At 41.9% G+C, this 68,985-nt stretch overlaps 6 protein-coding genes across 8 annotated transcripts in view; 2 read left to right on the top strand and 4 right to left on the bottom strand.

The window, feature by feature from the left end:
* Positions 1-24,117: 24,117 nt before the first annotated feature.
* On the bottom strand, positions 24,118-27,132 carry drd5a (dopamine receptor D5a). The gene has a single exon (XM_076740900.1). It carries the CDS (start codon positions 26,857-26,859, stop codon positions 25,477-25,479), a length of 1,383 nt encoding a protein of 460 aa, XP_076597015.1. The 5' UTR covers positions 26,860-27,132; the 3' UTR covers positions 24,118-25,476.
* Positions 27,133-30,149: 3,017 nt separating this feature from the next.
* otop1 (otopetrin 1) lies at positions 30,150-35,549 on the bottom strand. The gene is made up of 6 exons (XM_076750569.1): positions 34,866-35,549; positions 34,461-34,597; positions 34,070-34,128; positions 33,698-33,828; positions 31,011-31,918; positions 30,150-30,320 (listed from the first exon to the last, which is right to left on the bottom strand). The coding sequence occupies exons 1-6, from the start codon at positions 35,236-35,238 to the stop codon at positions 30,150-30,152; spliced, it is 1,779 nt and encodes a 592-aa protein (XP_076606684.1). The 5' UTR covers positions 35,239-35,549.
* Positions 35,550-38,010: 2,461 nt separating this feature from the next.
* tmem128 (transmembrane protein 128) lies at positions 38,011-42,172 on the bottom strand. Of its 3 annotated transcripts, none has more exons than XM_076757734.1 (5): positions 41,990-42,172; positions 40,715-40,847; positions 40,460-40,621; positions 39,506-39,614; positions 38,011-39,408 (listed from the first exon to the last, which is right to left on the bottom strand). In XM_076757734.1, the coding sequence occupies exons 1-4, from the start codon at positions 42,087-42,089 to the stop codon at positions 39,515-39,517; spliced, it is 495 nt and encodes a 164-aa protein (XP_076613849.1). In that variant the 5' UTR covers positions 42,090-42,172; the 3' UTR covers positions 38,011-39,408; positions 39,506-39,514. The 3 variants fall into 3 exon arrangements, with proteins under 3 accessions (XP_076613849.1, XP_076613859.1, XP_076613840.1); XM_076757744.1 differs by having other exon boundaries at positions 38,011-38,592; XM_076757725.1 differs by having other exon boundaries at positions 38,011-39,614.
* Positions 42,173-43,949: 1,777 nt separating this feature from the next.
* lyar (Ly1 antibody reactive homolog (mouse)) lies at positions 43,950-48,681 on the bottom strand. The gene is made up of 8 exons (XM_076743361.1): positions 48,214-48,681; positions 47,966-48,080; positions 47,770-47,877; positions 47,540-47,620; positions 46,689-47,019; positions 46,193-46,246; positions 45,406-45,491; positions 43,950-45,242 (listed from the first exon to the last, which is right to left on the bottom strand). Exons 1-8 carry the CDS (start codon positions 48,333-48,335, stop codon positions 45,105-45,107), a joined length of 1,035 nt encoding a protein of 344 aa, XP_076599476.1. The 5' UTR covers positions 48,336-48,681; the 3' UTR covers positions 43,950-45,104.
* Positions 48,682-48,906: 225 nt separating this feature from the next.
* zbtb49 (zinc finger and BTB domain containing 49) lies at positions 48,907-53,410 on the top strand. Its single transcript, XM_076753348.1, has 8 exons — positions 48,907-48,985; positions 49,393-49,576; positions 49,732-50,858; positions 50,979-51,025; positions 51,114-51,187; positions 51,557-51,639; positions 51,829-51,990; positions 52,259-53,410. Exons 2-8 carry the CDS (start codon positions 49,425-49,427, stop codon positions 53,002-53,004), a joined length of 2,391 nt encoding a protein of 796 aa, XP_076609463.1. The 5' UTR covers positions 48,907-48,985; positions 49,393-49,424; the 3' UTR covers positions 53,005-53,410.
* A 6,653-nt stretch (positions 53,411-60,063) lies between these two features.
* Positions 60,064-68,985, top strand: part of synpra (synaptoporin a) — a 23,067-nt gene continuing 14,145 nt past the window's right edge. Inside the window, exons 1-2 of the mRNA XM_076753367.1 lie at positions 60,064-60,213; positions 60,326-60,391. Coding sequence (XP_076609482.1) covers positions 60,196-60,213; positions 60,326-60,391 — 84 coding nt within the window. The 5' untranslated portion in view covers positions 60,064-60,195. The remainder of the gene's footprint in view (positions 60,214-60,325; positions 60,392-68,985) is intronic.

The following is a 68,985-nucleotide window of genomic DNA, read 5'->3' as shown; positions in this document are numbered from 1 at the left end:
TGAACGCAACACACAGAGCATTGATATCACATAACACAAAACATACGTAAATGTAGCGTTTACCGAGAGAAATGGACACATGATTAATTTTTTGTTGAAATAAAGAACAAGCCAATGTGTCTAAATTATCTGCTTTCCCAAGACCACATTGTGACAGAGACAGTGTTATTTAGACACATTTCATAGTGAGTGAGCTAATAGCTAAGAAGCTGAAACCTCATTCAGAAGGAGAATTTGTGAAGGAGTGCCTTGTTGCTGCTGTGGAGCTGCAAGCACCAGACAAAGTAACATTGTTCCAAAGTGTCAGTTAGTCTGGAATAATTCATAGAGATGAAGGAAAACCTGATGTGGAAACTCAGTGTCAGCATGTCTGTGTGATATGGCCTTCATGGTCGACATTACTTAGTACTTCTCAGAGCGGAAGCTGAAGCTCCAGCAGCTTCTCACCTCTCTGCTTTCAAATGTGAAATCATTTGAAGTGAAAAGTTGTGAATTAAAGTGCAACTGGAAAGAGGAATCACTGTTCACTTTCCCGCTCTGCAACAACAAAAGCTGCTATTGTTAGGTCCCGCAGTCCCCGCTCCTTTTTCCCTCTGCGTCCTGTCTTTCTCTTCTCCCTATGTTTTATGTCCGTCTCTCCCGTGTCTGTCTGGTGTTCGTGTGACTCCCTGCAGGGGTGTGGCTGACAGGTTGGGCTTGATTCCCTCCTTCTGGAGCGCAGCTGCATTAAATCGTTCAATCAAGGCTCACCTGCCGTTACAGTATGTAAGCCCTGGCTCTCCACTCAGTATTCATGGAATCGTCGGTTCACCCCTGTGGTAACGACTGAGACCCAGTCAATCTGCTCAGTACATTTTTGATCCTTATACCTTGCTTGCTGATTCTGTGTTTTTTGTATGTGCTGAGGTGCCTTGTCCTCACCTTTCCTCGTCCCTGCCCTGTCAGTCCTGGAAGGAAGCTGGAGAAACGCTCATCTAGTCTCAACCTCTTCAAGATTCACCTTAAGTCTAAGTTATTGATTATTGCTGAAACTACAGCCCTATGTACACCATTTCAACATGTAGAAATATCAGATGCTTGACTAGTTTGCCAAGAGCTAGCTAGTTGCTGAGAGACAATCATTACTATGGGGAGGGCTTTAGTGAATGGTAAAATTAACACCTATGAGACATCTTGCAGAGATGTGAGACTGTGCTCTCAACCACTGTCATCACAACACCAAAAAAGGGAATAGCTCTTGGAGTCACAGCGGTCTTCCCTTCAGCAAGTTCAGAGACTTGAAGGATTAACGCTAAGGAGCACTGAAGCTGTTCTTGAGGCTTAAGAGGTTGTTGTTTTGCTTTAAGTTGTCTCCCATCTCTATAAAAATACAGCTGTCCATTGGGTTCATTGTCTGATGTTTTTCGCCTACAGCCACAGTCATTTTCAGCTTCCCAAATGTCTTGTTATCAAATACATACATGGGGAGGCAGGTGATTAAAAAGGGAGTCAATCCATAAAATGTTCACAAGCATGGCTGAGGGTTTATCTTTTAATGAATTGATGCCATAATGAATTCTGATTGGAAATTAACTCCAATCCAAGAGGCCAATCTGTATGTTGCATCCACAACAGGTGCATATAGGCCTCGAACAGAGGAGGCTCCCCGTGGATGATCCGACGGCTGCTTCTGCTGTGTGAAATATGGATTTTGTTAGTTTTACTGACAGAGTATAAAGTGAGTTGTTCGGGACAAACACAAAACGGACAATTACGAAATGACGTTCCATCATGCCGGGCTGAGGGCTTACAGTGGATAGAAAGAGGACACAAAGTACCCTGCAGCATCCTAAGGAGCTGTCACATTGATGCAGTACGCTCAGACAAAATGTTCAGAGCACATAATTCCCCGGCCTCTCCAGATTCCTGGTGCTGAAGTCAGAAAAAAAGTAAAGGGTTTCTTTTAAAAAAACAGCAATCAACACAGAGGATTTTTCATTTTTTTTTTATCTGGAAAGTTGCACCAGAAGCATCAGATACAGCCCTTTTGATCTTGGGAGCTGTGTTTGTATGCTGCTGTATTTGCTGTGTGTGTGTGTGTGAGAGAGAGAGAGAGTGTGTGTGTTTGTGTGCATGGGTCCGTGCATCTCTGGAAGATGATAAGCCAGGGATTTAGGCCATGCTTTTCTAGGTTATACCTAAAAGCCACCTGTCCGTCTAAAACACAGTCAGATGATTTAAAATATTAGTGCAGAAATAAGTGCTCATGTGACTTGAGAGGAAATCTCTCTCTCTCTCTCTCTCTCTCTCTCTCTCTCTCTCCATGTATCAGCCCAAACAGATAAATAACCCAGCCTGGCCAAAATAATAAGATGGAGTTTTCTGCTGACTGGTGCCAACTGTCCATCAGATTTTCAAAAGTAAAAGTTATTCATGTGGGATTAGCACCCAGCAGGCCCCTTTTGAAGCACACATACTGACAAACTGCAACTCTTAGAGATGCTAAGAATCCAGCCATTAAAATCCTCGGGGCCTGTAAAGAGACAGAGCTAAATGAGCCTATCAGGAGCTTGTGTGGCAGACTGTGGGGGATTTGCTTCATTACAAGACTGCTGCTCGTCTCTCTTTTGGCACAAAATGCAAATTTAGACAATAGAGTAGAGGTGCAGATCACAATGAGCTGTGTCTTTTCATTTTATATGAAGGAACACTTTAATGTTCAGGGTTGATTTTTCAATCATTTTAGATTTGCTTACCATTGCAAGTCTTGAGTGGATCGTATATTGAAGACAAGTGTGCTGCTTTTTATCACTCATTGTCCCATGAGTTATGAAATCACATCAGTGGTGAACACATTACAAGATAACAGAGGGGAATTAAAAGGGAGGCACTTATGTATTTATTTATTTATTTTTTATGGGATTTATTCATGATTTTTAAGGGGTGGCCATCTCATGAACACTAAGTCCTACCGTGAAGTTTATGTAGCAGAGAGTCAGTTTTATTATCTAAAAACGAAACAAAAACCAAAATATTTCTGATGTTGTTGCTGTTGTAAACAGGTTAATGGAGGACTGATGAGTCAGGGTGAGGGTTTTAGTTCTAACCCATAAATTCTCTTGATTTGTTGCTTCTCCGATATATTACAGTCTCTTTGTGTGAGATTCTAATTTTATGTGTTTCTGCTGGCACAATACAGTATGTGCTGGCACAATACACCAGAACAAAGGCCAGCAACAGACACAATGCCTTCTGTCAAGATTTATGTATCGCCTGCACACACACACACACACACACACACACACACACACACACACACACAATGATCTAACATAATCCACAATCAAACAATGAATCAATAGGAACAATTATGTGCTTGCAACTGAGTTACTGGTGGAAGAACAGCACAAACAAGCCTTTTGTATTTGTAGCAACAACAGACTGACACACATGAGATTGAGACCTATAGTGAGGGGTGAACACTGGACACCCAGATTTGCGATGCGGATTTCCGCCACAGGATCTGGTAGCATGACTGTGAAGGACACCCACATCAGCATAAATGGATTGAAATGATATTCACACTCCTTGCATTTTGGTTGGCTTTCAGTTTTCCAGTCGTCTCCTCAGAGCAATGCAATCGCCACGTCACCTAAAGTCAACTGCAGTGATAAAAAAATCCAATTGGGCTGCATAATTAATAGATACTCCAGCATGTCGAGCTTGACCATTGAAATCCATTGATAAAATCCTATCTGCACAGAGAATTAAATCAGTTCTCCACACTGTTCAATTGTTTGCAAATTGTCAAGGGTAGGAGGAATTTTAATATCCTACAGGTCAAGAGCCTTCACATGAATGTCAAGGCCTGCATAAAGACCCTTCACATTCACATTTAGATTCTGGGCATTTTAAACTCAGTTTAAGAGAAGCGGCTGTGCAACCTCGCATGTAGTGAAGCAGGAACGATCACTCAGACCTCACAGAGCAAAAAATGTCTCTTAGCTGCCAAAAAGGCCGTAGTCGAGGCAGAGGCATCCTGAACACGCTGCAACAGTCAGTCAAATGTTTCTGCAGTTCTCCTCTCCAAAGGTTTTTTTTTTTCTGCTCTCCTCAGTTGAGGTGTGTATCCTTTTTGCAGTTGTACCTGAGTGGAAATGTCATCCTCATTAATGTTTGGCAAACAGAAATTTAGCAGCACATAATGACTGATTTGCTTTGGGAAAACATTTCTACATGTCTTGTTCCTCTGCAAGTGTGTTTCTACATACTGAGGTAGAATTATTAGGAACTATGTTTCATGACGACAATTACCACCACTGTGTGTGAACACCTGATTATTGAGTCTGGTGTGTCAGGCTTTTATTTTTTGTTAAGAGGTGTCAACAATGTTCATTCTTCTGTTTTTTGTTTAAGCATAGTCCAAATCTTTGTTTAGACATGCAAAGAAAGAATGCACTAAAGTCCTGCGGAATATAAAACAATAAGTGGAGTAACACGTACATACATGACAAAATTTGGCTTTTTACAGAGCAGCAATAGAGGCATGAGATCAGAAGCTGAGATCACAAAACTCTTCCTCATGTCATTCTGGAGCGCCTGAACAAACAACATATTTTATCATTTAATATGGAGGACAGAGAGTCTGAAACTGATATTTCTTTAAACAATGTGACAAAATATGAACTGCTCCTATCAAATGTTATGCAGCTTTGCTTCAACTGAACATGTGGTCTTTGCCCCCGATTCAGACTGTAGCTACACACACACACACACACACACACACACACACACACACACACATTAAGACAACGTTCAGATTCTTATTGCAAAAGGTCGCTCTTCACTCCAGTTACGAGGTCTTCTTGTGGAGAGGATGGCTCAGGATATGCTTCCATTGACAGGAAATGAATAGACAAACGTGGCAAAAATGAAAATGAGGTTCAACCACAGAAAATAATGATGATAATGTAGCAAGAAAACATTAGTTTGAACGACAGAGTATTATGTTTTCATATCATTAAAAAACAACAATGTATTTTCATGCAACAAAAACTGTAATAAATACGTGTTCATAAAAGTAGTAACAAACCATCATACTGGACATGTGACATAAATAAAAGTGTTTTAAGATTCACATTTCACTTTGGAAATGTGCAGACTAACATTGAACTAAAACCAAAAGCTGTGAAAATGCAATCAATGTGAAACAATGTCTGTTCACAAGTGCAAACAAAAAAACAGAATAATACTGCTTAAACAAACAGGACAGACATGACGGGGCTGGACTTGTTTGGCAGACTCTCACTTCGCTGTGTGAATGATGCCGTATTTCCAGCCCAAATGTGACACACTGCTTGTTCGGTGACACTGACAGAGTAAGCTGTGTCTTCCTTTGTCTTGTTTCTGACTTTTCTATCTTCCTGTCTGAAATCATTAAAGTCACATTCTGCCCACAGCTGCAGAACAGTGATCATTGGTGATGATGTAAGTCCAGGTTTGCTTTTGAGTCGTGAAATCAATGCTGCCTCTTCCTGCTCATTCTGGACCGTCTTTAAAATCCTGAGAATTGATCCACCCATTGTGCAGAGGGGTGTGCTCCTTATCTCTTTTTTTACTGTCTTGTCCAGCAGACCCCACCACATAACCTCATTGTTCAGTGATCACCCGCAGGCCGCTATGTGGGTCAGGGGTACTTACTCAAGCTGTCCACTTGCCTTGGACGCCACCTGATCTTTACAGTGGACATTTGGGAAATAATATGCTTGTGTGAGTGTAATTTGAGTGCTGCGTCCCTTGCAGCCTGTTACAAGTAACCCTGTAAGACTGTGGAGATGAAATGACGTCCGCAGAGTACTCAGGAGCCTGCAGCCTGCTCTCCTTTAACCTGTGGCCTACTTTCAGCAAGACAGAAACTGACGCTGCTTCACAGCCAGCCAAGCGGATGTTGCATGTAGTTACATCACAAGCGTCAATATAAAACAAAGAACATATGTCCGCTCAATTTTGGAACTCATTGTCGTTATCATTCAATGATATGATTGTGAGCTGGTTCAAGGTTGGACAGAAGCTGAATGCACCACAGTTACACTCTCTGGTGCACAAAAAAGTCTTTATTGCTTTATGCTCAAAGCTGCACGATTTGTCCATTTTTTTATTTGCTTTTCATCAAGTATTTCTGGATTTTCAGCAAACTTTTTGTAAAAAATTCTTCAAAGTTGGAGGGCAGAATGTCTGGATCTTAAACAGCATTTGCAAGGTGCTGGTTAGTGTTTATGCTGCTGAATCATCATATTATACAAAACTCCGCTGTTCGAATGAGGTATTCATCAAAACACCTGCCTCACAAGAGCAGCAGCAAACAATAGACGTGACAGAGTACACCGGAGAGAAAAGCTGCATCAGCACTAAAGAAAGAAGCAAGGCTACAACGTTTTTAAACCGAGCTGCACTTTAAGAGCTGTGGAAGAGACGCGAGCCGCCCTCTACAATGACTGTCCAAACCCCGTGTTGGAGACTGTAAACAAAAACCATGTGGAGCTGAACAATGGAGTGGAGGTGACATGACATACCCCCAACAGGTCAGTTAGACCAGTGGCTACGAACAGCTGAGGTTTCCATTGGTGTTTTGTTTTTTCTCAATGACTGACAGGTTAGGTCAAGCACTTTGAGCAGCTGAGGGTTAGTAGCTTAGTAGTGGTGAGGCTTTAAAGGTCAGACAACACAAAGCAATCGTGACGACAATCACCACTGTGTGTGACCACCTGAGTCTGCTGTGTCAGGTTTTTGTTTTTTTGTTAAGAGGGATCAACTGGGATTGACATTTACAAAAAAAATGTTCATTCTTCTGTTTTTTGTTTATGCATATTCCAAATCTTTGTTTAGACATGAAAATAAAGAACACACTATAGATCTGTGGACTCCAAAACCAGTCCTGCATTCAAGCATTTACTTTATTAAAAGTATTAGCAAGAAATTTTGCTGAACACATCAAAAGTAAAAGTACTCATTATGCAGAATGGCCCTTTTCAGAGTCAGTATATGTATAATAATGTTAAATAATGTATAATATTAACTGTAAGAGCTTTTTAATGTTGTTCTTCATATTGCTTTGGGTAGTTTTATCTAAAACAATGCATCATATTTTATAAACTCATATGTTGGAGTGGAGTAACACTGAAATGCACAGGTGTAGAAGTATACAGTCGAAAAGAAAGTGAAATACTCAAGTTAAGTACAAGTGCGTCAAAATTGTTGTTAAGTACTTGATTAAATGCACTTTACTAACTTTCCACCGCTATGAAAAACAGAGCAATCCTATTTTACTGTGTTACAGTCTAAGCATGAAAATGAAGCGACTGAAAAAGATTCCAAATAGTTTGTGTGAACCCTGTTTCATCTTCTAATCAACAATGGAAAAGCTTTTATATGTGTTGGATTTCATAAGAAATTTTTAAGGGAAAAAAAAATGCTAATTTGCTTTTTTTTTTTTTTTCAAAATATAGAACTGAAGATGCCAATTTGTGGTTTTATAGTGCGTTACATTATGTAATTACTTCTTAGTGACATCTGGGAGTTACTCTATACAACTATTACTATTTTTACTTTCCTGTATGTGTAAAGATGAATTGATGGCGTTAACAGCTTTAGAGGTGCTGTTGACATACTTTTGACCTGTGCACAGAGCCTGGCTAGCCATCTCTTCATGCTTCCAGCCTTTATGCTAAGCTAAACCAATCAATAGTTTTAATCTTCTCGCCTAACTTTCCACAAAAAAAGCCAAGGTGTATATTTCCAGAAGTTGCCACACCATAAACTGATACAATGCTTTTTCAGAGGCAAATTATAGACCAGGTAACTCCTGAAACCATGATGCCAGTCTCACACTTGCAAAACATACATGTCACATGGTTCCACTGATGCTTGTTTTAGTGCTCTGGAGAACATTAGTCACTGTTGTACGGTGGGTCAGTCAGTCTTCATCTAATTACAGGCTGGCTGAAACAGGATCTGCTGAGTACATGCACACATTTGTGCACACATTGTCACACTTGAATTTAAGCACACACACACACACACACACACACACACACACACACACAGAGGGTGGCGTCATTTTAGGTTGCTGTGCAGCCATAGTGCGTCTCTTGGGAATTGCTCTAGAGGGCAGGAGTTTCCCTAATTACAGTTTACATAGCAGGCGATACATTCTCTGAATTATTTCACTGAAGCACAATGAGGTCCAGGCAAACTTAAAGCTGACTTTTCCATCAACCAGCAGGTCTGATTTAGGTTGAATTTCCTATTCCTTAATAAAACATCCTTAAACATCTTCTTGTTGTAGTCCATCATATTGTACACCATTACACATCATCCAGTAAGGAGTTCAAATATGACCTTGTTGTATCCTGCAGTCCCTCTACGCCCAGGCAAGGCGCTTTAATATATATATAGAATTAATAATAAGCATAAAACAAAAATAATTGTATGGACAGAAACAGTTTTGAAATAGCTAACTTGCAGAGTGTGATGCTTCATATCTCCATTGTTTAGCCCATGCAAAAACCGGTGTTTCCTTATTTATACATTGAAACAAATCTATTGATCTTGTTAGATACAAAGCTTTGTTTGTGGTCTTTGGAGTGCTACATCAGACAATGGACAAAATCACTGAATATCAAGAACCCTGGTAAAGCTTAAAAGATTGTTTGGCGTTGGGGAGGGGCCGAGAAGAAACCAAAGCTGAAAGCATAAGGTCAAAGAGAAAACAATTCAAAGGGACTGAAAGAACCAAAGGCGCAACGATTATCAAAGCATCCAGCATAAGAAATGAGAGGATCAGTGATCAAACCTGAAGCACTTGGAGGACGCAGACATAAAAGACGACTTAAGGGACTCAAACTGAAAATAGACCCTTGAAAAACAAGAACAGCTCAAACTGTCAAAAAGGCAGAAGGTCTGTTAATAATGATATTGAAGTGTTCCCCCTGGTAGCATAAAGACACTTCAAGTATCTCATGTTATTAAAACCGCTTGGGCAGAACGGTCTCCTCTGTTTCTCGGATCAGAAGATCTTGATCAATAACATAGACGTAGTGTCACCTTGAAACCTCAGCTTTTGTTGAAGGCAGGTTTCAGACATCAATACTTACACCTGGAGGAAATACCAGAATATTAGATGACAATGTGCTGATTCACTGGAAGGCGAGTGGAGATTATGAGCGGGACAATGTGAGGCCTTGATATTAACTTAAGCACTCAGAAACATGTAAACAGATCACTTAACAGATTTAGAGGAATAGTCACTTATCTGCTGTCTTGATGAGTTTAAGATGAGATGACTGGACAGCTGACTGTGCAGTGCTGCAGTCACAGGTTCAACCACACAAACAGCCATATTACATTGTGCTCTAATGTCCTTGTCCAGGATACTGAACTGAACCCCCCCACCCATAGCCAATGGGATAATGTGCCCTTGAGAAAAGGTAGGTAAAGATTCCCCTTCAACAAGAGGGGGCAGTTGTTCAATAATGATCTCCAAACCCAGGTGAAGATTGTAAATAGCATTTTGATTGACCAGATAATTCTGTTTCAGTGCCAGAAATTGGCAGTTGATGAGACGTCCAGTTTTTCAATTTCAGTTGACGAGGAGGAGTGAAAACCACTTGATCACATGTCAAGTCAATTTATTTATATGACCAAAAGAGAGAAGCTGGGTATGCATTTAACAGATAGACAGTAAAATAAATATAATGGACTAATCGTGATGTTTTACATTTCCACACTTTTTCGACCCTGTCTCTGTCTTCATGCTAATAAACTATACGTCCTGACATGAGAGTGATGTTGGTCGTCTGATGTAACCTTTGGCAAGAAAGCAAATATTTCTCTAAATGTTGAAATATCCCTTTAATACAAATACACATTGAGTTACATCATATGTGGCAAATGGACTTGTGATCCCATAATGCTCAGTGAGGTGATATTTTTTATCTTATTCATACAAGTTAATAAGTTGGGTCTTCTCTCTCCTTATTTCCTGTCTTCTCTTTAGATTAAAAAGCATCAAATACATAAAATTCCTTTAAATAAATACTGGTCATAGCATCCATTGTTCTTAATAGATTCTTTGTATTTTTACATTTTGATTTTTATTTAGTACACCTGTAATATTGCTATTGGACAACCATATACAGTAAAATCACCTCACATTACGATTACTATCATCCCACAATATATGAATTGATGAGTGAAAATGATAAGTGATGATTAGGATTTTATCATTATTTCCCTATCATTATATCCATCACCACAGTAGACCTGCGTGTTAACATGAGCATGATTTTTACACTATATTACAGTAATAAGTGTAATGCACAATAAAGAGAAATGCAACTGGACAGCTGATTGTGTTGATGTTTTATTTACACAATCAGTTTCAAATAGTTGAATGAAGTGCTGTTCTCTGACCTGCAGTCACAGGTTCAACCACACCAACAATCACATTACATTGTGACCTAATGTCCTCAAGCTAGACACCAAAATCCCCCCCCCCCCCCCCCCAACACACACACACACAAAGTGCATAATGCTCCCTAGAGAAAAGGTAGGTAAAGATTCCCCCTCAACAAGAGGGGGCAGTTGTTCGATAATGATCTCCAAACCCAGGTGAAGATTGGAAAGAGCTTTTTGATTGACCAGATAATTCGATCTCCCTACAAGAAATTGATAGTTGATGAGATTTGTAGTTTAGACGGGTAGTTCAATTGATAACGAAAGAATGAGGAGGAGTGAAAACCACTTCATCACACGTCAAATCAATCCATTTATAAAGCACTATTACAAACTGAGAAAATGCAGTGGAGAGAAACTGAGTTTACATTAGACAATTAGAATAAAACTAAATATTATGGACTCATCGTGATTATATGGAAGATGTGGGAAGACTGCAGAGGCATAATGGGCAGAGTATCTGAGATGTCTGGAGGTGGAATACAGTTTGAGGAGATTGAAGATATGAACCGGCGCCAATTTATACAAAGCTTACAAAACAAAAGTTTTCTGTATTTGAAGGGAGGCCAGCACAAAGGAGGTGGTGGTTTTTGTTCCTGGTGCCAGTGAGGATCTACGCTGCTGCTGGTGAGACAAAACCAACTGACTGACTCCCACCTGAAGAGAGACATCTAACATTTGACATGCTGTAGGAGGTGGAGTGAACAGACTGTCGTAGTCTTCCAAAGGTATACAGAGCTGAGGTTTCAGTTTCCACACTCCTGTTTAGCGAGCCCTTCTCCACCTTATTTTTCATCATAACGTCCTGCGTGCTGTGCCTTTCACACACACAGAGATGTCTTTTTATTGAGTTTATTTTATTGCTATTTGTCAGCAGATTGTGTTTTATCTTTGGAAGCAGATCTACTGAATGATTAAATAAAATGCAGAGGCTGTAATCACCCTGCTGGCTTAGAGACATGCTGCAGTTCCTGAAACCCGAGACCATCAGGTATGATTTACTGGCTTTGAGGGAAGCAGCCCTGAGATTTCTAATACGACACCATTCCTACACAGGCACTTGTATTTCTGCTCAGGATGTCTGATTCAATTTTTAATCCTCGAAAATGGAAGAGCAGTTCACTGACTGCAATCTCCATATTTCTTTGTGCTTATTAAGATCCAGGATTAATGTTCTTTATTGCCTGTAAAAGACCCAACTGTGAAGTATATTTTTCAAAATCATTTTCTTGACCACACTATTACACAGCAAGCACTTTGTTAACATCGTGATTGAGAATCTGCAAAGTCACATGGACGTTCATCTTTCCCTTTGCTGCTACAAATTATATTGCATGCAGTAGAGCAATGAAATTCATTTGTCAGATACGTAGTGACAGTCTCTATGGGCCCGGCAGAGGTTTCTATCTCAGCTCAAAATTGTCATCCAACAGTCTGATGTTTCTCTGTGGAACACGGCCTCATATGAATGTCAGAGCTGCTCTCATTCTCATTTAATAGGTGCCATCATGTTTGTTTGGCCGAGTCAGCAGAGGTAAGAGTAAGTCACACATGTGCAAGTCTGAAGCAAGTCAATGCTTCGGACAAGCAAATCACATCATGTGAAATTCTGCTGATCTCCCTCAATTTCTGCATTTAAATCAGTTAAGACAGTGGTCATGAAGAGCTGAGTTTTATTTTCACAATTCACAGAAACTGCTGCAGCCTGCTTACACCTTCAAATCTTTGACATTTGACATTTTGTGGCGATCAATAACAAGCCTGCAAAATGAACAATGAGAAATTGTAATACAGCCCGACAGCTCTCAAGGTTCCGTTCAAATGAATGGTGTATTAACGAGGTGCTTAAAACACGGCACATAATGAGAAGATTAACATTACACCTGTATCCATTTAGCTATGAGTCAGCAGCTGTGTGAGCTTGTAACATGCCTGCATAGTTTATATGGCCCTGAATCAGTCCCCTGAGTGTCTGCCACAGCTTTCTGGCTAACAGTTGACAAACCAATAAGGTGGCTAAAAAGACACATACGTGTACGTTTCTCTGTGGGTCGTAGTGACGGATGAAGTTGGACGTTGTGGTCGTCATGTCAGTGATTGCCACTCGAGCCAAGCCATTTGATTTGAGTCGTACACCTCTGTTAGTTGTTTTGTTTAATTATGTGAATGCGAGTGAATTTCTATTTGTCTTTGATTGAAAGTCTGTAACTTGGCCTGCATTATCTGAATCACTTCATCAGGACTTTCTCGTTGATACATTGCATGTTTGTTTCTGGTGTTTTTGGAGCTCATTTATTTGCGTTCACCTCCCCTTGATTTAAAATGCATGTTACATTTCCTTTTTTGTCATATCTATAGTTAACATAAAATTCAGTGGACAGCTTGACGGAAACACTGCACTGTGGCAAAGTAATATCAAGCCCCATTTGTCAAGGAAATGCTTTGCACTACTGAGCATGCAATCTTTATAGTGGCGTAGATGGAAACGTGGAGCTTATTTATTGAAACAATGGAACAGTTCTTTCAGAACTCATTTCCGTCATCTTTCAGATTTTCCTGTGCTGTTATTCATGTCTTTATTCTTCTCTTATGTCACCTTGAAGCCAATTCCTTTCCCTGTGGTTATTGAGGGGAAAATGAAATCAACTAAAGATCCAAATAAATCTCTAAATAGTTCCGTTAATGATTTCAAGCAGAGCCAACTCATACAATTTAACAAAGATGGCTTCGTCATGGATAACCTGAATGTATTATTAGAGCCAAAATAAGCACCAAATATATGAATATGTTGGTTGTCTGACCTGACGCAATGAGTTCCTGCTTCCTGCTGAATGCTGTCTCACATTTTCCTGACTTTGCACATTTCCTGATTGCCACTTTCACTCTGTTCTCTCTGAGCAAAGCAACACACACACACACACACACACACACACACACACACACACTCTCCTTATTCCACGCAGTCACACACACGCATAAATATCTGCTGCTTTGTCAGATGACAGGGCTTGCAACCTGATTCCTCAGTTTCAGGAGGCAGCAAAGCGCGAGCCACTGCCTGCCACTGATAAAACATGGCTGATTCCCCGTGTCATCACAGGTCATCACTGGGAGACGGCACAGCACCATGGATTCGGTTACACCGCCTCTCCTCTCCGTCCACTCCACCACCCTGCCCCTACTTCAAATGATGACATGGTGTGAGAAAGAGGCCCCTGCTTATTTTCTGAGGGGATTCTCCAAGAATAATTCCCCATCGGACATTTAATTTGCTCCCTGGCGGCAGGACAAAATGAATTATTTATACCCTACACCATTTCATAAAAAATACAGTATGCTTTTTTTACCTGCTGTCTTTGCCACATCCTTGGAGTGCTGCAAAGACTTTCAAAACAACCTATCGCTTTCTCTGACGTATGTTGGAAGAGCTGCACATTTCTTTGTGCCTTCTTCCCTCACAGACCAAATTCAATTATTCTGTCTTAAGACAAAGAGAAAGGAATAATAAGGTACGCATTTCCAACAATGATGATGACAGCTTTTTTTCCAGAGACAATTATCTTCCATGTTGTATATAATATGTTCTACATTGTTAAAGAAATGACTTACCCTGTGATTGTTTCCTTGGCTGCTGGATGATGCCACATTTTTTACCCCCCCCCCCCCCCCAGGACTAATGAACTATTCGGTTGTTATGGAGTCTGCAAGTGTGGAAGTAATGAATTACATTCTCTCCCATCACAGTAACAAAGTTTTTTCTTTTTTGTATCTTTGTTTTTTAAATATCACTGGCTGAGTGTCGGGGGTGTGGGGGCCATGGCTTTCAGTTAGTGAACAGTACAAAAAATGCACAACAATGCAATAACATCAAAGATCATGACATTATGTGTTAATGATAGCATTATTGTACAACATGGCTTGGTTACAAAAAGGTTGCATATACTTTAATTAATCACTGGTTTAATGCACCACCCGGTGAGCATGCTAAGTGACCCAAATCAAGCTCACCCACATTGTTGCGTGACCAACAGATGCATGCAGTGTCTGGCGATCATGCTAAATGCGAACATGCCCATAGCGGATGTTCCAGCGGTGGCTTCTGCATGTGTTCACTGAGGAGCTTAAACCCTCAGTGGCGTGTTTGAGGCCTTTCTGCTGTTTTTGACAATAATCCCAGACACTTTGTGACTGCAAAGCCTCATTCAGCTCTTACGTTTTTTTTTATTTGAAGAGTGCAGTGGGAGGCTGAGTGGACTGGTTTGAGTGGGACAGAGAGCTGAGTGGACTGGTTTTAGGACTCAGAACAGCAACAAGCTCAATCACTACTGTAACTCTCTGTCACTGTGCTTCATAGCAACATAGTGTGTGTGTGTGTGTGTGTGTGTGTGTGTGTGTGTGTGTGTGTGTGTGCGTGTGTGTGTGTGTGTATCTGTAAAAACTGCAGTGTCTCCCTTTCTTTAATACAGCATGTGTGTCCTCCGTCAGTTCTATAGGAAGTGTAGCCTAATACTGTTTATTAAACCCTCCCTGGTGTCCATAGACTGTATTTACTGTTGCTCATTTTTGCTTCTTCTGGTTAATTCTAGCAAGGCTACCCTGAGGAAGGCAGCTGTATATTTATAATGACAATTGCACACACACTTTTTTAATACATAACATAAACATAATACAGTAATGTCCACTCAGAGTATATTTTAACTGATCTACTTTTCAGCTGTATCTAAGTGGATTTTTACACAAGTACCTTTACTTTTACTTGAGTGAAATTTGTTTAAAGCAAGAAGAACTATAATATTCTGCTTCTCTTTCCAACCCTAAGAATCTGGATGAAAATACACAAATCAGGAAATACTATGTTGTTTGTCACTCGATCAGAACTTGACAGTAATTACCAGATCCCGATGGGGACCAGAGGAGAGCGGATGCAATGTGACCTCCCACATCTATTAACTGCATGCTCGTTTGTGTTTGTACCTGATATAACGGCGATGACATCAACAGTGGTCTTGTGGGACTGAATGGCAATTATCAACAAGCAGGAAAATATCTCAGATTATAATTGCATGCATGCAGACAGCATAAGATGCAGACTAATCAGCCTTTTGATTAGAACGTCGATCTAAACAATCAGTACCTGAATGGAGTTTTGGAGATCATAATGACAGAGGTTTTCAACATAATGGCTGTTCTTGTCTATTGAAGGAGCAGCGCAGGAATAGATTTGTTTATACTCTTTTCTGTGTGTGACTGTTGTGGAGCAGCTGTACAGCTGAGGTGCAGCACACAATCTGCTGTCTCCCTCACAGACACACACAATGAAGACATCATGAAAAGCAGCATCTGTTCACCTCATCTCAGAGTCCCACACTGAACTGGGAGACAGTGTTTCTGAAGCTTTCAAAGACGTGCTTACTCAAGTTTGCCGGGCTCTTTGTTATCAGGACTGCTTGACAAAAGTGGGGTTGAAAGCTTGACAGTCCAATCCAAGCATGTTGTACAGAATAAGCCGCTAATGCTCTGTGATGCATACAGTACATCCAGCAGTGCTGATAGTATCATAGCCAACCTGTTTCTGTCCAGAGCGATAACGCAGGACGATAACCATTGTTCTCTTCATTGTGAATAACTGACCTGAATATGTGGATATACGCATGGAGGTATGGTGGAAAATGGCTGAAATCAAACTAAGGTGATGTGACTGTATTCAGAAAAAAACAATCTGGCGGATTCAAAGAAAGGTTCAGAGCCAACCTCCATCCGGAACTCAGACTGTGATTATTTCCCATTCAGGCCATTGTCTGGATATCTTCTTGAGGACCCATGCTGAGAAGAACCCATGGAGTATGAAAGATTAATGAAGGTTAGCATGATAGTCTATCTGTCCCAGTTTCTGGCATAATTATCCATAAGCTAATCATAAATAGGCTCAGTAGTCATTTGAAGTATACTGTGAAAAATACTTATTATAAATAATTATGTATGTTGTGTATTTAAAGACCTGTGAAGACATTGCGCTATTTTATACAGTTAGGTTGGACTCTTCATCACACTAAGGTGCTCTTCATTGATATGTTACTTCAGCTCTTTTGCAGGCCCTAAACAGGATAATAAGCACAAGGATGGACTGTTGCAGTGGGAGGAAAATATTGACTTAAGCGGAATAATTTTGTCAGTGGTGTCCAGCTTATTAGGAGAACCAGCGGGATTTGACTTTCACGCTTTTGTCATTGAAAATATCTGCGCATGGATATGCAGACAGAAGATTAATGTTTTCTGTAAAGCAGCGCAGCAAAATTCATATTTATGGAGTAAGCCTCCTTTCAGCTTCCAGCATGCATGAGGATCACATGCTGGGTGACTGTGGTCACACTTATCGTAAATGAAGAATGCTGCAGCTAAAAACTGAACGATGACAAAAAACAGACACAATAACCTGATGAGCACAGGACTTTATCTGAACAGATCTCTGTTGCATTGTATTTAGACGACAGTAAATTTTTTGACAATGAAGTTATACTAATTTCAAACTGCAGTGTAATTTGATCAAATTAACTAAAACACAGCCAGTACAGCCTGTTTTTTTCTTTGTTTCTTTTTGTTTTTGCCATGTTTTAATGTTGGTTTCAATTTCAAATAGTGACAGCCCTAGCACTTACAGTGCAACATAAGATATTAAAATTAACATGTTAGCCTCAAGATTTTTAGCCATGCTAGCTGCTTGGAATGTCAGTCTGTCCGTCAGTCCACCTTTTTGGTCCAGGCCGGAATATGTCAGCAGCTAGCAACTGGTTGATTGGACTTTAATACAGATGTCCATTGTTCACAAAAAGTCTTTGGCGATCTGCTGACCTTCCATCTAGTACCACCAGCAAGTCACTGTTTTCTCTTATCAAATGAAATATCAGATCATCCATTTGTGGTTTGACACAATATTTTTTCATGGCTCCAGGAATATCTATCCTCATGACTTTGGTGATCCTCTGACTTTTCCTCTAGTGCCACCATGAGATTTGTGGTTTTCTCATCAGTCTCAGCTGTACTTTGTGTTTAGTGCTATTATCAAATGTTAGCATGTTAACAGGCTAAACTAAGACTGAGTATGGTAAACATCATACCTGACATTGTCACTGTGTGCGTGTTAGCATGCTGTCAGCATGGAGCATGGAGACTCACAGAGCTGCTAACTGTAGGCTCTATAAATATGGTCCACATTAAAATCATAATGAAATAATTTGGATTACTGTGACTAATCTGCTATTGCAATTTGTGGATTGTAGCACAGCAGATGATTAAGTCTTCTCTCTGCAGATTCCTTCTTCACTTACATATTCCCCAAATGCTAATAAGAGAATGCTAAAATATTTACAAGACCTCTGCAGCAGCCAGACTACATGTCGAAAACCTGATCGACTGAGTGGATGTGGCGGGAGCTAAATCAAAAATTCCAAGAACTTTATTAACAAAAATACAAAAATATTGTCAGAGGAAAAGGACTAATTCATTAACTGCGGCTGAGCATAATAACCATTTTGGAAACTGTCATATTGTTCACAAAGTCAGCTTCCTTTGCACGCTCAACTGAGCAGCATAGCTTGGTCTCTTCATGCAGTTGCAACAAAGTCTCAGTCCTCTGCTCCGAAATCATCTCTGTCCATCATCACGGGGGGGTGGGGGTGGGGGGGGCATCAGACTAGCAAGAGACTCATACAGGTCCGCTCTGGAATAATTATGATAATGAATCACTGTTCTTCATGGCAGTAATTGCTGTCACATTTATCACTGTCTCATTTCAGAAACACACTCGCGCATGTGTTAACTCAAAGGGGACGACCTGTCTCACAGGATGTGCCGAGTCATTCCCTTTGACGAGATGGCGACTGACCTCACACCTCTTTGGGATAAACAGATGTGATAGTTGGGCTAAACTTTTTCTTTGGAGGAGCCTTTGTTTTATGTTTCATAATGGAAGATTGCCATGTGGGTTTCTCTTATCCTCATCACCTCCTGATTTTTTCCCTTTTGCCAAGCCATAAGTACACAGAGCAACCGTGCTGTCCCACAAACACACCATACCTGGACCAAAAACGACTCCAACGTGATACATCCATGATTACATTCAGTGGATTCAAAGTCAATCGTAGAAGTTATGCTACTGAGGTAAATTTTACATTTCATTTTAGAAAGCTGGATCGCTGACAAATAGCTAATCAGACAAGGTGTTTTCGAGTCGCAATCATGGTATGAGAGACTATTTTTTAAATAACCAGTTCAAACTAAATTGCACATTAATTACAAACATTAACTGTTTTCATAATTAACAGTCAGTCTGAGCTGTTGGACAGGCCTCTCGCTGTTCAGCTCGTACATGCGACTGGTGTGCACACGCCCAGTCATATGAACAGCATAATTACCTGCAGAGCAGCAATCCATCACCACCATCTGATAAATGATAGTGAGGAAATGCTGAGGGACGCTGAGTCAATGAACAAAGATCCTCAGGTGATTGATTTACAACCACAGGATGTTAAAGTTGGTGACCTGCAGCTCTTTGTACTTAGGTACTCAGACTGGTTGCCCTCTTCTGGAGTGCTTACATTGGTCATTTCATGCCTCATGCAGTAGGTGTTTTCATCCTTCCCATAAAACTGGAAAACTCTTGCCTCATTGCCCTCGCTCTCATATGGACTCTGTGCAGGTTATCTGTCCTGTGGTCCATCTGATGAAACAATTCACTGACAGGCTATTAAGACCTGCACACACAATTTTCAACCTTTGTTCACCATTGCCCGTGTGCTTGCTTTTTATCTGATAGAATAGAATACAATAGAATATGGAAAGAAACAAGCACGTGTCTGTGGAGTCAGAATCACATTGCATTCATCACATAGAAGAAACAAACAATTTTTGTAATTCTGACTTCCGTATCTCTAGTAATTATGAATTGGTGTCATATTATTTCCCACTGGGCATCTAATTATTAATTACAAGAAAACTGTCTCACAGCTTTATCTTATATTTACAAAAATGGCATGTTGTGATTATGAGGGGGGGTCTGTCAGTTCTCAGTGTTATCTGAACAGTTGCTGCTGGTGATAACTGCAGCAGCATCTTCATGCAGGTCAGAATCTACCTTTAACCTGCACAAAGTGATTTCATTGTCCTGTACAATCTGAATGTTGATAGTACAGCTTATTAAACGTAAAGGCCCTGAAAGCCTCAGTCAGCTTCTTGCTCCGGCTGATGTCGCCCGACCTGTTACAAAATTTGATGACAGTTGTGAATTGTTTGCTCATGTTGCCAGACCATTAATGAGATCTGATCAAACCACATCACACACAGTCCTGATGAAGCAGATTATCGGAGTTACTGACTGTTAAATTCTTAACAGATAACACACAAGGATGGATGTTTTATTTTTCTCCAAACTTTAACTTTAACTGTTGCATATTTAGTCATGAATATTTGAGCTCATAGAGAAATAAAGAGATGAATGTTCAGAGAGAAATAAAAAGAAATTAATACAGGCGGTGAAATGCTTTGCTGCTGTTTCTTTTATTGTCATGTTTTTTTCTCATAATTTGCTTAGATGATTAGTTTTAATACAGAGTTTATGAGATTGGAAATTTTCAGAAAACCACTCTTGTGTTATTTGCTTAAAGGAGCATGCTACCCAAGTCATAGATTCATATTTCATATTACACTTTAGGTTGGACTACAGATTAATTCTAGCCAAAAGTCCAATATTGCATATTTATCCCTAAAACTTCATGTTCATGCCTTGCACAAAACATACTGAAAATGTGTCTTACTTCTTTATGACATTTCTGCCTTATTGAACAGCTCATGGTGAAAAGAAACAAGAGAAGATATTATAAAGGGTGTGATGAAGATGACAAATCCTCCAAACATTATCTTTGCATAATAGGGCGCCCTACATCAGCAGGTCAGAGCTTTGTGCATGCCACACAGCTACCATACAGAGTGAACCAGCGGCCTTTTGGGTACAGAAACACAAGCCTTTCTCTGCATTCAAGCTCACTGAAAGTAACTTAAAACCCAAGACTGCGTCAGAGATAGGAAGCGATGGGATGGCAGCGCACGGTGAAAGAAGGACTTTCAAAGAGCGAAACGTCTGATCTTCAAGGCTGAACTGTTTTTACACAAATATGCAACAATGGCTTGGTGATCTGAATGAAGTCTCTCCTTTAACGATGGAGGTCCAAAGACTGAGTCTCAGTAAGACAGTTTCATGGGAATAAAAAGTAAAGTGGAATGTATGTGCTGGTGTGTGAGGAGGGGGCTGAAGGAGGTTGCACGACAATAATATTGGCCGTCTTATACCGAGGTCAGTCATGGACCGTGTGATAAAACAGGTCAGGCTTGATTTACAGTAATTAAGGGGTACATTTACCTGCACTCTTAAAGCTACGATAAGTTAAGAGTTCCCCCTGCTCATTTGAGAGGTGATGGAAACAGAAGCTAAACTGCCTCTGTGCTTTTCCTTAGATGACTGAAATCATTTGAAGATCAAGAAGGAAGGAAACATGCTGGGAAAGAGGTGACAGTGAAACACAGAAAAGGTGTGTGTGTGTGTGTGTGTGTGTGTGTGTGTGTGTGTGTGTGTGTGAGAGAGAGAGAGAGAGGCAGTGAAGAGAGATTGAGAGCAAATCTCTTGTAACAGCATACGCATCTGCGTTTCACATGTGTGTGTTGTATGAGCGTGTGCGTGTGCCTGTGCACATGTATGTGTGTGCAGAAGGAGAGGGAGTGATTTTGATGAATGTGTCCTGACGGATGGTGTAACCCCCCTAAGCCTGCCTCCACTTCCTCTCCAGCCCTCCTGTCACGGCTGAATATCGAGGTCAAACCACCTTTCATATCTGTTCTATATTGCAAGGACACAACACAGAACAAGAAAATACTTCATCGAGAATGCTGCTGCTTTCTTATTTCAGTGTTTGCTCAAAAACAAACAAACAAAAAACAACCTTGGAAACCTGGAAATACTTTTATAATTACCGTTTCGGTTAGATTAAATTACCAGCAGCTGCATTGAAATTATTGAAATCCGAAATGCTGACCTTCAATTATTCCCTCCGTATGAGGCCACCTTTTTAAAAATGCAGCGTCAAAGTGTACCAGTCCTTCAGGTTTGATCAAAATTGCACCAGTGTCGTCTTGGAGCTTGAGTTTAATCACAGCGTGATGAGGCGTTGCTGAGATATCACCTATACATTTCAGCTCTGACACAGCCTGATCCACAGATCCTCCCGTCCCCTCACATCTGTCATCTCATGGGAGAAACACTGATCAGCAACAGGATGGAGGGTGGGAGGTGAACATCACTGAGGCGCTGGTTCAGGGTTTCAGTTAACAGGCTTTCATCTCACTGTCATTTAACTCACTTCCCCTGGCAGCTGTGTGAGTTTTGCCTCTGATGAGGTGAAAATAACAGATTGTTTTAATTTCTGGAAAATGCGCCAAGAGACTGACTTTACAGGAGAACAGAGGTGTCATTTAGAGTTAAAACCCATTTACGTGCCTATATCCAGATTGTATTTCCTCAATTGCAATGCCTCAGTTGTTGTAATGAGGTTTTATACATATTTTAAGCATGCAGGATTTAAGGAATTAAGCGTGACTGTAAACTTTGCAAGGACACATATTTTGAGGCATTATTTTCTGCGAGAGACACTCCTTAAAACAAATGTCACTTATTCAAATTAAGGTAAACACAAATGGGCGGTGTGGAAGTCAGTAGTGTCAGTGATGCAGGCAGTGTGTGCTGGGACAGCGTGAACCAAAAGAAGAGGATGTAAGGTGAGCACATGTGAGCACATGAGCCAGCTAACCTGGAAGGCCCAGGTGAACAATGCGGATCAGCTGATAACCCTCCCATTTCAGCCAATCACCTGCTGAGGTTGGCCATAATAAAGTAATTAGCCTCACCTCCACCAGCTACATCTGTAAAACGCTGCTTTTGCATTGATGCTTCAGTATTAACATTCAATAAATATGCTATCTAATAAAATGTCACTTGCAGGGGGCATTTTCTGCAGAACAATTACCTTTACTTTGCAACTCAACTGCCAACAGTTTGGTCAGAGATTCAGGTGTGTTATGCTCGTAGCGGATAATTCAGCCTCAAGCTGCTAGCCTGCAGGGGAGGTGAGGTGCAGGCTACAGAGGTCTACTAAGTTCACTTCTTTCTGACTCCACACCCCCAGATTTTTTTTTTTTTTTTTTTTCAAACTTGTACCTAAGTGACATCACTTGAGGTAATTCAAGCAGAAGTCCCACAGCTCCCTGTGGAGTCACAAAGGGCTTTTTACAAGTTTTTTCACAGATGACACCTGTAAACACACTCTGAAATAAAAAATTGGTTGTCCCTTTTAAAAATAAAGGCTCCTCTCCTTCCACCACTGTCTGTGTATGTGCAGCAGAAGGCAATGCATGGGTTAACGTGAAAAGTTGAGTTCAGAGAAAGAGCACAGAAAGTTTTAAAATGCTAATTCAGTTATGTTGTGTAGGATTAATCATTTTGTTTGTCATGCTCAACATGGATATATTGCAGCAAATGTCTTTTTTATGGTGTGCGAACATAAGGTGAACAACAACCTGAGATAATTGGCACAGACTATATTTTTCTTTAAGCTATACAACTTTGATGTGCATTTTGCTTGGATTGGTAATTCTGCTCTCTTGTCACATCAGTTTGTTGAAGACTTGTCACTCATCTCTACCTTTAAGAAACGGTTGCGGGTCTGAGGGTGCAGAGCCTGAGCCAGCATCCAGAATAAAAGTCTATCTCAAAGTAGTGGTATGGTTGGAACATAAAGGCTGAGATAAATGTATTCACATAAAAAGGTGCATATTTTATCTGTTAATTTATCTGTGCAAAGACCTATATATGATGCAAACAATGACTCAGTTGGCACACAGCGGGATTTTGTTTTCTGCTGCCAGAAAGACTGAACTGACATATGCTGTTGGCAGTTAAACAAAGGTATTGTGTTCTTTCACTGGCTTTAAGTCCCGGTTAAGGGGAGAGTTTTATATGCACTACTGATAAATAAAGTATGATTGACAAAGAATAGACGCCACCATGAAGAGCAGAGCTGCTTCTTCGGGGTGTCTTTTGCTCCCTTTTTATTACCTTACATACATAGAAAATGGTGCCATTCTTATCAGCAGGATTCAAACCTCTCTGCCAGAGGAAATATATCAGCTGTCTGAACTTGCAGAACACAGGGCCGTCTGCAGACATGTCCTGGAGGAGCAGCAGCCTATAAGATGCCCACCACATAACCGCAACGTCCCCAGTTTGAGTCCGCTGGGGACCTCTGTTGCATGTCATCCCTCACTCTGTGTTTCTCTGCCAGCCTTTCCTGTCACTCTGTGCTGTCAAACTGTCCAAAGAAGGCAGACTGAAACAAAACTTTAAAAAGAAGAAGGGTCAGAAGTGGACATGCATGAGAGTAAAGTCACTGCTGAGTACGGCTAAAATGAAAGTTAAACTAAAGGTGAAAAGAAAAAACCATCCAACCCTGCAAAGTTTGTCCATTGGTGAAACCCATAAACAGTAATATCACCTTCAAGAAGATACCAGAGCACTCTGTTCCTCTCAGCATGACAGCATTTTATTAGACAAATGATGACACACTTCACTGTGTAAAGGACAGTAGTTTACATTCAGATCAGGTCATCTGTACAGTACAAAGACAGAGAGGTGAGAGGGGACAGGTGATATATGACATCCAGTTGTGTTGATCCAGTGGCTTTGTGTGTGTGCCTGTGTGTGTACTTGTGCATGTGTGTGTATACTTGTGTGTGTGTGTGTGTGTGGGGGGGGGGGTCTATAGTAATAATTCCTCTTGCTGACAACACACCGTAGCCTCACTGTGTTGGTTATTGATTCACCCCTTTAAATCTTTGGTCATTTAGGACAGTCTTGATTCTTTCTTTTCTTTCCTTAGTTCAGTACGAGCTCACTGTGGTTGAAAAAGCAGAATCAGTCACTCGTTTTGGCCTCAATGACAAAATGAAAGATCACACAAAAGAGCAACAGTTTTGATGGTTAAAATGACACTGCAGATTGTTGTCAAAATTCTTTGATTTGGATTTGTGATTCCAATGTAAACAGTCTCACTTTTATGCGTTTCGAGCACTGGAGGGGGGGATTTGTGCTTTTTACATCATGTTTTGCTCCATCAAAGCGTCCAGCCATCTTAGTCTGGATCCAGCTGCATGTAGTCCATGAGGTGCAGAGCAGGTAAGCAGGAGGAGTCATTGGGGTGGGTGCAGTGGGTAAACACTTTAATACTGCATTTTGGCATCATGTAACTTAAGCTCCATACATCACATTCCTTTCACGTCTCCACACTCTTCTCTGAATAAGCTATAAGGCGCTGAAATGACTGCATTTGAGTAGAACTATCTTGGTTGCACTGTCTGTAAGGCTGCCCTCAGTTTTCATACTCAGTGGAAAGACGGGCACTGGATACACATGAGGTTTTGAAGCAGCAAAAGGTTTCCATTATGTTTCCTCAGTTGAGTCTCTACAAACATTTTTCCCCTCTGACTGGATGGACATGAGTGAGGGACCCAGCGAGCAACGCCTCAGAGTAAACAACAGCTTCAACTACACTGAACCTTTGAACAAATGAACACAGACTTCACTTGTCATGTAAATAAACAACTACACATCACTTTTTTTTTCAGAACAGGACAACAACATCACATCTCATATATGACGCATATCGGCGGCAGTGTGACCTGGTGGCTAGAGAGGCATGCGCCCTGCTGAAGTGTCCGCGAGCAAGTCACCTGATCCTTCGCCGGCTACAAGGGGCGCTGCTCAGAAGCTCAGTAGACCCCGACCTGTGGGCTCCCTGTGGAGACGCGCTTGCGGGATAAAGGAGCTGAATGAACGATGGCATTATTATTAATACATCCAATTACGCACGGGGAGACACAAGGTTGGAGTCAGTGTAATCCATTGGGTGTGAACGGTGACATCCTGTCAAGACTGATGTCTGCCTCACAGTCCTCCAAGTCACAAACCGAGTCGGTGGCGTTTTCATTGTTGTGAGAAAACTGTGAAATCCTGTCAAAAGTCTCTTCATGCTCAATACATTCAACCACGTTGGGGATCATGTTGACGTAGGCGTTCGCGATTTCCTTGTGGATGAGGGTGTCTTGATTATATGAGACCAGCTCGTTGCTGATGTTAACGGTTTCTACCGGTGTGTTGGAGCAGAAATGGCGACAGCCCAGGAGGCTAGCGAAGGCCTTCCTGAACTCGGCGTTGAAGGCGTAAATGATGGGGTTCAGGGAGGAGTTGGTCCAGCCGAACCACACGAAGACGTCGAAAGTGGTCTCGCTGACGCACGGCAGACCCGCGTCCCGGTCTGTGGCCGGTCTGTCGCAGAATGGGACCATACAGTTTAGGACGAAGAAAGGTAACCAGCAACACACAAAGACACCCATAATCACCGACAGAGTTTTGAACACTTTGGTCTCCCGTTTGATCGACGTTTTCAAGGTGTTGTGGTGTTGGCACTCTATTCTGTTGGTCCTGCAACTTTGCGCGTGTTCTGCCGCTCTCTCCAGGGAGGCTATTCTTCTAATTTGTATTTGTGCAATCCGGTATATTCTGGTGTAAGTCACAATCATAATTGCCACGGGAATATAGAAACTTATCAAGGAGGAAGATATAGCATACTCTCTGCTCAGGCTAGAGTCGCAGTTTTCCTCCATCTGCCGACTCGTGGAGGAGTTGTGCGTCCCAGCCATATCGTCACCGCTGGCTTTGTGCCAGTTTAGCTGGACCGGTATAAATGAAATGAGCACAGACAACGTCCAAGTGATGCTAATCATAACAAAGGCAACACGCTGGGTCATCTTCCTCTCGTAGCGGAAGGGGCTCGAGATGGCCCAGTATCTATCCACGCTGATAATGCAGAGGTTGAGGATGGAGGCGGTGGAGCACATAATGTCAAAAGCGACCCAGACGTTACAGAAAGTGCCAAACGGCCAATAACCCGCCACCTCTGCCACAGCTTTCCAGGGCATCACCAGGACGGCCACGAATAAATCCGAGAGAGCCAGGGAGACTATGAAAATGTTGGTGACTTTGGTCCGCAGGTGCCGAAAGCGCAGCACCGCGGAGCAAACCAGGATATTCCCGAGCAGGGTCCATAGGATTAGGAGGGACAGCAGACAGCCCGTCACCGTGCGCACCACCATATCCTTCCTCCCCTCGTTTGTTGCCTCTGTTTCGGTGCTGTTCCACATAATCTCTCCAAGGGGTGCCGGCACAGAGTCAATCCCCTGCACCGATGACAGATACTTGGCTGGGTTCTCCATGTGCCTCTCTTCAAGTAAAACTGCAGTTCATTGCTTCGTGCGCGGGGACGGGCGCAGTTATCAGCCACTCACCGTATTGTCCCCATTGACCCGCTCGGCTGCCAGCCTGATGTGGAGTGCAAAACAGACGGAAAGAGAGAAGGGAGCGCGGTAAAACTGAGCCGACCGGCGTGCCAGGTGCGCTGAGGGGCTGAAACGCAGCGAGCAGTGGCGAGCGCATGTTGCCACCGTGCCGGTGCGGTCGGCTGACCTAGCTATCTCTGCGAATCTCTCCAGTCCAAGGTATCCTGAGCGGGGTGTGGGTGAGGAGGGAGTCCCTAAACACTAACCTAACCAGGGCTGGGCGCAGACAACATCACGCCTCCTTTGTGCGTGGTGTTACGCACGACAGTGCACTGCGTTAGAAAATGGGTGTGAGGAAGCCGTCAACATTTTAAGGGTTTTTCGTCGTTTTGTTTCATAGTGCATAATGACAAACTGAATCAGTCGAGTGGATTGTTTCTGTGACAGGAATGACGATTTGGAGTGTTTCTGTGCCGGATCAAAGTTTGTTATATAGACAAAAATACCATTAAACAACAACTGGGTGCATTTAAATGTATTACACATGCTGTATACAGGTTGCAGACACACAAGTTCACATATTAATTCTTATCAATATGAAGCATTGTAATCGCAATGAGAACTGATCCATGTGCAGTCTAAAGTAATGGCACTAATGGAGCTGTCCATGGTGCTGAAAAAGCAATCAGCCGGGTAGCATAATGCCTTCATACTGCCCTCAACGGGCAGAAACTCCACACATCTGTCTGTCTGTCTGTCTGTCTGTCTGTCTGTCTTACAAAACTCCTACAGGATCAGAATACTTTTTTACTGCCTTGAAGCATGAATGAGCCCGAATTTGAGTCATTCTTTTATTACCAGCACCCTATCTGAAACTCTTTTAATACATTTTCAATGTATAATTACAATTAGAGTGTAGAGTTTTCAGCTTGATAGTATCGTTTTAATGCGTGCGCCTTGATGAAAAAGGCCGATGGGTCTTTTTAAATACGGAAAAAAAAAAATAATAATAATCATCTTTTTCAGGAGGTCAGTGGATACTGGTAGTTGTTTGCCCTCTGACAACCGCCGACTGGAGGTCATAGCTCACCCACTTTACAGAGTTGCCTGAACAGGTGAGTCACATTCACACTCTCGGAGGGCGTGTTAAGACAGGAGCTTCGCGCGCGCTGCGTCGTCGGTGCAGCAGCCGCAGCAACGCCGTTTCCGGCTTTGAAACGTCACGGATATTTTTAGATGTGTCTGTCAAATCGTTCTGACATTACGTCAAAAATAATCTCCCGACGCCCGATGCCAAATTCTGTGGAGTAACCTATAATCTCATGTCAGGAGGCAAACGGTGTCCGACGCAACATTTATGTCTTTGCATACAGACTCTGCAGATGTTGCCGCTGACAGTGAATTACAACAATGAAGGATCGAAAGTGTGCATATACCTGTTTGTCTGACCGTTGCCACAGACGTAAATCTCTTATATAGAGTACCGCTGCTACATTTAAGACAAAAATGACAGTATGAAAGAAGTTATTGTGGCAATATTTATATTCCTAATAGTTGCCGGATCATAAAGTCACAACTGAAAGCCACATTTGTGTTTTTGTGAGAATTCCTGTTATTTAGTGTTCTTCGGCTTTCCTCTAAATTTAACTGCGTCCTCGTGTGTTCTGTGAAGACCTTTCTGAGAAGCAGGTATGAAGGAGTGATGGAGCAATGATCCAAGCTGTAGATGCCTATAGTACAGCAGCTCTCGGACCGTCCTATTAGGCGCCTCAAAAACACAAATAGGTGGCGCCATCCTGTGGTGCAAAGCTCCACTACAACTGAGGCCTTTTCAGAAGCAACACTCAGCAAAGAGATTCGTGATGTTCAGACATAACATAAGAGATGCCACAGGTGTTGTACATGAAAAAAGAAAAGTATTCTTTATTTCAGTAAGAGAAAGATATACATTCATCATTATTGTAAACGTAATTTCATATGAGCACCATTTCATTGGAATTTCACAAAATCGTATCACAGTGTCTGAATGATGATTTTGATCAGCATGACAGTATTTACAAAGATGATATAATATTGCAGCTTGCACCTAAAAAACCGAGGATTTTGTTGGCACATAGTGAAAACACATACAGTGGCTAGCACCAGGTTGAGAACTTGCTAACTGAAGCTATACATTGATTTGATATAAAATTGTACAGTACAAGTATACAATATATCTGTGTTTGATATCAAAAAGAAACAATGTCACAGGCTGAGATAGTTTTTATTGCTGATCTTTCAGGTGTAAATACACACTCTCTGCTCTGGTGTAGCAGTTGTCATCACAGCAACATTTGTTTTTCACCAATATGTTCGATATTAGTGGAATAATCTCCAAACTATTCCGATACAAGATTTCCACTTTTAACAATATAGATGCGCCTGATCTGAACATTATTAAACTGCCGCGTTTTCACCTTAACATACATGAATTCAGTGTTGCCGGCATACAGAAGGGAAACATTTTTCAGCAGACATCGATCAGCAGACAGAGGACACTGATGAACCTTAAATGACTGTGAGGCAGGTCCTACTTCTGAGAACTATAGTCCAACTCATAACGATTATTCCATCTAGTGCTAAGATCGTCCCTATTTTTGTAGCTCAAGAGTTACATAGTGTTCCATTAAACTACTTGATCTACTAAGAGAAGTAAATGAGAACCATATCCATATACAGCATGAACATTTCACATGCAGATAAAATATGTCAAGTGATACACCAACGCACTTGTGGCTCTGTTAAATACAGTACTATTACCTTATTAAATATTTAAGACTAACAGGTGTTTCAGTGGCTTAGCGGTAGTGTTTTGTGATATACATACTAATATGAAACAGTACAAAATATGCGTGTCAGATACAGTTTATGAAATATGATTACAGCACAAGTACAAAGGTCCCCTTTGAAATTCTTGAAACCAAACTTCATCGCCATCTTGAATAGGCCTCAAATTATACAGTGTAATTCTTCAAGGAACGTAGGCTAATAGGTTCGTCTTCCTCTGTAATCCCCACACTGAGGGATCTCCATTTTATTTGTCTCCACCGCTTGCTTTCGAGTCTGTTGGAGTGTGACCCAGACTGCCTCCTGAACGGTTGACCTGCGCTGTGAGACACTCTCGGGAGCCGGTGGTGACAAGTGTTCCTGTGCATGTTATCTGGCATTGTCAGTCGTCTGCTATTCTGTCAGACCCGGCGGAACACCTCGAACAGAGAGGCAACTGAGTGCATGCGGTAGAATAGGTTCAAAGGAATGGCGAAATTGAGAACTGTGGTCCATATGCTGAAGCCAAATGTCTCCTGTTCCAAGCCGTTGTCGTATTGTGGCCGGCAGCCAAAGGCAGGAAGGATCCACAACTGAAAGGAAGACAGAAGTTAAGTGAGTTAAACCTTGGTTCGTCCCTTGGTTGGACACTTGGGGGCAGCGCAACAAGCTGCACACACAACATTGATATATTATCACCATAAAGTTGTTATGGTTAACATGTTGGCAAGCAGTTAACTATCTACACATCCAGCAGACATCCACTCCCAGACAGGGAGCATTCATTTTTCAGTTTCTGCAAACCTCACAAAAATAAATGCTACACTATGTTCACCAGCTAATCGCTAACTTTGAAATAGAATGTTTGGTTGTTATTATTATTATTATTATTATTATTATTATTATTATTACATTTCTAATGTTTACTTATTACTATTATTATTATTTGTGTTCATTTGTTAATTGGTGAAAACAACTGCAGTCTGACACGGTTGATGACAGGGACAGTGAACCAAACAATAAGCTGAACGATGCTAAAATGCTCCAACTCTGATTTGGGTGGTAATACTCTTTAGGTCTGTCTCTAGGAGCGACACCTGTCACATTTTATTTGATCCATTATAAACATAAAAGTACTGATTAGAGCAGCTTTTAAACAATAGCATGATATTTCTGGTTCTGATTCGAAGACATTTTGAACGAAAGGAAACGTGATGGGAATATTCACTGGAAATTTGAGTAAATCTTATCTAGATTCAGTGATCAGTTGTACAAATGCTTACCGAAATGTTGCACATCAGCAGGAAGACAGCAATATTCTTCAGGATTTGCCTCTTTATATTTGAGGGCTCCACTACTTTGTTTCCCACAGGCAGTGGCACCTCTGAAGGTTTCCTTGGACATCTGTACACCTGTCTGCTGTCTTCCTGCTCGTTTTCCATGGTAACACAGGGCCTGTCGGGGGTCTCATAGGCTCTGTTGATGATGCCGTTGTACGGTGGGGCCAAAGAGGAAGTCACTGAGAAGATTTCTGGAGCAGCTGGTAGCTCAGGGTCCTCCCTCTCTCCATCCTCTTGCTGGCGGTATAGGGACTCTATGATGAAGAGGTTCTGGATGTACTTCTCCAGCACAATCAGCAGAGAGTAGGTGAAGTTGGTCCAGCGGTAAGAAGGATTGCTGTTGGTTCCCAACACAGCCACTATGCTGCACCACGACATGAGCCAGGAGCCGATAGACGACCCAAACAGCAGCTCTGTGTCCAGCTGTCTGGACGGGTTCTTGGAAGTGTCCAGCGGTATGTGGTCTGCTCGGTATATGAGCAGGCCTGAAGCACCAGCAGTGCACATGAACACCAGCATGATGATGCCGTAAATGTAGAACATGGAAATGGCTGACTGGCGCATTCGGAGGGACTCCTCCACGTGGGTGATGTAGACCACCAGGATCCCGATAGTGCTGGCCAGTGCAAGTAGACCCAGAATGGGGCCTAAGGTCAGGCCCTGGGTTTTGGTGGCGAGCCTTTTCCGGTTTGAAGAAAGGTCAATGGTGCGTCCAATGTTCTTCCACATGACGAAGAGCATAGCGGAGACGAAGATGTGGTACTCGATGTTGAATGGATAGAGATAGTAAAGGCTGCTGGAGAACATGGAGCAAGTGCTGGTGGTGCAGTTACAGTGAGGCTCTGAGTGCACTGCAAAAACAAAAAAAATCAGATCCAGAGAAATCATGAGACATGTATCCACGTTTATGCTGCCCTACATTAACACTGTGTGTCTGTTTGTCTCAACGTCAGCATTAACAAAACCACAGCAACACGTTTGAAACAAGCCAGGAGCAACTAAAGACTGGGAAGGTTGTGGAATGGAATGCTCCAAAAACACCTGTTTGGAACATTCCACAAGTAAACAGGTTGATTGGTAACAGGTGATAGTATCATGATTGATAACAGATTTTTTTAACAGATTTTAAACTATCGAATAAAAATGGTTTGAAAGCCTTGATGCAAAATTGACGCAACCTTTTTGGTTTGTGACCCGAACCCCCCAAAGCAATGTTTGCTTGTCGGTGCACACTTGTCAGTGGAAGAGGTCAAACTATCCAGCAGTGCAGAAGAAAAAGAGCAAAGATTAGATGATGATTTGAAGAAGAAATAGAATCTTGTGCAGCATGAATATTGTATTAATAATCTTGTGACCCCCTCAGGTTTCTTCCATCTATTGTGAGAGTCCCGACCACAGGTTGGTAAACGCTCCTTTACATTGATGCCACCCCAATAATTTGGATCATCATGACAAGGAAGAAAGAAAGCACATATTTGTCAGCTGACACTAAATTCAAAGAAGGCCCTCTAAGCCTTGTCTTTTCAGATTATTTACGGTATAACTCTGATTACAAAAAAGCTGAGAAGCTGTGCAAAATGTAAATTCAAACAGAATGTAAGCAAGCTAACTGTGTTTACTGACAACAGTTTTACAAAGTCTTCCTGAGCCCATGTAGTAATCTCCTTTATACAATCATGTGTTCACAAAGTGGTGAACCTCACTCCGTCCTTGCTTGTGAACTACTGTTTTCAATTGAGTATATGTCAAAAAGGAGGAGCAGCTTATCACATTATGTTTTATTTATGTTTTACACTGCGTCCCAACTTTTTTTTGGAATCTGGGTTGTATTTATTATTTCTTGTTTTAATTTGTTTTAATGCTCTGAGATTACAATTATTTTCATGGCAGCAGCCACTAAAATGTTTCAATCATGTTTTGATAAAGATCTTTTGTGTACAACTTGATGGTCAGCATTCATTGGCCATATTCTACTGATCTGAATTTGAAATTTCGCTGAGTAGCTGAATGCCTGAGCATCTTAGAGGTTGGTGACAATGCACGTTTTATACTCCTTGTCAAGCCCACCATAACAAGCTGTGGTAATGCTGTTGCCCCCATGAGACCATCTCAACAAAACCCTGCCGTGTGCCCCTCCCTCACCCTCTCCTACCCCTCACCCACTAAAGGCCACCACTATGGTACTGCACCCTTTAATTAAAAAGGGAACGGCAGTCAGGGTGCAGCCAGCCTCACAGTCAGCCGGATATGAGGAGGTGCAGCCGAACCCCCCAACCCTAGGCTTAGCTGTATCAGTTACTGTAATTGCAGCACCCTTGGGAGTAAGCAGCCTGGGGACAAAGCCGTCTGAGGTCAAGCGGGGGGTTGCCAAGGAGGGCCGGTGGTGGCTGAAGTGTGGGGAAAGGGCTGGGGAGGGGGCCTCAGCACTAGCAACAGTGTGTGTCTCCTGAAACCTAATAGAGAGACATTGGACACAAACAAGACCCACTAGGCTGCCGAGCTAACCTCCCTTCCCCTCTCGCAAACCCTCCTCTCCTTCCTTTTTCTTTCATCCGTTGAGGTGAGCTCTCAAGTGGACTATTGTACTTTTCTTCAAGGTACAAGCCAGCAATCGACCCCTTGGCCCTTACCAATAGTGAGGTTTCCGTAGCCCAGGGCAGAGAGTCGTCTCTTATGGTTGTTCAAGAAGTGCTCGGCCTCTGACATTACACCGATACACCACAGGAGGAGGTTGGTAAACACTGCATGGATTACACCAAATCTGAGGAGACAAACAGTTGACAACGAGGTCGATGACCAGTCATCTGAGAGCACGTGGCAGTGTTATGGCACAGGTAGTCTTACATGCATCTAGATTTCATATCATGCACATTCTTTAATCTCTGGTGAAATGTGTCATGACTGTGATAATGAAACATGTTTTATTCATTTATGAGTGCAACAAAATTGGTATAACAACAACTTGAGTCTTGCTAAATTCTAATATCACATATTTCACCTACCTCTCAAATGTTTCAAAGCTCTTGATGACATCTTTGATGTGAAACCAGAGAAAATGCACCTGAACAAAGCAAAAAAAAAACAGACACACCCTTCATATAAAAAGCTGCAGAAAACATCATCCACACTAGCTTATTAAAAGGATATTTTATAAATAGCACAATCTACTTGAGAATTATTTAGGACTCTTCACCAGAATGATTTCCCTTGCCATATGCAGTTACACTCAAATAACGTGGACAATGATAGGATTATATTGTTGCAGCAACTCTGTACATGCTTCACCAACAAAGAGCACATTATTCAAGGACCTACCTGGTTAAAAAGACACAGTGTCTAACGCCACTGAAAGATTATCACTTTATTGAAAATAAAGTGGGGTTGTAAACTTACCTGCGCTACGGTGTGAGTTGCATGGATGACAGGATATACTCCGAGCACAGCCGACACACAAGACTGATAGCCAACATAATACCCGATTCGGAAAGCGTCCATAATCAGTGAAAGGAGTGCCAGGAGTGTCAAGCCACCTACCAAGAAAAGACGAAATGCAGATCAAGTTATTACTGTCGCTGATGAAATAGGATAATTCAGCGTTCGCTTTGGCAATATGGAAAAACAAATCACTTTTCAGGTTTTCTTTAATTTATCACAAACCCTTAGTTATAACCAAGACTGTGGTTTTGGATGATCACATGCTTGAAGACATAACCTAGACCTCTGTAAACTCCAAACACACGGAAAAGAACAACACCAATTTGCCATTTTACGCATTCGTGCGTAATCTTACAAACTCACCTCTTATCCAGCATGTGGTGGCGTGGACATCTTTGTCAGTCCGCGCGCTCTTCTGCCTGTCCCGCACCAGGATGTACCACATCATCCAGATCAGCTGGAGGATCATGAGGCAGGTGATAAAGGACAGCAGGTGCTCTTCCTTGACAGAGGGGCCATGGTGCGCAATAGCCAACATCAAAGCCGCCCCGATCAGCAGCACGTTGGTCCCGTACTGGCCGCTGAGGATCACTGCGTTCTTTCTCGGATAGTCCTCTGACAAACTACTTTTTAGTTTGGAGAAAATCTTCTTGTCTTGCTCCGAGCTGGACGACGAAGAGGAACTGTGACAGTACTTGTTCAGACACATAATATCCAGGCCGCTGTGCTCCACCATGGTGGGAGACGTGGGGAAAAATCGCAGAGAAGAGTCAAGTAAAAGCCGCGCACTATAAGTGCATTTGAGGGAGGCCAGGTGCGTAACCTGTTGCTACAAGGTGGGGATTCAGCCGAGTAGGTACTGTGCCAAACATGCTCATTCAATCTTCAAGGTCCGGCTCACTGGTCACGCATAGTTTTCATGTCCAGCCTCGCTGAGGATGGACTTGATAGATGCCATTGTCATCTTGAAACCCTGAAACTGAAATATCTGGTCGTGTAACTGCAAAATGGGAGATTTCGTTTCAATCTTTGGTGATCCCAGACCCCCGTCCTCTTGAAACTCCCATACGTTTCAGAGAAATCACTGAGCTTGCTGTGCCAACCATTTACCGCTGAAAGAAGCAAAAGCACTAAGCACGGAATGATCCACAATAACAGACCAAAAAAAAAAAAAAAAAAAAAAAAAACGAATCTCGCCCAAATCCACCTCTTCGGAGCAGCTGCCAGGCAGTCTTTCCAAGTCTGTTGAAATCCTCTCAGGGTAGCTATCGGGTGTTAAGCATGCAGGCCTGCATGAGATGAAAAGAAAGATGACATTTCACAAACCTGCGATTTTTACAGGCTGGAGGCAAGTGACCTGTCCTGACAGCGCTCCAGATCCACGTGCCACCTCCTCAGAGCATCATGTCCAACTTGTGGTTCAGATGTGGTGGTTGAAAACTATGTTTTCATGGTGAATAATCAGATTTCATTCCTCAACTTCACAAAGGCTTTTTGTGAGTGGATGTAAGAAGGAGAGCACTGAGACCATCAGCACTGAGAGCTCCTATAGATGTGACCAGTGCAATCTCTGGCGCAACATAAATATCTTGGGCGGACGCGCACAATTAGCATAACAAAAGAAGGACTGCTCACACAGACTGATGTGATTGGGGTGATGTGAGTTTAGGAGGGGGGTGAGGTTACTCAGGAACTTTAAATCGCTGATTTCTTAAAAAAAAAAAAAAAAAAAAAAAAAAGGAGAAAAAAAAGGCTCATTTTTTGAGAAACCGCCCAATTAAAAAGTGAAGCACAGTGAGTGAAATGAATACATGCGGTGGCTTCATAAGAGCTCCTATTCGGCTGTACGAGTCCTGTCAGTCCCTCAGGACAGTCAAGCACCTCAAAACACTCATAAAAACATGCAGACTGGACGAGTGGTTGGCGGATGTTTGGGATCCTCGCACGGACACTTGGTGGTTAAGAAGTGCAGCAGCAGCCTTTCACTTTATGAAACACCCTTGTTTTACTCATATTAGTAAATATTGTCAGTGTCCCGTAAATCTGCGGCGCGTGTCTCCCATTAGACAGAATGAACGGCCCATTACACTCATCAATATGTCTGGAGGGATGATCAAGTTATGCTCCCTAACAGCACCTCTCAACACCATCCGCTGGGTATCGATTTCTTGATCAGTGAGAATCAGCGCGATAAGGAAAAAGAGTCAGATCTTTTCATTATCAGGGGACTTTAATGTGCGATTGATTAAAGTCAGAACATTTTGATTCAATCTGGAAGTGATGAAGCTCTCTGTTGTTTGCACTTCAGGAGCATTCCGTCAGTGAATTTGATTGCCGTTTGAGGACTAATCAATAACAGTGTGATTCACTGTAAAAGCTTTATTTTCAGAAAGAAACGTTTTTCCAAGCAGAGCAAAATTAATTTCTCTTCAAATCAGATCCAAGATTAAACCCATTGTCGTCTTTTAAAATATGATGCAGTGATATAGATTACAGAGCAAAAAAAAAAAAAAAAAAAGGTTAAATTGATCTCAATTTGCTACAGTTTATTGACCAGTAATATAGAAAATATATAATGAGACTCTGAAAGGAACAAATCTGCATGATTACTTCTGATATTGAAGTCAAATTGTAAATGCAGGACTTTTACTTGTAGTGGAGTACGATTATATGGCAGTATTGTTACTTTCATTTAAATAGTTGGAATACTTCATCCACCATCATATCTTTTAAAACATGCTCCTACCATCAAATTCAGAATAAGCAGAGATTTACAAAAATCAATGAAGCTTATGAGGCGAAACACCAGACATATTGTATTTGTACTGTTTTCATGTTCAAGGATTAGCAATTTTTTTATGTTTTACACACCATCCCAACGTTTTGGAATCAGGGTTAGATATACTGTCAGTATTTCTCTGTTTTCTATGTGTAGTGAGGATTAAACAAAAAAAAAAGTCTTTATGACGAACAGGTCTACACATACATACAGTAAATTGGGTCCGCAAAGTTCAGATAATACTGAGCAAAGGGATTTTCCATATTAGAATGATCTTTTCTAAATGCAACTTCTTATTGGTGTCAACTGCAGCTGTATTGTTGTTGTTTGTATAGAAAGGTTCATGTGCCATGTGTGTAAAATGGAAACAGAAACAACAAAAGCATACATATGTATGCATCACCATTTCTCTCATAGAAAAAAAAAACTGAGCATTATGAGATTCCCAAGATATTGTAGTATTGCTGGGATATTGAACTGGATGGCATGAGATTTGCTGGGTGTATGAACAGTAAATGAGTCTGTTGTGTTTATATTTAACATGTCGTCTAATAGGCCAGAAAGTGCAGAAATATATATTTATATATACAAAATGAAATAGTGACCAGTTAGCATTTAATCAAGTTGTTCCAAGTTTTTGGATTTCAGAGTTTTACTTGCAGTCTCGGGTCCAACTTTCTGTATTAAGGTTGTGCTTTATCAAGAAATGATGACAATTTTAGCAAGTAGTGAAATTCATTGAAAAAGTTTATTTAAAAAAACCCCCAGAATATTAGCAGATGTCTTCACATTCCTCACCACAAACATAAAAATAATTTAAAAGCGTTGTTGTTTCATTAACAGTTAGAAATGGTAGAGCTTAGAGTTTGATGCCAAACACTCAGTGCATCACGTTTCTTGACACAGTTGTCATTGCTGCTTTGATAGAACACAACAGTGACGAATCATTAAGCGAGATGGTTTAAATCTCAGCACACCGACACCACAGTGACCCTACACTGCTCAGCCGCCCCTGCCAAAAACCATCAACACCCAATAACAACAGCTGTGTTGTTTCAGGAGGGTCTGATATTCTCACAACTCCATCAGTCCGCTGCAGGCGCACGTCTGCAACAGCCAATCTCTGGAAGGTGTGAAAGACAGAGAGGAGAGAGGACGGCAGGGGCAGAGGAGCACGAGGAGGTAAGGTTCAGGTGGAATCCGAGCCGCTGTTGTTGACCATGTGGTGAACCATTCTCTCAGGTGTAAGGGAAGCTGGCCGGCGCGTCCACATACATTTCAGCAGATTCACAGAGATTTCTATAATTCAGACTTTAAAAATGGAGCACACTGTCACCGCGTTGGATGTATAATAGTGTAGTGTAACACTGAACAGTGTGAAACTGTGTGGGACAGCAATATGTCAAAGTTTTTATGTCGGGTATTGTATCAATGACATCAATATATTTTACACATTATTCTCCCATGGAGTCTTTATTATATGCAGAGAAACCTTGAACTTGAGGCAGATTCTGCCAAAACACACAGAGGTGAAGGGGAAGGAACGGGATTAGCCACCACGCCCCTCAGTAGTGTACGCAGCAGACCTCGCTTTTCTGCTGTATATTTTCTAGTCTAGTTTTACAGAACTGTCGACATTTAGAGCATTTTATTTTAAATCTTGAATAGCTACAATATGCATGTACAGTGACGTGAGCACAGAGGATGCTACACATAAATATGAATCTTAAAAGACAACTGCTGCTGACTTTGAATATGTTTCTTTGAATGTAGGCTCAAATGATGGCTGCTGTGTTCAGTGTGTGTGTGTGTGTGTGTGTGTGTGTGTGTGTGTGTGTGTGTGTGTGTGTGTTGATAAATGCATTTCACATGGGAGATGAGTGTGTGGACAGATGGAAGTGTTACCATTAGTGTGTTCGATGCTGTTGAAGTGCTTTCGGAAGGTGTGTTTTCTATATTGATACCAGTGCTGTTAATGCAGCTGTCCACCCGATTGTTGTTTAAGAAATATGTGTATAAAAACTATAAAAACGAAACACTTTACAAGATGATGTAAAGTTCTTCAAGCGTGAAACACTGCTATTAAATGTTGGTGTTAAAGTAATGCGTGATGATGCAAGAGTTCACCTGAAAAGAAACGTCACAATTTAGGGCCAAATAAAGGTGCATTTACCTCATTAAAAGACACTTTGTGAAGATTAAAATGACAGTGTGTCATCCTCACCTATCACATTCACCCAAGCAAAGAGATGAACATAACCACACCCATGAACTGTGTGAAGAGGATGAGTGGAGTGAAGAAGGACCACACTGGCCACAGTGCCATGTTAAAGCTGCAAGGGAAGTACAATGACACTTACAAATATGCACAACTTGAATTAGTGTGTCACTGCTCATCAATCATATAATGTTAATTGTACACAGATGCCTCCTACACCCATGTGTTGTCACAGCCGCTGCAGAGGAAGAATGTTGGAGGATATGAAATGCCAGTGGATATTTAGATAGTGATTTTTTATGAGTCAAGAACTGCTAACAAAACACTCAAGAGTACAAGCTTGGCACTCTTCCCAAAGTAACATCCAAATGTACTTATTTTGTATTAGACAGCTTCCCATTCTCTTCTAATCAGGGACTCCAGTCAACACAGACTCGCATGTAAATGCTTTCATAAGTTAAACAGTGTGGGTTTGCTGATCACAGGACAAAGACGGCCGAGTGGCCCATCAATTAGTGTAACTGCTGAGACCTGGGAGATTAAACACGCAGCATTAACAAGCTAACAGGGCCATTTCAATTCTCATTTGATCACTTAATGTACTAACAGTCAGGATTATTGCCCTCCTCAGCCCCTCATCAACCCGACAATGCGACAGTGAAAAAAATCAAGAGGTACAGCTAAAAATGTGTGATGATAAAGATCCCAATTGTTTTTAGACTTTTACAAGTATTTTAGTTGAGAATTCCTGAAATTGTGGGACATTTTACAGATTTCTCTGGTGGAAATAAACTACCCCCTCTGTCATTTCTGTGCTGCAATCTTCTCCAATGAGCTGATATCATCTCACCTCTCATCACATGCCAGACAACAATGTTCTATAGTTGATCTATTTTTATTAAACTGGAAGAGCTACAGCATGCTAAGACAGTTTGCAGTTGATTGATTTTGTTGTTTTACCTGCATGATGCAGCAATAAAGGCTGCAGTGGTGATGGGAGGAATGGCAGGGTACTGGTGGTCATAGTTCTGGATGCCTTTGAACCATTCCAGGTACACAATGCAAAACATGGCCAGAGACAGGCAGATGCCAAGGAGTACCAGACCCACATTGAACCACCAACTGGGAAAGAAAAAAAACAGGTTGAAAGGAGGAAAATGTATTCAATACAATCTGTAAGAAACTTATTTAAACTATACCTCATAACTCAGTCACCTTTTAATGTCATCGTTCTCCATGATGTTGCGGAGGAAATCCACATAGTAGGTCACACCTATAGATGCTACAATCCAGAAGATGGAGTGGCTGTTAATGCGAGGGAGAGGTTTAGCATCTTTTTCCTCCTGACCTGAAAGGTGATGGAAAAGAAAGACTTTCAAAAAAAAAAAAGGAGAGAGAGAAAGCTTCATCCCGTGAGGGTTCAAGATGTAAAAACAGGCTGTGACAGATTGAATCCTACCAAATTACAACTTAAAGCAAACTTCGTTCTGAGTGGCACTGAAAGGGTTTCAGTATGGCATATGGACTGACTACCAAATATGAGATTTGTCTTGCCTTCACAGAATGTGCTAAATCCCCACCTTTCAGCCTTAAGGAGCTTTTGAGGTGAAACTGATAGCTTTCTTCGAGATAATCTTACTTCTCAGAGAGCTATTAATCTCTATAATTTACTGGTTGATTAAATGTGTCACAGTCTGTTGTTGGCTGCTGAAGTGCTTCGGCGTGCTGGTCTAACTCTGTGCAGAGTTCACGGTGAACTCTGTGACCCAAACAAGAGATGGCCTACATCTTTAATCAAAGCTGTGCCCAGTGGTCCATCTTGGACGCAAGATATAAGACAGTCCTCTTGCCAGAAGGACTAGTGATGGTATGTAAACTGGAATATACACAGCCATTAATAAAAAAAAAAAAAAAAAAGGGGGGTGATCACTGAACAAATGTTGTGTCTGTTGCTCGTATTACAGTTATCAGCTTACACTGGCACAGAGACGACCCTTGGACTGGGGACAGTGGAGGAGTAGAGTGTCCCTGTATTATGTTGCTCAGCTGACACAGCGTTTGCTCACAGTCAAAACAATCAAGAATTGCTGGATTTGTGCCAGTGAGGGCCTCAAAGTGGGACAATTGTCCACTGTACAAGCTGCCTACACTCCCACATGGTAGACGTCTTTCTGCTATAGTTTTATGAAGTAAAAATAAGTTGTCTAAAGTCTATTTAGTAAGAAGGCTACACACTGGCCATTTAGTTAATCAGAAAAGTTAGCTAGCTATTTTCCTAAGAATGTCTGCTCTGCTCAGCCAGCAGGCTGTGCTTGTTTGGCATTTAAAGTAAGGATGTCAGTGCCCAAACTAGAAGTTTACTAATGTAATATCCCGCTGTGTTTGTAGCGTTAGCTCCACTTTGAGTGTTAACCATTAGCTAGCTCTGTCTGAGCACCAACGTTGAGGCTGGCTAGTCCTGTTAGCCACCATGATGTTTCTGAAGCTTACCCTTCTCATCCTCGTCACCCGAAGTCGTTGTTTGCATGAGAAACTCTGCATCTCGCTTAAATCTATTCCGCAACGTTGCAAGTTCACTGTCATTTAGCATTGTGTTGATGCTACTATTAACTTCCACCAGCTCTGAGGGCGAAATAGTGATTAGAAGGCACTTCCTGGTTAGACACCCGTCGCCTCTTTATGACGCAGTAAAAAGCGACAAATGTAGTTTTGTTTTGTTTTATTTGCCTAAGAAATACCTGAGTTTGACAAACGCCAAGGCGACAGAAGCAAAAGATAAACGATGCAAATGAAAATGGTTAGAAATAAATAAAAAGTAATAAATAAATAACTTCAGTATTTGACATTGCACATTTTCAATTATTCTTAATTTCCAGCATATTGTATTTATTTTATTTTCTGCTTATAAATAAACTGACATGGCCCCCATGAGTATAGAAAGCAATGCTTTGGTTTTCTAAACTTGGCAAAGAGTAAGTGGTTATTCAACAGACAGACAAGATGGAACTTGTCAAGCATAGACTGTAAACACTACATTTACCAAAAGGGCAGTGTTATTGTTCATTTGGTTCATTATCTGTTCCCTGCTACAGAAAAGTTCCCTGCTCATATCTGATGGAAATAGCGTAAGTAGGTCTACCCCCAAGCCAAAGTGTGTTTTGTGTACCTCTTCCACAAAGACCATCTTGACACAGCATCAAACAGACTGGACCACCAGGCTGGCAGTAAAATATACCCTCAAAAGGGGAACTGAAGATATTTGAGCAAGAAAGTCTGACAGTGCACATTTGCTCCCATCCCTCATAAACTCAGTATAATGCATAGTAGCTGGCTGTATTCCAACGTTTATCTTGAATGTATACCTTTACATGGCGCTGGCAAGAATCTGACACTGCTGATACCTTTGTCCCATTTCACTCTCAATCGAAAACTCTTCAACGAGAAAATGAATAGTACTTTATTGTTAGTTGCGACCACTTGTCCTGTAGCAAATACTTGCAAATTCTAGCTTCTGTCGATAGCATTATGTTGCTAGTTTTACGCACATCAGAAACTAATGCAGTCCAGCACAAGTGTCCTGCAATAAATCTTACCATCATGGAGGTGTAATGTTAGGCTTGAGCTGGAAGTGTGTGTTTTGCTGAAGCCTGTAATTTGTGGTGCAGTTGGCCAGTGTGGCATTATACTCCCAACATTCAAATACCCTTGTTAATATTAATGGGGTAAATGAACCACTCTGGCATGCAGTCAGGGAAAAACAAGCGTTTTTTGCTCACAAACAGGGAAGAGCAACAGGGTCACCAGCTACTTTGCATCCATGAGAATTGCTTGTTCCTGTGCAGATGCATCAGATAAGAGTGTTATCCCACACTGTGATGCCAATTTTTACTAGTGTGGTTCTTACTCTGGGGATTCGTGAGGGAATACTTGGTCATGTTTACCACCTCTCTACGATGGCACGAGCAGCATACAGTAGGTGCACTCACTGCTGTACAGGGCTGTCTGTGTAATAACAACATGTAAGACAGACTATATGTAACTTTGGCTGAATGCAGTGGCAATTACAGGTTGACAGCCAAAATGCAGCATATCATGTGTAGCAGATAAGCAGAGACGTGTTATAAAGTCAGCAAAAAAGTTGAATTATGTTAGTACAGTAACATCTGTCTAAGCTTTGCTATCGCAACGAGAAGCTACTGGTCCAACCAGAGTGAGTAAACGCTGTAAACCCACGTGTATTCCATTAAACAAGGATGTATTTTGTTACTTGACTGACAATTAAAGACAAAATGTAAATGATCAAACATGACAATAGAGAAGGACCAAGTCAGTGGACTGTCTGAATAATGTCAGTTACACATCAATCTAAAGTTTGCCATCGTTAGCTAACAGTAGCAGTCGAAGCTAATGGTCAAACCATCTACCAAGACTACAGTGAAACTCAAGTGTAATGGCATGAGCAAGAGTGTTTTATTGCTTTTAAGTTAAATGTTTGAGGAAAAACAAGTTATTTCTTCTTTCAGAAATCACATATTCTCACTTTAAAACAAAAGGTATGTATTTATTTGAAAAATGACATTGTTTAGATAGCTGTGGCTGCCACCAAGACCAAAGTTCAGGGATGAAGCTGCCCTGTTTAAGACATATGGCCACACTAATCCTGCAGTATCTAATGTCAAAAAACACAATGCTGATCTGCTGTTTTGAAACAGAAAAGACAGGCTTAGTTTCAGTTTTTCAGAGTATCCTGTGGGGTCTAGATTAAAACAAAAGCACTAAGCAATATTGAGTCCCACTGAGGACAAGAAAACACAATTTAAATACTCGAAAACTTGAGTAACAGCTTGACTAATACCCAAAGTATGCAATATACAATTACAGGTAAGCAGTGTGATGAATGAGCATCTGTGTTAAACCTGCTGGGATTAGCAGAGCTTCATAAAGCTGGGCACATTTCCTCCTGTAGCTTGTGTGTGTGTGTGTGTGTGTGTGTGTGTGTGTGTGTGTGTGTGTGTGTGTGTGTGTGTGTGTGTGTGTGTGTACACAGGGTAAAGAGGCTGCTCATTCTAGCGGTGGAAAATCAGACAGCATTAAAACTTCACCTGAGGCTGACACCAAGCGTCTTGCTTCTATGGAGCTTCTGTGTCCCTGGCCAAGTGAACCCCGTTCGGGGTGCCGAGGAATGTGCATTAGCTTCGTCCCGTGTGAGAGTCAAATTCACCTCAGGTGCACCTCTCCCGTTTCCCTTCCCCCACGCCAACATCCAATCCCACAGATAAGGTGCCATTTCCCAGCCTTACCGTGGGCTTGGAATGTGGAACAGAGCAGCCATCTGTCACAATTGTCATTTCATACATTAAACAACACTGACAGGTTGTAAGGTCATTTGTAAAAGTTTTCCTCGGGCTGACTTAACAACTGCAATTGGCAAAACTACTGAACAGAAACAGGACATGTTAATTCAGTTATAAAATTAATGAATCTCTGACATTATGTCACCTGTATAAAAACATCCAAAGGAGGTCAACAGACAACAATAGCATTTCAATTTTTTAAAGTCTATGAACAATAGACATTTCATGCCGGACAGGTGAGATAAACAAATCTAGTTTAAAAGTCTAACTCGGTCTTTCAAGACTCTAAATTTGGGATTGTTGCTGATCTTCTTGTTGAAAAGTGCTAGCACTTCCTGCTCGGATTTAAAATTTCTCCCACTGGTGAAAGAGTAGTACGCTGCCAAAACCTGTAAAAGAGGAGCAAGCTCTTAAGACCACATTAAACCAAAGACAACTCAAATATTCAATATTATTAACAAGAACAACATGCTGAGTTTAGGAGTCAAATGGGACTGTGTGCAACAAAGACCTACAGAGTCCACAGAGTAAGTGAAACACTCCATGCCTCACCTTCTTCCTGAGTTTCTTTACTGGCAGTTCCTGGTCAGGTGATTCTTTCAGTACTGCCTTGATATTTCCCTTCCAGTTGAATTTGCCTGAAAGTTAATAAGAAGCATAAATTAGCTACTAGAAGAGGAAATATTCACTAGAGCCATGTTTCCACTGCATGGCACAGCTCGGCTCAACTCACTTTTGGTACCAGGTGCTTTTCTCAGTTTTGGATTCACTGCAGATAGAACCCCTCAAGGCAGGTGAGATTCTTAGCTAATCGCCATAGTTATTCATCTTCAATGCAACACAGACTCAGGAACAATGGAGGATATGGAAGGAATGGTGTTATTGATTCTGTCAGCGGCTGTTAGTCAGAGCAAACAGGCAAGCTGAATGCAGCAAGACAAAAAAACTACTGAAAAAAATCAAGTGAGTTTGGAAATTACATTAGAGCGCAGCCGAAGACGACTCTGTTCACTCCGTGTCGCCTAACTGACGAGTCTTGTGACGATTCTCTCACCCATCAGTGGTCTGAAGTGTTTTCACTCCACTAGTTTGTATTGGTTCAGCTCGCTTGCAAACTCAACTGAGGTGATACCAAAGAAAGCACCAAATTCTAACTTTTGCCAGTGCAGGTCAATTCACGTTGAGCCGAGCTGTACCATGCAGTGGAAACACGGCGTAGGGGTCCATTTCCTCACTGGCAACAAAAGAAGCGACACTGACCCCTGGTGGCTTCCTTCATTCACATCATTACTTATTTTCTAAAAGATGTCAATCAAAGTCATGAAGGAAAGCATCAGACCTTTGGAGACTGCTTGATCCTCAGTTTCCTCAGTCTCCTCTGCAGCTTGGTCAACTGAAAGAAAGGCAATAAAACAGCTTCAGCTAAACATGTCATTATAAAATCTAATAAAAACATTGTTTTCACAAGTTAAAAAAAGAGACAGTTTGTCCATATTTATAGAGTAACACAAGACCATAAGAGCGCAGTCAAACAAAGCGGACATTCTGAAGTATCTGAGCGCTTTCACAAAATTGACCAAAATTTTAAAATAACTGACGTTTTAATCAACATTTGGTGACTGAGAAAACTTCAAAAGCTGCTGATACAAACATTTAGCTGTTCCACAGTTTAATACCAGTCAAGCAAAGAAATAGCTTTTATCAAAAGCCACAAAGTTTCACTAGAGCTAATAAGAATGTACTGAAACAAAGACCCTGTGGCGGATTAGACAGCACTGTGCAGTGAACAGCACCCAGAAACAGACTGTGGGTAGACATTTAGAAAACCGTCTTACTTGTAATTTTTTTCTTGCTGGATGGTTCATTTTCAGCATCCTGTCTGTTCTGCTCTTCATCTCCGTCTTCCTCACTGCTGCGCTTCCTTTTCTTGTCCTTTTTTTTCTTCTTGCCTGCCCCTTCGTCTTCTGGTTCCTGTGTAACTGTCTTTTCAGCACCTTTCCCAGCCTTCCCATGCTTCTGCTGACGGGCCTCTTTACGCTCCCGTTTGTTCAGTTTCTTCTTCTCGACGGCTGGATGGCCGTTCTGCTCCCCATTTCCATTAGCATCTACTGTGACTTCAGCCACTGTCTGTTTGGCTTTTGCAGTCTCTTGGGGGGCCTCAGGAGGCTGTACGATTATAGGTGGTATCAGGGCAGAACTACATACATATCTAATACGTGCATCACCCTTATTTAAAAGGAAACATTTGCATTTAGAAATAGCAAAATTGCTCCAATAGCAGACAACCTAGATATGATGATAACTGGGTAAGATAAGTCAAGTCAAGGCTGTCAATGCTGCTATATGTACAGGACATTAACAGAATTGAAATATCGTTTCCCTCAAATCCCTGGTGCAAACAGCAATAAACATGAAATATAAAATATAATATAAAAGAGAAATATAAAAGAAATATATACAAGTTAAAAAGATCTAGATAAAGCTAATAACTGTAGCATGTTTCTCTTGTACTTCATTCAGAGCCACCGAAAGCCTCTGATCTATTGAATGTAAATCCTTTGCCTTTGAACTAAATAAAGTAAAACTAGATTTTCACCATGTCTGCTCTATACTGACAGACAGTGAGTAATATGCACGGTAGCAAAACAAACAACAATAAAAGCGTCCTTTAAGCAGAGTAACTTACACTGTCAGCTGCAGCCAGGATGTCCCACACTTCCTCGTGAAGATTGGTGTTTGCTATTTTAAGACTGTTTCTCATCCAGTTCTAAGGAAAAGGACAAAACATGAATATTAAATAGTTCATACATGCAAGCTCCCACTGCTCACACACAACACATGGAAGACACAGCAGCTCATCACATAGTTTGACCAATAAAGCATACAATTATTAGTACAGACCAAAGTGAAACCAACCTGAAACTTTGCCTTCTTTCTTGGGACGTTATCATACATACTGACTTGTCTGAGCACATCCTTCAGTTTCGCACTGACTCCAGGCTTGTTCATGGCTTCGTGGACCCTCTATAGGAGAAGAAATATCAAGTTAGAGAAAAAAAACTTTCCTTCTGGACACGTTAGCAGTGATGGGCGTCGTTTCACTACATGTTACCTGTATCCACTGCTGTTGTTTCACGTCTCCTTTGTTTGCCTTAGCCTCGTAGCCTTTGCCTCCATACTTCTGATCTTCACTGATGCATTTATTGTGGTTCTTGTAGTCATCACCCCTGTTCAACACACACAGAGATGCCAATACACACGTGGAGCACTGTGAGCTTGGTGACCAGTGCTATGAGCTTATCCAGCTAGCCGGTATTAGCTAAACAGAAAAGAAGAATACAGTAGAAACTGGGTGATTACCAGAAGTCTTTTCCACAATCGATGCAGGACAGGACCTGGCAGCCCCGGCACATGTTCACATGTTTATCAACCTGAGCTTTTTTCAGGGATTCACCACAGCCGTTGCAGGTGAAGAACACCATTTTTAAGGACACGTGTGCTTCACTGCGCTGTTTAACTGATTCAAACCAATCTGCTAACACAAGGTGTAACTGAAACTAACAGCCCGACAGTATTAACCGCAATCGGTTCAATCCTCATGCGAAACTGGGACCCGACTGTCCACAGTCAGGAAGTTACGAGCTAATGTTTGCTGACGTTAACAAAAGCTAACTAATATTAAAGTAAAACCGAAGGCTGGAAGTAGCGGAGGATTTATCGAAGCGTATAAATGATGTGAGCCGCACCGTTAAACTCGTTTTGTTACCGTTCCATGCGCATAAACTTTTCAAAACACACGTGACCATAGCGACATTCGGTAGCTACATTAATAGTAGTCCGTGTGAAAATGCACCAGATCAAGTGTTCCGAGCAGAGCGGCAAAGAATCGTGTACAAAGCCTTTTCCTGTATTCAATAGCTAAATGCATATAGCGACTTTAAGCATGGCCGCTAGTGACGCCATTGACACGTTATAATGTATTAAAAAGTCACTGCTTCTTAAAACAATCGTCCATCATGTTTTCTCCTCCATGTTCGAGCCGCGTCAAATACCAGTTGTACCAGGAAGTGACGTGAGGTTGTTACACTTGAAAAGTGACCCATCATCCAAATAAAAGGTGGACACTTCAGATGTAGGTTTGGACTTATCTTTTATGACCAACGTTACTGAACTAACATTATTTAGGACTTAGGTTCCCGGTAGAATTCTCGAGGCAGTCGCCGCCGCAACGATTCACACCACTTACCACCTGTGGTTGGTTAGCATAGCTTTTTAGTTAGCCCGTTAGCAGTTTTTCGTCCAATTTTTGCATGGGTGGTCTCGTCGCACAGCCACACTGGATTCTGCGCGGTTGTTAAATCATATATACTGTATGAATGTTACCATCTTAATAGTGTTGTCAGCACTCGCTTGCATCACTTTTAATATGGTTGCATTTCAAGGACTATTTAACCAGAGGATTAGTTAACTAACATCTCCTTAATACGAGATTTGTTGTTTTTGACATGTGTCCCCTTGGCTCGCCTTTTGATGGAGAAGTTGGAGCTGAGAGGTTTAGAAGCTGAGTGATCATGGACACCCTGTCCAGCCACAGCTCCTACCTGCTGCAGCAGCTCCAGGAGCAGAGGATTCAGGGGCTGCTCTGTGACTGCATGCTGGTGGTCAAGGGTGTCTGCTTCAAAGCTCACAAAAATGTCCTGGCTGCTTTCAGCTCCTATTTCAGGTGCCTTTATGTCTTTATATATTTAATGTTGTGACACATCAGTGAACACGTCATTGAATCAATGGCATGTTTCTATCCTCATCACTTAACTAAGTCAACATACTCTGCTGTTTTAGAGTCACACTGTGTCAAAAGTACTGCTTTGATCTTTCCAGGTCTTTATTCCAAAATTCCCCCAGTCAGAAGAATGAAGTGTTCAACTTGGTCATCCAGGATGTCAGTGGCATCGGCCAAATATTGGACTACATGTACACCTCCCATCTTGACATCAACCAAGATAATGTTCAAGCACTCCTGGACATCGCTCAGTGTTTGCAGGTTCCAAACATTCAGAGCATGTGCAATGCTTTCCTCAAGCCTTGTCCTCCACCAGTGGAAATCCCGTCATTTTCTCTCCCAGGCATGCTGAGCTCCGAGCACGACTGCCTCTTGGGGAGCAGTCTTCCTCATGACGTGGACCTCAACTGTTCCTCTGAAACCCAGAGACCTGGCTTCAGCAGTGACATGGACCACAGCAAAAGGATGCCCGTCGCTGTGCCTAATAGCAGCTCAAACTGTGACGCAGCCAGCAGCACGCAGGCGCCCGTTGAAAAGCAGCTTGTCCATGGGTACAAGCTCCGGAACTTCTACAGTAAGCAGTACTTCAAACAAAGTGCAATTCAGACTAACAGCGCAGCGTCAAATCAAGGCCCAGGCCCTTTGGTGCTGGTGGAGGAGCAGCAGTGTCAGCTCGGGGTCAGCCAGGGAGGCAGCCACACCCCTGTATGCTCAGGAAACACAGCCCAGCCCAGTCCTCCCTGCACATCTGTGGCCGTTGAAAAGAACCCTGTCTCCTCTTTAACACCCTCTGATAATTTAAACACTCCCAGTTCTAACTCAGCAGACTCCACGCTTAACAAGCCAGTGCGTCCAAAGAAGGCCGTGTACCTGAAGAAGTACAACTACCTCCGATCTCAGAAGGCTTTGGAGGAGATGTTTGCCGAATCAGTCAGTGAACCTGTCCTCAGCTGTCCCAAAGAGAGTCACCAGGAAGAGTCTGTGGTCCAGTCTGGAGCTTCAGAAGCCCCTGTTGAGGACCTTAACGCAGACAGGGAGGAGGTTACAGAGACGCCAACAGATGCACAACTTCCCAGTCCTCCACCTGTGATCCAAGAAGAGCAAAATCTGAAGACCGTGCCAGAGCCTCCGCAGCAGACAGGACACAAGCAGTACTGCTGTGAGGTGTGCGGGAAGATCTTTAAACACCCGAGCAACCTGGAGCTGCACAAGCGCTCACATACCGGTATTTCCTGCTTATGATTTCCTTACAATTGCTTATTGTCATACAATAATATGTTCCAGTTATGATTGTTATTTAATTGCAATGCAATTTTTAGACACAAAGCTACATTTTTCATTGCAGGTGAGAAGCCCTTTCAGTGCAATGTTTGTGGGAGAAACTTCTCACAGGTATCGTCCGGTGTATTATTCTGATTTGCCACAGTTATTCTTAGATGGGAAGATGATACTGAGATGTCAAACTGATTTTGTTTCACAGGCTGGGAATTTACAGACACATTTGCGGCGACATTCTGGAGAGAAACCGTACATCTGTGAGTTATGTGGTAAAAGGTGAAGTACATTGCATGTGTCCATTTTCCTCATTTATGTTTCTGGATCTGTATTTTTTTTTTCCAGTTTGCTGCTTATTGTAGTTTTCTATGTCCACCCTTATGAAGACAAATTGATTGATAGTTTCCAAAGCTTGGCAGTATATAAAGTTTATATTGCATAGCAATAATAATTTAACATTTTTATAATACTGTCTTAAAATTACATGTTGAGGCAGTAATGAAGAATTTGTTGTGATGACTGACTGATTGAATAAGAACGGACTCTATCTGAGTTTATGCCCCAGTGATATGATATTTTCCCGTTATTACACAGTCCTAATGGCCCCTACAGCTACCTGTAAATTGAATGTTCGTCTGTGTTTTCCAGCTTCACTGCATCAGGAGATGTCCATCGTCACAAAGTGGTCCACACAGGAGAGAAACCACATCTGTGTGACATATGTGGTCGAGGTAAATAACTCTTCTAAACAGAAGCAATTATCCTTAATCCATCATCTATATGTAGTTTTTACCTCATGGTCTCATTCTCAAGTTGAACCTTTACAAATGATTGTCACAGAGCCAGCTGGAGACTTGGGAGACATTTTGTGTTTATAATGCTGGTGTGTTTTTTTTTTTTTTTGCTGTCTTGTTGCTCAGGATTTAACAATTTGAGTAATCTCAAGGAGCACAAGAGGACTCATGCCACAGACAAGACTTTCACTTGTGACCAGTGTGGGAAATCCTTCAACACGCACAGAAAGCTTCTGAAGCATAAGGCCCGTCACATTGGGGAAAAACCACACAGCTGTGCCACCTGTGGTAAGGAACAGACTCTGTTAGGGCTGAAACAATTAGTCAGTGGACAGAGAGTCAATCAATAACTATTCTGATAATTGATGGAAAAGTCACCTAAGTTACTTTTTAAGGAGAAATGATCAACGTTTGATGGTTCCAGCTTCTCAGTTGCAAGGATTTGCTGCTCTCATTCCAGTATTTATTTATTAAAGTATATATTTTTTAAATTCAGTATGCATTATAACTAATTCATCGTGTTTTTCCCCTCAATCTGTGTTGTTAATTAATGTAGGGAAGTGCTTCATCGGCTCAGGGGACCTGCAGCGTCACATACGCTCACACACCGGTGAGAAACCCTACATCTGTAATGCCTGTGGGAAGAGCTTCACCCGCTCTGCGATGCTGAGGAGGCACAGCAACATGCACTGCAAGGGCGCTCCAGCCGACAGCCCGGTCACTGACAACTCTGACCCACCTCGCAGCTCAGATGGAGCGGCCTCGTTCCCCAAACCCATCAGCCACAGTAAACCTCATGCTGCAGCCAGCGAGCAGCATTTCCCCAGTGTGATGCCCCATGCAGGGCTAGAGAAACCCTCGCCGTCTCCAACTTCACCAACACAACCAACACCGCACATAGACACTCCACCTCCCAGCATGCACCTCAGCCCAGCTTCTAACCCCACTCCCCTTCCAGAGCTGCGCTCGCTGGTACCCCATCACCTCCTTTCATCCAGCCACCAGGAGAGAAGTGCAGCGCTGACCGCCACAGACCACATGAAGCTGGCCAAACCCCAGCTACCTCAGGAGGCTGCGTATGGTCCGTATGTGGAGAACGGGAATATGTCGGTGGAGATGGGCAGAAGTCTGGTGGGGAGGCCTTACCTGCCTGCCTCAGACAATCACTGCAGTTCGCTTACGTCTTCGAGCAGGCCCAATAGTGGGTCCTCCAGGTCCAGTGAGGGCCAGTTTATCTCCAGTGTAACTCTGTGGGGCCTGGCCATGAAAACTCTGCAGAATGACAACGACATGGAGCAGTAAAATGTTTCGTGGTCTTCAGATAAGCACAGCATAGCCATCTCAGAGCACTTTTCACTGATGTTTACTTTGTTGATTTTGATTGCCACCACCTGGCTCTTGATTGGTTAAAACCGACATGTCACAGAAACATGGTCGCTTCTTTGATGAAGCAAATGTGAGATGAAAGTGCTTCCTATTTTTTCTTGAACTAAAGAAATCAGGAATCTGCTTTTGTCAGTAGATGGATGAAAATTGCTGTTGTGCTGCTCTTAAAGTTTCCAAGGGTGATGTTTTTCTGGTGTGTTTGTATATACTGCACTGCACTGTAAGATGTAAACACGTAGACCTATTTTCAACTGTCAGTGTCAGATCTTAATGTACTATACTGTATATTCATATAAGAATAAAAGGTGCACATTCTATTTAATGTATGTGTCCGTGTTATTTACTAGAAAACATTTCTCGTCATTTTCTGTCTTATGCATTGAGAGCTTCAGAGCATGTTTTCACAGTTATGAATCAAACAGGCTTTCATTTGGTTGAGTAGGTGAATAACTGCTCAGGAGTTTTTCAACCTTGTGTGAATCATGCTGTGAGCGCAACAGAAAGAATCTACATCCACAGGTTTGTTCTGGAGGCCTTTACTGAGCACTCATATCCAACAGCTGTAAAGTGTTATGCCTTCAAATAAACTACAGAGGGAGCTAGAAACCATGTGGTACAGGTCAGGTTGGAACGTGTAAAGAAGATTTGGGCAAAAAAACCTCAGATCATGTCATCATCTTGGTGACAACTTTTAATACAAGGTATAACTCAACCCTTGGAGGACACGAAAGCTACCACTGATAAATTCTATGGCAACATGTTATGTAATACTTGTCCACTCAGACCACTGAATGAATGTTGCTTATGGCGTGGATCTGCGTTTTTAGGAAGGCTGAGTATGTTGGTGACATAACTGTCAGCAGTCAGATTCACACTGACCACACATCCAGTAAACACCGTGCAACATCGCTGCTGCATGTGAGACTTGTAAACAGGGCACCGAGTAGACAGCATTCACCACGAGATGCTGATAATTGGCCATCATTGTCACAACACACAGAGCCATGCCTGCCGCATTAGTTGCCTAGCAACACATAGGATAAGTGTTATCATGGTGTTAATTCTCCGTCCTTTACATCAGCTTCCCAACCACTGATGGACAAGAGACGGAAACTCTGGTTAAGAAAGTGCACTTGACCTCCGATGCTTCACACGAGAGCTTTTGTGTGTGTGTGTGTGTGTGTGTGTGTGTGTGTGTGTGTGTGTGTATTTCTAAGTCTATGTAATGTCTCCAGAAGGGTTGGGAACACGACTCTGGAGCACTGAAAAATGATTCAAAGCCTGGTGAGCTTGAGCGTGTTCTCACTTTGTGTGAGTGTGAAGAAAAGCCTTCTGTCCTTCACGACTTGGATGCAGAAAGCAACAGATAAAAGTATCAGAGAAATGTACTGATCTTCATCAGGCATCAATAACAACACCGTTCCTGAAGATTTACAGCCTTCATCATATCAAAATTCACTTCACACGTATCCACCATGACAGCTGATGGAACACCCAGGAAGTGAGAGAGCCTTGAAACAGTAGTTTGTCATTGTATTTCCTTGACGTGGGGGACTTAAGAGACACAGTTTAAACAAATGAATGGTCAAAATCAAAGGCTGACATAATCTGACTTTAAGTCTCTAGCATGGCTTTAACTCCCAATACCACGCAATATACGCTTTATGTGTCATAGCTCAGTGGTGAGCTATTCTTTGTACTGTCACGCACTGCTGTACTTTTTGTACTGCAACCCTTTACCTACCTGGTAAACCCACCCACCCACAACTGTTTCCCTCCACCAGCACCAGCTTGTAACACAGGTGTTCTGTTATTTTGTAGTCTCCAAGGCCAAGATGACATTGCTGGAGGTTTTTTTTTTATTAATGTCCTTTCAAGAAACAGGCATGCACGCCAAAGCAATCAAACAGAAGAACCATTTCTGTCCACACGTCGTCACATTCATTATACACATACTGTATATACGCATCAGCCATGCGAAGGTCTCAATATAATTCCTGTGAAATATGTATTTCAATGTAAAAAATTGCACAGTAACGTACAGCAGATGATACATGTGTATGTACACAGGGTAACGTTTTCCTAACATATTCCAGCATTCTTTGTACTGCCACGCACTGCTCTTCGTGATGGTGGAGAGCCCCATTAAAGGTGTTTAAAACCTCAACAGTAGTAAACAAAAAATAGTCATTTTCCTTGGCAAATATAAATTAAAAATCAAGCACTTATCACTATGATGTTGATAGATGAGGGGGAATAATATTTCAAAGGAGGACATATCAGCCTTATCTGTCTCATATCATAACTGTGGAAACCAGCATGTCTGCAGCAGATTGAAATAACCAAGAATTTGAAAGCTTGTCACAAAATCATTTGCATACATTTTACATTATTCAGAAATGTATTTTCATCTGGATGTTCAGACACATCTGGACTAAAGGAAATACTGTGCTTCTTGTGCATTCATTACATGCTAATCATCATACCAGTGACCAGTGTTGCTATCTGTCACCGGGATGGATGACTTTGAAGGGGAATTCTGTCTTTCCATGACCGCCCCCCCCCCCCCCCCCCCCCCCCCGCCCCGGCGCCTCCCTCTCTCCATCATGCTAAAGTTAATCCTGATTATGCACGCTGTCTAACTGGTGCAGAATGAGACCAGGGCTAATGCCATTTTACCCTGAAACATTTCCAAAGCTCATCTTTTGTTTCGGTATCTAATCATGTTTCATTGCTTTGTGTTGGTACAGGCATATGAAGATCGCTTTAATTAACAAGTTAGTGTGAAATGTGTGAATCCATCCAAATGCGGTCGACTGTGACATTTTTCTGCAGAGGAGGAGCAGAGAAGGAGCGGGTTTGCCTGAACGTCTGGCAAAAATGTCATATTTGTTTGTTTGTTTTTTTAAACATGAACATGCATCTTTGACAGGTCTATTTGCACATTTTTAAGATTCTGTTCATGTTTTTTTCACTCCAACATGAAGCATCCCTCCATCTCTTCGTTCTCCAATGACTAACACAACAAACACTCTCCACTGCCGTTTGAATGTCATGAATGTTTCTGAATACTTCTACCTCCTCCGCCACACATTCATCAGTGTTATTATTGCATTTGAAACTGCATCAGCACCAGAATATGTGGACATGCTCTGGCAGCAGTTCCAGCTGAGCAGTAATTGCTGTGGAGTTGCGGCGTATTGCATTGTTGGATGAGATGGATAAGTGTCTGACCTAGTCTCTCCTCTATAATTCCTCCTTGTGTCGCAGTATGAAAGAGGCTTAGGCAGAGGAGAAGAATGGCGATTGTTCCTACTGTTGCTCTGCTGTCTCTCTCTGCTCTGTTTCTTACTGCTTCTCTCACTTCTCAGATGCTACCTGCTTAGCTCCATCTGTTCAGACTTCCTCTCAGGCTGCCATTCATGCAACACACAACTAGACAAGGTCTATTATACCATATTGTGCCTTTCACAGGTTAATTTGAAGTCATCATCAGGTTCACCTGCAATGAGGTGATCTGTGTGATGAGGCTTGCAGCTAAAATGCATGCTGCAAAAGGACAGGTGAATATGTACACACAGTCACACCCTGCGTCTTTCCCCGACTTATTGTCTGCTGTTTGTCTTCCTATTGTGCTCTTTTTCTCTTTTCCACACACACACACACACACACACACACACACACACACACACATACACACACACAGAGACAGTGGCCTTTAGCTACTGTACCCAGGTGTGTTCCTCTCTGGGTCTCCAGTACACTTTCAGTTTCTTGAGATGCATTTAGACACCTGTCAGTGTGTGACAGGTTATTCTCTGTTTCCCCCCTCAAGCAAGAAAGCAAGGTCATTTCAGTTCATACACAAACAGTAAACCTTGGGACAGTTAGGAAACACGGAGTTCTGCAGCCAAATACATACAGTAGCTTGCTCTCCTCATTTATGGTGCTGGCTGTATTTCGAAACTCCAAATATTACATTAACACATTGAGGGAAAGTTGAGCAGTGATTGGCTACATCTGAGATCCCTTCAGGTGCTTTCTGTCTATTTGTAGATTCTCATTTCCCAGCATGCTTAAAAAGTGGCAGCGGCTCTTCACCACGGGTGTGTTGATAGTTACTTGAGCTTCAAACTGTCACATAGGATAAAGAGCCAAAGCCAATAGACGAACATTAAATAGAATTGGATCTTAGCTAAAGCCCTAAACAGAGACTGTAGACCATTAACAATATCCGCTCTCTTGTGGAGAGTTAGATGAGGAGATCTAAAGCACACGTCTCTGTGATTTTTACAAAGCTAAACAGCTGCTGACTGTAGATCTATATTTACCTGACATGAGAACTGTAACTTGTCATCTAACTTTCAACAAGGACATAGAGAAGTGTTGTTTGCAAATGTCAAACTATTCCTTTGAAACAATTACAAAAAATGTTTTTGTGCCCATATGTAATATATGTGACTAAAAAGAAAGTTTAATCTATAAGCAATCAAATCCACCTTTGCTAAATTCAACACACTCAGGCATTTTACTGCTACAACCTTACTTCTTCTGGGTGGCTAATGTTAGCTAATATCAAGAAACTTAATATACTGCTGTGAAGCTGAGTCAGTTTGCTGTGTTCTGTACTTGTGCCACTGTTATGTTACATTTTCATTTCATGTCACAGATAGAAGACGCAAATACATACAAATACAAAGTGACTCAAGAAAATCTTAGGAACAGAAAGGCTGGCAAATTTGCTGTTCAGTGAAAGTGTCATAGTCTCAGTCAAAAGTGTGAATTTACACATCTCTGTGCTTTTTTTTGCTATTATTGCTGTACTAATTTCGTGGTGAACATTTTCTTTGTTCATCAATGATGGCTATTGCTGTCAGAGTCAGAGGCTTTTCTGCTAACAAAAAAAAAACAAAAAAACTACCAAATGTGTTTAGCTCAGCATATTTAGAAAATATAAATGTTTACATGATCATGTTATATCAGTTTGGTGAAGTGCGGTAACAAAATGAACATTTCCTCATGTGGGAAAAAGAAAAAGTCAGACACAAAGCCACAGTGAGGGTAACACCTCATATTTTACAGCAGTCTCCAGTCTGCATAATATTTTCACGATGTCAAACTGTGCAGTCGGGTCAAACGACAGGCAGTCATGAAAGCCCGTAGATGTGCCTCAACTCATTATCTGAAACAGATCCTGACTAAAAGGACGAAGAATACATGAGAGGCTCTGTTCTTCTTGCTCAGATCCTTTTGATTTCCTGTGGTGCAAATATTAGCCAATCAGAACCAACTATTCCCTAATCGCTTGGACAGAGCCCTTCAGGCAGGGAGTGTGTGTGTGTGTGTGTGTGTGTGTGTGTGCGAGGGAGAGAGAGGAGGGAAAGAGACAGTGGAGGGAGAAAATGAAAGAGTAAAAGCGAAGGAACGATAGAAGAGATGTTGTAAAATTAGCCACGCTGTCAGAGCGGTTTGCACTTGGCTTTAAAGGATTTGTGATCAGTGTAGCAGAATCAGGGAAGCCCCCCTCGCTCCCGATCATTTTGAGTACAGTGAGATTCTGGCGCTCTCTCTGCTTGGGCAAACTCCTTAGATGACAAAAAGGCCCAGCTCTTGCAGTAGACCTGGTTAAAAACAGCTTTCAGACTGTCCAGGATCATCAAAGAGTCACCTGTGTGTGTGTGTGTGTGTGTGTGTGTGCGTGTGTGTGTGTGTGTGTGTGTGTGTGAGCATGCATGAATGGAGCCTGCCTCATTCCTAGATGTCACAGATTGTGTCTTGTTAGTCTCCACAAAGTGAGTCATGTTTCCAGTGGGGTAAATGTTGAAACTTATTTGGTGGGACTGCAGCTTTTTGAAACGTTATTCTGAAGTTTGGGAGCTAGCAAGTGGCCAGTGGACAGAATGCAGTTCAGAAAATGAGTCTGTTTAAAGGACTCTTTGACTTTTAGGAAATAAGATTGAACGTGGAGCTACAGAGCCAGGAGACAGTCAGCCTAACATCGCTTAAAGACTGCAAACAGGGGCAAACAGCTAGCAGCTCTATCCAAAGTTCAAAAATAGGTCTTTCAGCACTTTTAAAGCTCACTAATTTTAGCCTATTCTCACTACCTACAATTTCTTTGATAACAGTATTACAGGAGGTCGCAGTCATGGTTGTTGTTTGACATAGTTCTGCATGTTCATTACTGAGCTGTAGAGGTGTTGGAGAGCATGTTTCTAGCTGTTTCCCCCATGATTCTGCTATATGCTAAGCTGATCAATGAGCAAACAGGAGTGGTACTGATTTTCTCATCAGGAATGGAAGACATGTATTTCCAAAACTGCCAAACTATTCCTTTTAGGCCAAAATGACACATTCATTTTTTTTCCAGCCTAATCATGACTTTCCCTACACTTAAAGGAAAACAAGTGGACCAATGAAAGAAAAGGTGTTTTGCAACATTATTTTTGTCCATTTGGTCAGTCAAGTGAAGATCAGTGAGACAATATAGACTATTTATTGTATTATTGCAATATATATAAGAAAAGCTGTGCTATTGCTTCACCTAATTATAGCAGCCAAATTTACTTAAAATAATACAGCTTATTTAAATTAGCTTCTTTCTGATTAAATGTGAGCTTTTACTTCGGCACTAACCAATATGGTCACAAATGACTTCAACAGATTTCAAAATGAAGACATGAAAGTTTAAAATCTTTCCAGACTGCAGCTCATCTAATCAGAACAAAGGTGTTTGGTTATGCATAATGTTTGTGCATCAGTAATAAGAGACAAAATGAACGACCCAGATTGATAAAACAATAACAAATGAGCTCCCTCCAATGATAAAAAGTGTATGCCTCACTCCTCTTTGCAGAGGCCAATCCCTGCCTGTCTCCATGGCAAATGATATCCCTCAGAAAGAGAGAGAGAGAGAGAGAGAGAGAGAGAGAGAGAGAGAGAGAGAGAGAGAGAGAGAGAGTCGGGGCTTTCCGGTTGGAGTCGGAATCGGAGCCGAGAGCCCCTGACTGTGACGCGCGACAGATACATCAGTCGGGTCTTGGCTTGTGGTTTAAGATTGTTTACATTCTGTTAAACTAGTGAGAAAGAAAGTGGACTGCTGCTGAAATGGACACCGCTGATCAGGTGAGCAGAGCACCAAACAGCAGGATCACTCTGCCTCAGACATGTGTGTGAGGAGCGCTTAAATTGGCCAGTGTGTTGTTAATTGGTGACTGATATCTGTGTCTTTATGCAGCTTGCATCTGTGGGGACATTTCAGGTGTTAAAATTACCTCTGGGATTTATCCGTGTTTTGGAATGGGTGAGTTGGAACTTTGATGTTTTTTTTGTTTTGTTTTGTTTTTTGCATGCATGCAATAACTTCACTATGCAGTGTAAATCCGCCAGAGAATTATGTAATGTCGGGTGCGATGAGTGTCCGTGTGTGATGATGTTATGAGTAAACAAATGGTTCTGACTCGGAAAGAAAATCCTGCGTCTTTCATATGTGGTGCAACTTCAACTTTATCACATCTGCTGGCTTCTGGTGTCTGAATAGTGTGAGGGACCTTACACGCAAGCATCTCTGCTGTGAACCGATTCACCGTGTCTAAATGGCTCAAGTTTATGTAAGGATTTATAGCTCCATGAGAACTACATGCCAGGAAAAGCCGCTATGGAGCATTTCAGTTATGCGTATTTTGGATGCGTTGTGCCAGCCCTGTGCGTTTTGCGCCAGTCCAACAAAAATGCCCCATTTAACTCCAAGTGAAATGATATAACAGGAATCAACAATAAGAACGGGGTGTCCTCGCTCTGACTGAATCAAAGCTTTACTACCTCTTTCTGTCTGGGTGCCGTTTGTACTCTCGTGTTTGTCGTACAGTGCAGAGAAGCCTCGCGGCAAGAAGAGATAAGTGATTTTCTTTGATGTGAGTTTAGAGAAATTACTGTAGCCATAAGGGTATTCAGCTTGCACAGATAGGATGTGTGTGTATGTGTGTGTGTGCGTGCGTGTTCGTGTGTGTGCGTGCGTGTGCGTAAGCTTGTCTTTCCCACTTTAATAAATGCCATCAAATGTGCAGAGACTACTCACAGCGCTGGCTGCTCCATATGAATAAAATAATAACAAAAAAATATTTTTCTTTGTATTTTTTTTAACATACAAAGAAAGTGATCCCTGCTCAAACTCACTTTCATCACACCCGACATTTTAGCTGAGATAAGGCAGATGTCTATCAGCGAGGTGAGTTCCCCAGTGAGTCCCTTTCGGCTGTTTGCATGTGACCAGATTCACTGTGATATTTGTGGGCCAGAGCCAAAGAACAAGCAGATGATCCAAAGCACCATCTGTATGATTAAGATAACACTCTGTAATAGTTCCCTCAGTGTGTCTTGTTGTTGCTGTGTGTGTGCGTGTGTGCGTGTGTGTGTGTGTGTGAGAGTTGGAGGGCAGCATGTGTGACTGTGTGAGCATGATTGCACACTGTCCTGTGACACCTGGTGACGTATTGATCTAAGGATCACCTGGGAGTGTTCATACGCGCGATCTTATGCAAGCTGCAGTTAATTTTACACATTTTAATTTTACCCCCCCCCCCCCCCACCCACACACACACACACACACACACACACACACACACACACACCTTCATTACACTATTATAAAACTGACCTTTTCCTCGCTGTGCCTTTCTTTCTCCCTCGCCCGCAACTGAAAAGAAGGAAACTTGTCCAACTTCTCTGCTGGCCAGGAGGCTTATAAAAATGCAAACAATTCAAATTATGACCGAGGCATTCTGATTTATTCTGCGCCACCAACAGTGGGACAGTTCTGGTTAGACTGTTTTTCTCAGACATCAGAGAGCAAAGGGATCTCCATGAAGCCTCAGTTGGGCTCCAAATGATATCACTTTTTCTGCCTCCATCTGGAGTCCAAATGATGTAACTCAACTGTTTGCCCTCATTTGGCCCATGATTAGTGTCTGACTCCAGCTCAGTTCTGCTGCAGCCTCAGGAGACTCTGACAGGTAGCGATGTAGCATCTGATGTATACATCAGAAATATACATGCATGATGAAAAACGATGCAGTGCACTTGAGAATTCTTGAGGAAGTGAGTTAGATGGTTGGCGAGGACATTTCCAGTTTTACATCGTGCATGATTTTAACCACAGCTCATCCCAGCTCACAGTGGTGATCAGCTGCAGTTCACATGAGGACAGAAAAAAAATTTGGTGTTTGATTGTTTCAGAGAGCAAAGGACAGTAGTATTTCTGTTGGCAGTGAAAAACTACAGTGCTTAGGTCTACAGCAGGTCTCTGATTCAGATTTAGGAGCTGGTTTATTTCTCAAGTACTTTGTGCATCACTCTCAGACAAAAACCCCTAAAGAAGGTGTCTTAAAAGAGTACGACCCAAATTTAGCAATGCACTCCTATAACACTGTCAGACTCACAATAGACAAAAAATGCATCAAAGTCAAAGCAACAGAACCAGAGGAACCATGTTTTTTCCCACTGACTCCTCTTCTTTATCAAAAGTGAACATTACTCAAAATGCAACCCGACTGCTGACAGTTAGTTTGAAGATTTGGGTATGTTATGCTAGTCGTGGCTAATGTAGCCTCGAGCAGCTAGCCTTGAGCATTGCCAGTTTAACAATTCTGCCTTTCTGTGCTATCTTAGGGAAAGATCACAGGTATGGCAGGGTTAAGGTTAGAGGACTAAAAAACACGGGTTAGATTGTGGTTAAGATGAATTAATATTATTAATTGAATGAACTGAATTCTAGTCTGTCTCATGACACTCAAACATGTTGGACCTTGTTATGTAAGGGCCACACCACTTCCTGCTTTGGCACTAAACATTGGTGTTGGACATACATTGTGACTGACATAGAATCAGCTGATATGAAGTACGTCCGTGGGACACTGGACTGGCTTTGTGAAAAGTCACCACAAACACAAGTGCATACGTTTGTATGTGGATGGTGGGGACATGCCCCGACCAGTATTTTGGGAGCTTCACTGTTGTTTCAGAACCATGGACAGAGACAGAGAAAGAGAGAGAGAGAGAGGAAGAACAGTTGCAGACAGCTGCCTCTACGCACCTCCCCCCGCTGATTTTTACAGCATTTTTACATTCATAAATTCAAAAAACATGTAGTGCTCTAGGTGGGTTATTGTGTCCCAGTGTTGAGACCAAACCTACGCCCTTCCACAAAAACAATGTCAGCCAGTGTTTTTTTCTGTGCTTATGACAATCACGCTTCATTATCAGAAAGCTTGCAGCCAATTTCTGCCCACATTATGACACCAGCAGAAACACATGTCTGTCAGTTTAGTTTGTTTACATGCCCTCAGGCTTCAAAGGCTGGAGTTTCGGCAGCGATTGACATTTGCGCAGATAATGACAATGAACCCTTGACTGGGCTCATATGGCTGACTGGTCATGTGGGCAAGCAGAAGGTTGTTTAAAGGTTATGTTGACTGTACTCAAGATAGTTGCAGCACACTAGTAGGTTTCCTGCATCTTCAGTCAGCGCTGGGTCTTCACAAGGATGAGGCAAATTCAGTCATGTCTGCAGGAGATTCTAATGCAGCTTGGTGTGTGTGTGTGTGTGTGTGTGTGTGTGTGTGTGTGTGTGTGTGTGTGTGTGTGTGTGTGTGTGTGTGTGTGTGTTTGTGTGTAGGCTCTTGGCCTGTTTGGCACACTGTCAGTGGCTGGCATATTCTGCTCCAAACAGCTGTAAGGTCCCCTCCTCTCCACCATGGACCAACTCATGCAGAAGCTGTCCTTTGAGATGTGCCCAAACTCTTCACTGCATGTGTGTGAGTGTGTGTCTTCATGTGTGCGTATGTGTGTAAGAGAGGGAGATGGAAGGAGAATGAGAGCAAAATTGTACAGTTGATTGAGCACATGATGCAAATGATATACATGCATTTTTTCATGCGCTGCTGCATCATCGTGGCTGTTGTGTCTTCTCACACAGGGTGATTTTACAAGTACTGTATCGACTCTGTGCCCTCCTGTACCGCACAGACACTCAGACTGATGAGTCACAAAAAAATGAGTCCATCATGAGTTTAATTTATGAGTAATGGTCCTCCTCTCAGCCAAAATCCAGGCTTGACCCACTGTCCTATGATGTCATCCTCAGTACTTTACTGTACTCCAGTGTAGTTTGCTTTCAGGGGGGAAGAATACAGTCTGTGTTTGTGTGTGTGAGATTATTTGTCACAGCGTGTGTGTGGGCCAGGAGGAAATCCGGATTCTGTTCACAGCCTTAATGCAGCTAAAGTTGAAACTAATAGAAACAAATGAAAGGAAATTTAGCGTAACAAATGTCAGCCCAGGTTGATTAATCGATTAATTGAGTGACAGAAAATTTATCATCAACAATTGTAATAATCCATTAAATGATTTATCAAGTATCAAGAGTTGCTGCTTTTTCTCAGTTTTGTATCATTGTTAAATGAATGTCTTTGGATTTAGACCCGTTGCTCCAATAACACAAGCTATTTTAAGATGCTGTTAAATTATGACTGTTTGTTGTTTTTCACAATTTTCTGATATGTTGTCCTGGTTAATGGCTGTCCTCTTTACCATGCAGTACACATCCTGTGTTTCCTGCCATTTTCATAAATGCAGCCCGAAAAAAAGGGAAGGTGAAACTGATAAACAATAAAACCTCTGTTGGGTGCTATATTGCCGAAACCGTACATATCCTCGCACATGCTTCTGACGTCAAAGCTGCAATGCATGCAGTGTGTTGGCCATTGTCAAGGTAAATATGTGAGACCTATTATTACGTTCATTAAGTATGAATCAAATTCTTACTCTGATCAGTGAAGACATTACAGAAATAACTTAATCTGCAAACACAAGGCCACATGAACACTATTTATTTTCATTGGAATCTTGAGTGAGATGGTCCAGAATTACTTTGTAGTTATAAAAATATAGCAAAGCCTTACATCAACAAAGATACACCACAGATTAAACAGACTTTCAATTTAGCAGGACTGGCAAAATTAGATGCATCAGCTCTTTGGAAAAGGAGCCTCTGTTCTTTTTCTCTGTCGCTCTCTCTGTCTTTTAGTCTGTCACACTTGTCTCATTTCTTCATTGACTTGTCACCTTTGTAATGCATTATAGTGTAGCTTTTGACAGATTGCTTCACAATGCTCATGATGAATACTTGTACAGGAGCATACACACACACACACACAGACCAAAGGAAAACAAGTGAAAGCAGAGAGACTGGCGACAGCTGATGACAGATATCACAGGAGACATGCCAGGTCAAAGATCTGTTTTTCAGCGCTGAAATCACTCAATTCCTGTTGACAAGGGGACATGAGGCTGGGGAAAGAATTGCACCTCTTTTAAATGCTTCAAGAGATGATGTTAAGATTGGGGTGTCCATTCAAACAAACATCTTAGTGCCATGATGTCTATTTGGGCAAGGCAGGTAAATTAGAGCACCACTGAAACTTCTGCAAAAATGACAATTTTCATGGTGATACCTGTCAACCCTGAGATCTGTCAGCCAGTATTATCTACAAATATCTGATATTCTCTAACGTCTCATGTCATTAAAAGTTCTATCTGATGGTCCCTCTTTGCCCACTTCTGAAAAAACTTGGGTGCTGGGTGTTTTTTTTATCTACTGTCTGTCTAATGTTTATGAGATAACTCCTAAATCTCAATGATCCCAACCTGAATTACAAGTGCTGCTGAGTCACTGTTTGTTTCTGAGCAAGTCAGGGTGGGACACACTGAAGGAGAGCTGGAGGGTCCTGGACCCTGGGCCTAACCAGGCACTAACTAAACACCATCCCCTAAGCTGACTGATCCAGGCCCACAGCACCTGTGAAAACAGTGGCTCATTTCTATTCACAAGTAGTCCAACAAAAATGGGCACTTTTTAAAGAAAAAATGTTGCAGAACTTAATAAAGATCAAGGAGACTTTTATATTAACAATGCGTCAAATTACTACATGTCGACAAGAGTCGCTCGCTGTGACAACCATCCCCTGACTCACGCTATTCCCCTCATTCCAGGAGCATTTTAGCACCTTCCAGCTTGTTATTTTATAATATGTAATGATGTGATCTGATAATAAGCTGGGGTTATGGGTTGTGGTAGGTGATGAGCTCGTGGATGTGACGTGGCCTGTCCTGACCCATCAGGTCAGAGCTGGACCTCTGTCTCCTTCTCAACCCTGAGACGACGATCCACCATCTGTGACTCAGGCAGGGAAAGGTTAGTCTGTCATCTCCTGTAGGTGGACACATATACTCGAACCAGACATCCCACACACACACACACACACACACACACACACACACACTTAGTACATGAAGAGCTCAGGTGTGGAGATGGTAGGTACACAGACAAGAGCGTAAAGAAATACAGTGTCACAAAGGTGCAGCGTGAAGTCCTGTTGAATTAAAATGAAGATGAAATGTTTTTATTTGCATTTTAAAGATGGTCTATGAGAAGCTATTCCAATAATAAAACACCACCATATTAACACCAAAGTTACTGTGTGTTGAACATTCACACTTAACTCTACACTCCCTTCATTGGCCCTCAATACAATCCTGGTTCTTAATCTGGAGCTCTAACCTCCTAATTCTTGTGAGGACATTTCCTCCTCGCCCAGCACCATTGACACACACGTACACACACACACACAGTGAGGTTGTGTTACATTTCCGCTGGGTATCCCCAGCTTCATAAGTGCGCTGACTGTCCCTGCAAGGCACAGAGGCCGGGTTCCAGCTAGGTCACCTGACTAAGTAGCCATAGAAACCCCATGGGGAGAAGAGGAGCACCAAGAAAGGACAGTGTTACAAAAATAAATTGAGATTTTCTGCCTACTTGTGGTCCCTCAAGCTTGCAGAGGGAGAGAGCAGAGCAATAGTGGGAAAGATGAATCTGGGCTATGCAGGGCACAAAGCGCTCCCCGTGCAGGAAGGGATTAGCTGCCGCTAAATGAGCTACTGATTTTGTTCTGCGGTGAAGCTACTGAAACAAAGATCAGGCAACGCTCACATGAAGGCTTTTGGGCTTCGCTTCTTTGAGTAACTTCTGTAGTCAGTGGGGTAGTTGCTTTTCTCACTAATGTAGCAACCAAGACAAAAATCATCAGTTTGACAAGCAGGAAAAACCTTTTGTTTTGGGGGCCAAAATAAGGACGTAACAGTCAGGTGTCCTCTGCACTTATTCTGTCCAAGTATCATCACTCTTTATTGACACTTGACATTTATGATTTTAAGTGAATTAAAGACCAAAAAATCCCAAAAACTGGAGTAAGTTTTTTCCTTATATCTCCAGTATGTCAGTTAGGGTGATATCCTTCATTATGTCAGAGTTCAGTTTAAATGTGCATCTGTCTGCTCGCCCCACTGTGTTTCTATTTCTGATATCCGTTTGTCGCTTTGTTTTCTACTTAACTAGCTGGCGCAAAATTGCTCATGCTTGCACACTGGCGAACCGCAGCAGTGACAGCAAGTGAGACTGTGTGTGTGTGTGTGTGTGTGTGTGCGCAGAGTGTGGCCAATGCTTCTGCCTGAGTGGAGAGAGTGAGATATTTTTACTCTATGTTCACATACGTACACACACATTGCATGCTCACATCTAGGTCCTTCAACACTGAAACACACATGCACTCACAGTGAGGCACACATGCAGCCATGCACACACAAACATGGACATATAAGTCAGCGGAAATGATGCTGTTTATGAATGCACAACCGCACGAATACAAATGACAAATGCAAATATGTACATACACACCAAGGACAGTGCCTGGCCATGCTGGAAGGACATGCAAGTTTATTACTAAATGCAGACCACTGCATCCATATCAGTACATAATATTACACAAATTAAGTTCACCAGCCTGAAAATAGCTAAGATGTTCCTCAGCACGTTTTTGCACATTATGATTGGGACAGTTTAAGTGAAACAGTACGCCCAGCATCGACCTCAGAGCTGTTTTGATTCTAACTTATTTTAAAATTGAGATGTATTTTTGAGCGATACATCCAGTTCCACGATGGCAGCATTTGTTTAGTCCATTATTGGCTCTTTGGCTGTGAGATCCAGGATGTGTTCTTTTCACCGATGCTCTGTCCATTTCCTCACTTAGAAAGGTATTTAAGTAGAATCTCTCGAGCGTAATTTCACCTTTGGTCTAGTTGTTTCTTTAAAGTGTTTAAAGGTTGTAGAGATTCTGAAATTGCACAATTGTTTGGTAAATACTGGGGCCTCCAGAAGTTCACTGAGCCTTTCCAGGATGCCCCTTTCATACCCAATCATGATACTATCACCTGATACCAATGAGCCTGTTTACTTGTGGAATGTTCCAAACAGGTGTTTTTGGATCATTCCACATCTTTCCCAGACTTTAGTTGCTCGGGTCCCAACGTGTTTGAAACATGTTGCTGCATCAAATTCAGAATAAACAGATATTTACAAAAACCAATGAAGTTGATGAGGTTAAATATATGGCCTTTGTACTGTTTTCAGTGGAGTAAATGTCAAAAAAGATTAGCAAATGATCACATTCTGTTTTATTTATGTTTTACACAGCATCCCAACTTTTTGGGAATGGCGGTTGAAAAAAAAAAAAAACTGTATATATACGTGTGTGTGTGTGTTTGTGTAGTGGCTGCTAGTTTGGTTAGCTGACAACTTGCCCCGGGAGTACAGTGTAGCCCTGTGTTGAAAAAGCTAATCCAGGGAGTTAATTTTTGAATTTCCTGTGCAGCTCCAATTATGAGTTGGAAAAGTTGAAAAATGTATATTTCTGAGGGTTTTTTTCCTCCTCCCTGTTCAAACCACACACTCCATTCAGTTGGTTTGTGTGGTTTTTAAGAGTAGTTTGATTTTAAATTATGGTA

This window comes from Chaetodon auriga, chromosome 2 (genome assembly GCF_051107435.1).
Source record: "Chaetodon auriga isolate fChaAug3 chromosome 2, fChaAug3.hap1, whole genome shotgun sequence".
Classification (NCBI taxonomy): domain Eukaryota; kingdom Metazoa; phylum Chordata; class Actinopteri; order Chaetodontiformes; family Chaetodontidae; genus Chaetodon; species Chaetodon auriga.
The sequence above is the reverse complement of the archived record's forward strand: the minus strand, read 5'-3'. Positions and strand labels throughout refer to the sequence as shown.

What these genes read in the sequence shown, in the direction of transcription:
- drd5a (XM_076740900.1), bottom strand. Translation starts at nt 26,859, where the DNA reads ATGGAGAACCCAGCCAAGTATCTGTCATCGGTGCAGGGGATTGACTCT.
- otop1 (XM_076750569.1), bottom strand. Translation starts at nt 35,238, where the DNA reads ATGGTGGAGCACAGCGGCCTGGATATTATGTGTCTGAACAAGTACTGT. An exon ending in AGCTTTGAAACATTTGAGAG is followed by an intron (nt 33,829 to 34,069) that starts GTAGGTGAAATA and finishes TTGTCTCCTCAG; the next exon opens with ATTTGGTGTAATCCATGCAG. An exon ending in TGCTGATGTGCAACATTTCG is followed by an intron (nt 30,321 to 31,010) that starts GTAAGCATTTGT and finishes TCTTCCTTTCAG; the next exon opens with TTGTGGATCCTTCCTGCCTT.
- tmem128 (XM_076757725.1), bottom strand. Translation starts at nt 42,089, where the DNA reads ATGCTAAATGACAGTGAACTTGCAACGTTGCGGAATAGATTTAAGCGA. An exon ending in GGGTGACGAGGATGAGAAGG is followed by an intron (nt 40,848 to 41,989) that starts GTAAGCTTCAGA and finishes ATCACCTTTCAG; the next exon opens with GTCAGGAGGAAAAAGATGCT. An exon ending in TTTATTGCTGCATCATGCAG is followed by an intron (nt 39,615 to 40,459) that starts GTAAAACAACAA and finishes CTTCCCTTGCAG; the next exon opens with CTTTAACATGGCACTGTGGC.
- lyar (XM_076743361.1), bottom strand. Translation starts at nt 48,335, where the DNA reads ATGGTGTTCTTCACCTGCAACGGCTGTGGTGAATCCCTGAAAAAAGCT. An exon ending in TCCTGGCTGCAGCTGACAGT is followed by an intron (nt 47,020 to 47,539) that starts GTAAGTTACTCT and finishes ATAATCGTACAG; the next exon opens with CCTCCTGAGGCCCCCCAAGA. An exon ending in TAAAGAAACTCAGGAAGAAG is followed by an intron (nt 45,243 to 45,405) that starts GTGAGGCATGGA and finishes CCTCTTTTACAG; the next exon opens with GTTTTGGCAGCGTACTACTC.
- zbtb49 (XM_076753348.1), top strand. Translation starts at nt 49,425, where the DNA reads ATGGACACCCTGTCCAGCCACAGCTCCTACCTGCTGCAGCAGCTCCAG. An exon ending in GCTTTCAGCTCCTATTTCAG is followed by an intron (nt 49,577 to 49,731) that starts GTGCCTTTATGT and finishes TGATCTTTCCAG; the next exon opens with GTCTTTATTCCAAAATTCCC. An exon ending in ACACAGCTGTGCCACCTGTG is followed by an intron (nt 51,991 to 52,258) that starts GTAAGGAACAGA and finishes TAATTAATGTAG; the next exon opens with GGAAGTGCTTCATCGGCTCA.